The sequence below is a fragment of the Ochotona curzoniae genome, unplaced genomic scaffold, assembly GCF_017591425.1.
Source record: "Ochotona curzoniae isolate NIBS_2020 unplaced genomic scaffold, NIBS_Ocur_1.0 contig_4148, whole genome shotgun sequence".
In the NCBI taxonomy this organism is placed as follows: domain Eukaryota; kingdom Metazoa; phylum Chordata; class Mammalia; order Lagomorpha; family Ochotonidae; genus Ochotona; species Ochotona curzoniae.
Window position 1 is genome coordinate 5475525 of NW_024466146.1, and position 71621 is coordinate 5547145.

General features: G+C 41.2%; 2 protein-coding genes and 1 long non-coding RNA gene across 13 annotated transcripts in view; 1 reads left to right on the forward strand and 2 right to left on the reverse strand.

Annotated features, from left to right (window-relative positions):
• The first annotated feature begins 4396 nt into the window (after window positions 1-4396).
• CREB1 (cAMP responsive element binding protein 1) lies at window positions 4397-58372 on the forward strand. Of its 10 annotated transcripts, none has more exons than XR_005884362.1 (11): window positions 4403-4603; window positions 19954-20105; window positions 23773-23894; window positions 29472-29618; window positions 30317-30358; window positions 35559-35659; window positions 37365-37507; window positions 48270-48452; window positions 50499-50649; window positions 51808-52372; window positions 53591-58372. XR_005884362.1 is itself a non-coding variant. In XM_040984555.1 (11 exons), the coding sequence occupies exons 4-11, from the start codon at window positions 23781-23783 to the stop codon at window positions 51950-51952; spliced, it is 1026 nt and encodes a 341-aa protein (XP_040840489.1). In that variant the 5' UTR covers window positions 4403-4603; window positions 17591-17737; window positions 19954-20105; window positions 23773-23780; the 3' UTR covers window positions 51953-53271. The 10 variants fall into 10 exon arrangements, 9 of the variants coding, with proteins under 9 accessions (XP_040840492.1, XP_040840494.1, XP_040840489.1 ...); XM_040984555.1 differs by lacking the exon at window positions 53591-58372 and adding an exon at window positions 17591-17737 and having other exon boundaries at window positions 51808-53271; XM_040984553.1 differs by lacking the exon at window positions 53591-58372 and having other exon boundaries at window positions 51808-53271.
• LOC121159432 lies at window positions 5576-6232 on the reverse strand. Its single transcript, XR_005884363.1, has 3 exons — window positions 6141-6232; window positions 5942-6054; window positions 5576-5763 (listed from the first exon to the last, which is right to left on the reverse strand). It is a non-coding gene; the product is annotated as an uncharacterized LOC121159432 (long non-coding RNA).
• Window positions 58373-66495: 8123 nt separating the features above from the next.
• METTL21A (methyltransferase like 21A) overlaps window positions 66496-71621 on the reverse strand; it is a 14307-nt gene continuing 9181 nt past the window's right edge. For both annotated transcript variants that reach the window (XM_040984408.1, XM_040984407.1), the window contains one exon: window positions 66496-67296. In XM_040984408.1, the coding sequence (XP_040840342.1) occupies window positions 66899-67296 (398 nt within the window). In that variant the 3' untranslated portion in view covers window positions 66496-66898. The remainder of the gene's footprint in view (window positions 67297-71621) is intronic.

Here is a 71621-nt window from a genome sequence, read left to right on the forward strand (position 1 = left end):
GGAAGCTGGAAATTTAACATTTCAAACCTGGCACATACTCAAGATGTTCAGCAAAATAACTTGCATTTCAATGAGTGGTCATGAGAACGAGGAAATAAAGCTGGTGATAGCCGAGGCCTCAAGGACAGAACTCAAGAACATGAATTTGAACACTGCAGACTTCCCGGTCAAACAGCGAGGCAAAAATAAATTGGAGAAGCAGCAAGTAATTGACACACATGTTATATGTCCTAAATGAAGGCCACTGTGAATTTAAAAAAAAATATGAAATTAAAATAATTTTTAAAAATATTTCTTCATTTTTGTTGGAATGGAAGATTTACAGAGGAGAGAAAGATTTTCTGTCCATTGACTCATGCCCAAGTGGCCACAACAGCTGGAGCTGAGCTGATCCAAAGCCAGGAGCCAGGAGCTTCTTCTGGGCCTCCCACAAAGGTACAGGGTCCCAACGCTCTGGGACATCCTCTACTGCTTTCCCAGGCCACAGGCAGGGAGGCAGATGGAAAATAGAGCAGCCGGGACACAAATCAGCAGAGTTAGTCACTAGGCCCATCACACCGGGCCCTAAGTATGAAATTTTTAAATGAAGAATCATTGTGGGACCAGATGTATGAGGAAGAAGTTGCTACATTGCTAGGGTTCCCTGCATCCCATGTTAGAATGCTCATGTTTGAATCCTGGCTATGCTTCAGGTACAACTTCTGGTTAACGCAAACCCTGGGAGGCAAGAGGTGATGAGGAAGTGCCTGAGTCTCCACCAACCACAGAGTGCTCCCTTCCAAATAAATAAGTTTGTTTGTTGATGTTGTTGTTAAGATTTATTTATTGGAAAGACAATTACAGAAAAGGAGGGAGAGACGAAGATTTCTCATTCATCAGCTCATTCTCCAGACAACCCAACAGCTAGGCCAAAGACTAGATCCTGGAACTCCTTCAGGGTCTCCAACATGATGAAGGGGGACCCAAGTACACGTGGACTCTACTGCTGCTTATCCAGGCTGAGTAACAGGGAGCTGGATCAGAAGTGGAACAGCCAGGACTCAAGCCTGGGCCCATATAGGAAGGCAGCATTGCAGGCAGCAGCTTTACTCACTAAACCACAGTGCTGGGTCCCTCTAAAACAAGTTTTTAAAATCATCATATTCAATGAGTAATTGATACAGACTGAGAAGATGAATGAAGGATTTTGATATCACTTAGTCAGTCTAAGAACAGTTTTGTTGTCTGCAATGCCAGTGCCAGGTCTCGACGTGAGAGCAAGTTGGGACCATAGCTACTCCGGCTTCCTCCTAATATGGCTGAGAAGGCAGCAGAAGGTGGCCCAATGTTTGGACCAGGATGGAAGCTCTTGGCTTCAGAGCAGCCCAGCCTGGACCATTGTAACCATTGGGAAGTAAACCAGTAAATGGAAGATGTTCTCTCTCTTATTCTGCTTTCAAGTAAACAAAAGAGCAGAAGGATAATAAACTCAAATTTTAAAATGTATTTGACATAGAGATGACATGATCAATCAAAAGGCAGCATCTTTATTAACAGTACATGCCATTGATTCAAGCGTATTTTACATACATTATCTCATTTAACCTTCATAGTAACAGCATCAGGTTAGGCACTGTTACCAGCTTTACAGATGGAAAAACTGAGGCACAAAGTAAACCAACATGAGCTGTAGGAAGAGACTGAGCCTGTGAGGTGATCTGAGTGTTTGTCCTCCCTAATTTCACCTGCTGAAACCCTAATTCCAGGGAGCTGGTCCCTGGGTAGGCCTATGGGAGATAAGGGGGATCTGAGGGTGGAGCCTGCATGAATGGAATCAGAGATAAAGCCAGCCAGCCAGCCAGCCAGCCAGCCAGCCAGCCAGCCAGCCAGCCAGCGGGCCCCGCCCATTCTCAGCATTGCAAGGTTACAAGCAGAAAATAACCGTCCACAACCAGAACCTGACCACGCCGGCAGCCTCCAGAACACTCGAGAAATATATTTCTGTTGTTTATAAGCCACTAGTCTGTGGACTGACCCACTAAGAGGGCCAAGCTATGAGCCCCAGAATGTCAAGGAAATCACACAGAACTTCACTATTTAATAAATATTTAATCAACACAAGTACATTCTAGCCATGGTGCTGTTGTCAGGGATGGGAAGGGAGAGGAAAGGCAGATAATGAGAAAGACATTACATGAGCACTAAGCAAATAATTATAAGTATGATGAATCAGAAAAGAGAGTGATAAATTACAGTTAAGTAGGAGTGGGTGAGGGAAAAAAAAATTCCAGGGGAAGGAGCATGCATGTGCTTACATGCCTTGGGCAAGAGCCTGCAGTAGGGATAAAAAGAGGAACCTTAAAAACAAAACAACATGGCTGGAGTGCAGAGAGCTAGGCAGCTGGACAGGCTAGCAAGGCAGACAAGCTCAGATAACACAGCAGAGGATGTCTGGTGGGCAAAGGGAGACCACTAAAGGACTCGCAGCAAGGTGGCAACTTCAGCAGACTTCTAAAACATGACAGTGTCGGTGTGGCACATGGATCAGAATGAGACAAGAGCAGTTTCGGAGGATCTAGATGGTGATGAACACGAGACTTCAAAAGCAAGAGCTAAAGGCGGCTTAGACTAGGATGGATCCTGGGGGGGAAAGAACCATCATTCAGACAAGTAAGTCTAGGTCATTCTGATCCGTGGGGGAGCTAGGCAAAGTTTCTGGCTTGGAGCTCTGCCTTCAGACCAGAGATGGTCTCCCCAAGAAACTGTTGAATTTACCTGGACAATAAAATGCTAGACTCTATGCTTGGTATACTCTTGCAATGAAACACTGTTGACTGAATTTGAAATGTAATACAGCAACAAGGTAGAGGAATCCACCATGGGGGGAGGGTTTGGGGAGGGGTGGGGAGATTCCCAGAGCCTATGAAACTGTGTCACATAATGCAATGTAATTTATAAAACATACATATATTTTTTAAAAAAGAAAAAAGTTTCTGGCTTGGACCGAGCACAGGGACATAAGGCCCCTCACTGAGCTAGGGCTGTGGGAAAACGTTCTAAAAGGAAAACGATACAGTACAGGCAGCTCGCCATTCCTGTCCCTGACATGCAACTGTAGCAAAGGCAGCTGCAAACTAGTATCTGAATTCAAGAAGTCTCAGACCCGAGTTTGCACCGGAAGCCACTGGAAGAGGCTGAGACAGCCCAGCAAGAACTTGAGGGAAGACTCAAAAGGCGGCCCAGGGCTCAACTCAGCAGAGGCTGTGGGCGCCCGCGGGGTAAGGCAGTTGGAGTCGCTGAAAAAAGCATTTACAAATAAATTTTTGGAACTTGAGCTTGTTGTGCCGAGACAGGGCAGACAGGAAAGGCTGAACAACAACCAAAGTGTGTGTGAGGTGGGGGCGGGCACGCTAGCAACAGGAAGGACAGCTCTTTCACCGAAGTCCCCCCCGGGATGGTTTGAAGCAACACCGGGCTTGGAAGCGCACCGAGAGGAAGAGGACAGGCGGTGGTTGGCCTTGAGCGACCTAGGGGGGAGCAGTTCCAGCAGCCCGGCGGCCGCGGAAGTCACGGTGTCAGGTTGAACGTGGGGGTGGGTGCAAACCACTGCGGCAGAAGGCGGGCGAGAGGAGAAGGAGGCGCAGGATGCCGCCCCAAGAAAGGCGGGCGGGCAAGGCGGGTGGGGCCGCGCAGCCGACCTGGCCGCCCGAGGAGGGAGGCTTCCCGCCCGAGGCCGAGCGGTGAGCGAGCCTCGGAGAGGACGGCTCCCGCTCGCCGCCGCCGGCTCTCCCGGTCCACTGGCTCCGGGCGAGGCTGCGTGGGCAACTCTGCCTCGAGGCCGGCACGCCGGGGTCCCACGTCGCCCCTCGCGGCCTGCCCCGGGCGCCCACAGCCACGCGGCGGCCTTCGTCTACCCCTGCCCCCGACTCCGTCCCCGCCACGTTTCAAAGTTCCCGGGCTGGCGGCGCGCAGGGACTCACCGCGGCCGCCCTAGAGCCCGCCGCTCGGCGCCTCGGGGCGGCAGGCCTGCGGGGTCGGGGGCTTTCCAGCCCGTCACCGCCAACCCCTCGGGAATTCCCCCTACGCGGCCACACACAAAGCCCGCTTCCTCCTTCACATTTCCGCCGCGGGGTGGGGGGGCTTCATCGGGGGGCCCCTAACGCCACGCTGGGGTACGGCGGGTTCCTCACTAGGTCTCGGCCACACTCCCCTCCCCACGCCGCCCCGCCCCGTCCCGATTCGCCCGTCCTCTTCTACCCCCCCCCCCACCACACGCGGAGCAGCTACCTCCGCCTCGGCCGAAGCAGCCCGAAGGCCTTCGGCAAGTTCCGCCTGCGGCGCGGGGGCGGGGCCGCTCGAGCGACTCCGGGCCGCGCTCGGCTGTTTCCGTGCGCGGCCGCTGCGCACTCGGCACTGGGCGGCGCTGGCTGGCTCCCTGGCTGCGGCTCCTCAGTCGGCGGCGGCTGCTGCTGCCTGTGGCCCGGGCGGCTGGGAGAAGCGGAGTGTTGGTGAGTGACGCGGCGGAGGTGTAGTTTGACGCGGTGTGTTACGTGGGGGAGAGAATAAAACTCCAGCGAGATCCGGGCCGCGAACGAAAGCAGTGACGGAGGAGCTTGTACCACCGGTAAGAGGAGCAGGAGGAGGAGGCAGGAGCCCGAGAGAGAGCCGGGGGGACGGAGGGGGAAACGGGGAGGCGCCGGACACCCGCGCTCGGGGCCTTCCCCTCGCAGGAGGGGCCGCGGTAAAGATGGAGCCTCCGCCCGTAGCCCCACAACATCGCCGCCGCTCGCAGCGAACAAAGAATAATGGCGGCGGACTGGAGCCAGCGGCGGCCGGGGCGGCAGCGACTCTGCCTGCAGCCAGCGGCGGCGCTCATGGCGGGGGGCGGCCGGCGGGGTGGGAGCCGGGCGGCCGGGGGTGTGTGTGTGTGCGGGCGGGCGGCCGGGCGAGCTGGCGCCCGCGTTCCCGCCGCCGGGCCGGGCCGGGCGCGGAGCCGGGAGCCGGGAGCCGCCCCGGGGGAGGCCGTCGGCGCGCTGCCCCGCTGCTCGCTCGCTCGCCCGGCCCGGCTCGGCCGCGGGCCTCCCGCCGGCCCCTCGGCCCTGCCCGGCCTCGCCCCGACCCTGCCCGCCCGGGGTGCCCGCGCGGGGCCGGACGAGGAAGGAGCGGAGCAGGTGGACGAGCCTGCCGCCTCGCCGGCGGCCTCCGAGCCCGGCGTGCCCGCCTCGCCGGGGGCACAGCCGCAGCGTGGGACCCGCTCCCCTCGCCACGCTCTTTGTGCAATAAAGTTGGAACCCCAAGCTTGCTTCTCGTGCTGTATTTTTTTTTTTTCTCTTCGTGTCCTTTCCACCCCACCCCACCCCCGCTCCCACGCCGTTGAGGAAATGCTGTTTTCTGCCCTTTGCCGCTCAATTGAGCTGATGAGAGAGGTCGTGCTTTTTGAGGGAATTTTTTGACTTTTTCCCTTTTTTCTCCCCCTCTGCCCCCCCCCTTTTTTTTAAGCTAGTAGTCATGGAAATGCGTTCTTTTTTGGAAGGCACGGGGTGCTAAGAAAAACATTTGTAATAACTTTCTAAAAAAACTATTGGGATCTTGTAAAAGGGAAGCTGGTGTTTGAAACAGTTTCGGTTTTAACCCTTTTTAGTAAGGTCTGACACTCGAACACTTCGTTGAAACGAGGATTTTAGCCGACTTTTGTTTTACATCACTGGAGGGGGGGGGCAAACATTGTCAGCCGCGTGAGTCATCTGGTCTCTCCTCACCCCCTACCAGGTTTTCCATGTGTTTCTGTGAATTTAAAACAATATTCTAAAAATAGACGTTAAAAGTTAGCCGTCTCCCATGCCGTAGGAAGCCCCATTCTGGAATTTAAGTCACAAAGCTCCCCCCCTGCCCCCCGGTCTGTAGAGAAAAAGACAACAGAAAAATAAAAGAGAAATTGTAAAGGACGTGGAGTATGACCTACTTCGGGGTTGTCATTCCTCCTGAAGAGTTTCGTTGTAGCCTTGGCGCCCTTAGGTCGGCCTGCTAAAAGACTTCATGGTAAATCCTTTGATGTCTTGCACTTTTAACCATTTCCTGATTTAAAAGTAAAGAGCCTTTAACGGTCGTTTTTAGGTGCTGTGAAGAAAATGGACAGATATTTTGTTTTAAGAATAACTCACCTGTCACCGTGTGCTTGAGTTGTGATGGTGCACGCAAGCAAGGCTTCTGGTTTAGGAGTGAATCTTGACTGATGGAAGCCCTGTCCTCCCACTTTCCCGTGTCCAAGTCACTTTTGCAAACCTACTGAGCTGTGTTGCTGGTCTTTTAAAGACCGCGTTAGCAATTTGCCATTACCAAAAAAACTTATGAAAATGCAGATAAAGGGAATTTTATTTCCAAACATTGAGAAAATTATTGTTGATGGTAGATTACTGTTTTCTCCTTAAAAAAAAAAAACTTTGCAAAACAACAGCAATTGAGTAGATTGTTTTTCTCTTGGAGAATACACAAGTCTTCCCTTGTGAGTTTTTAAAAAAAAAAAATTGTTTGCTAATGTAGTCTTCAGTCTTGGCCAAAAGTCTTTATTATTTAATTTTACAGATTTATAACTTGTGATTGGCAATTTCAGCTGAAACTTCTCAAACTTTTCTGTTCACTGATATTTGAACATTCACCAGGAATATGGCATGAAATTAAACCTCTGTACTCTCCCAGGTTCAGTAAAAAATTAGTTGGGGTAAAAAAAAAGATTTTAATTGGACATTGGCATTCAGAATCTAGGGAGTTCTTTTTGATGGAATTTTCCTTTTGGAATTTAAAACTATAGTGTTAACCACTGGAGATAATTTTTCTGGACTAAGAGATTTAAACTTAACCCATTATGTGCCGTTGTACTGTATGAAGAACAACTATAGTGACATTGAATGATATATATACACCATTTGAAATAAATATTAAGTCATTGGAAGATTTACAGAATTGGAAACTTGAGGCTTAAAACCTTATTCATAAAATAACACACTTGTTTTTCTTGCTTTCTGAAACTCAGATCTGATTAGTTGAAAGTTTAGTTTCTTTGCAAAGTAGGTTTATTGTCTTATTCCATTTGGTTGTTTCTGCATAGTAGCATAATGAAATCAACTATGTAACTTCCACTTAGCAAAATTTAAAAATTCTTTTTTTCCCCCCCACAGTACCGAAAATTACTTACATGTAACTTACTCCCTATAGTGTCACTGGAATTTATAGTTTTGTTTATTCCGTTAATATCACATATAGCTACATAAGCTTATTTTAGGTGTCCTAACCTGTGACATGGGCTTGCAAACATCTTTCTTCGTGTACTGTATAACTTCTGGTATAACTTCTGGTAGATTCTTATTTCCTGGAACTCATATCTGAATTTAAGAATGTACTGGATGTTAGTAAATCTAAAGAAAAAAACAAAATTTTTTCCATATTCATGGGCGGACCCAATTTTACAGTTGTAGTAATTAAAATTATTTATTTAGCACTTAAGTGCAACAGTGTAGCTGAAAGATACCTTTAGAATCTGGCTGGAATGTGAATCCCAGCTTTGCCATGGCTGTCATGTGCCTACCTGCAAGAATTTTGTGACCTGGCCTAGGGGAAATTTCTTAATCTCCTTGAGTCTCAGCCTCCTTATCTTTAAAGTTAGAATAATGCCACACTTACAGGGTTTCGAGATAAATGTAAAGTTCCTCAAGGAGTTCAACTCGTCACTAGGTAACTGTTTTATCCTAAAAGTTTTTATTTTAACTTTCCACCTGGGGGACCTTGGCAGGTTTCTTCTGCAGGCTTCAGCTTTCCTTAGTGATAACCATACAATAATAGGCATTTTAAAGTCGTTTATTATGGTGTTAGCACTGCATTTAATAGACTTCAGCCAATCCAAAGATGAGTAAATGTCTCTCTATCCCCAAGAAATTCTTGGGAGCACAGTGAACAACAAGAATGCCTGTCGGGAGAAAGCATTGAAAAAGACATCCACTGTTAGTGAAGCGGTATTAGTCCTTCTAACACAGAAGTCATAGCCTCATGATTGAGAACAGACAGTGCAACAAGATGTCCTGCATTCTCTCGGCCATCACCCAGTTGTTACCCTTTTTGTTTTTTCTATTTTATCCATACCCTCCCCCCACTTTTTATACCGGTGATACATACTATAACATCATGTTTTTTTCCTTCCCTTCCACCTAATGTAGTTTAGCAGTTGGTTAATATCAGCCCATGAATAGTTTCTTTGTGTGTTTATCGTTGTGTGTAGATGCACTTGTATCTCTCAACCAGTTAGTGAACTCATTTCAACTTTTAGGTGGTGGTTATTATTTTTGAAAACACTGATTTACAGAGAGAGGGAGAGACAGAAAGATCTTCCATCCACCAGGTCATTCCCCAGGTGGCTTCAGTGGCCAAAACTGCACCAATCCAAAGCCAGACTTCTTCCGGGTCTGTCATGTAGGTGCAGGGTCCCTAGGCTCTGGGCTGTGCTCTGCTGCTTTCCAGAGCCCATATGAGATCCTGGTGCTTGGAGGTAGAACATTTAACCAGTTAAGCTAACTTGCCCAGCACATATTTTTAGATCTTGTATGATCTTTTAAACTAAAGAAATTTGCCATAGTGCCACATTTCTTTAGATGAAAACATATGAGTGAAAGGTTTTTTTTTTTTCATAGGAAGCTGTCGTTTAAACTGCCTTATGTCCTTTCTATTGTCATATTTGACAAGTCTTACTAAAATAATGATATATTAGGGATTTTCAAAAAAAAGTCATGGAACAATGAAGGATTTAAAAGTTATTTGTATCATGAAGTTTTTAAAGTGTTTTCTTACATGAGGAAGAAGACCAATCACCCTTAACATATGGTGAATTTAGTCTGCTACAGTTCTTGCAGTCGGGTCCAGCATAGTGGCCTAGTGACTTAATCTTCGCCTTGCATGCACTAGAATCCCATATGGGCACCAGCTCTAATCCCGGCTGCTCCACTTCCCATCCAGCTCCCTGCTTGTGGCCTGGGAAAGCAGTAGAGGATGGCCGAAGCCTTTGGACCCACACCTGCATGGGAGACCCAAAGGAAGAGCTTCCGATCTGTTCAGCTCCAGCCTTTATGACCACTTGAGGAGTCAATCAGCAGATGAAACATCTCTGTAAACCTGACTTTCCAATAAAAATTAATAAATCTTTAAAAATAAAAATGCTTGCAGTGTTAATATTGCAGGTGGCAACTTAGCTTAGTATCTTGCAGTGCCAGCCCTCTTAGAGTCTTGAAGAGGCTGTTGCCTTCAATGATTATTTTGGCCAGTAAAAAGTTTCTGTAGTTTTCTATCAGAACATTACCTATAATCCAGTCTGTGTTTAGAGCAGGTGACTCATGGAGCATTATTACCTAATATGGCTGAATAATAAAAATATACTACCTCTGCATCTATTTATTGGTTATGTACACTTTAACTTACCTTGATAGCTTTCCAAAATTTCTTAGTGTTAATTATTAATGGGTTTTATATTCTGCACCTAAACTGAAGATGTGGCTTCCCCTATGTGAGTCTACTAAGATTATAAACCTTACTGGTTAGATTTTTGTTTCTTTCTCAACTGTAGAAGTCCTTGATTAACCAGTTAGGCTAAATCACACAAGTTTCATTGCTTCTATTTCTGGGTTTTTTTGTTTTGTTTTTTAAGCTTTTCATAGCAACATTAGGCAATAGTATATATTAAATGTGTGTATTGGTGTATTTATCATTAAAGTACATGTGCTGTTTTTAATTTGATTAAATTCAGAAAGTGCACTTACAGTAACTAGACACAAATAAGTTATTCTTCCAAAGTCATCATGAAATAAAGCTGTCCTTGTGCGTTTCATTCTTTGTGTGTTGAGGTTATAGTGAAGGCCGCAAGAGCATATGTGAAGTTGGTCATGTGAGGACATTTTGCTGTTATTTTGAAGTTTTACTAGTATTTGATTTTTAAAAAAAGTTAATGTGCTATTTTTGCTAACTGATTAAAACGTCTACAGAGTGTTTTAGAGCTTTAGGGGGAGAAGATAGTGTAGATAATTAATCTGTAAAGCCAGGAATTTTTCCTTCCAGAACATATTTTTATTTTACTGGAAAGCTCAGTGACTTTTTGTGTTCTGCTGTTTTAATATATACATAAGCACTTCACAGGATCATGCAAAATACACATTATGAAAATATACATTCAGTGTCAAAAATTTTGGCACTAAATCAAGTTTCAGTTCCATTTTTCCAAAATCTTTATGAAGTACTTTTTCTGAATCAGTTAGGAAACTTACTTTCAGATATATATAGTTTTAAGCTTATTCCGTATTCTCATACCTACATGTAGGTTTTTATGAAACTTGCATGAGTGTAAGCTGTTAGGTTTTCTCTTCATTCATATTTCATTTCTCCTCTTGAAACAACTATGTGGCTGTCTCAGCTCTTTACCTGTTATTCTGAGGTTTCTGTTTTGAATTTTTCTCCTGCCTTAAGCTCTGCTAGACAAGACCTCATGAAGATATTTTATATTTTGTACAGATTTCTACTCATCTATGTGTTTATCAATTTTTGAAACTAGTTATAAAAATCTCAACTTAAAAAAATGCAGCCCTCAATAAAATTTTAAATGCCTAAGTTCCTTCTCTTTGGGGTTGAGGTAAGGTTGCAAAGTTTATCATAAACCCACTTTGCCGACAGATTAAAAAAAAAAAAAGAAGAAGTGTTGATTTTGATTTTTTATTTTCTTCCTGCTATTAGACTACTGTAAAATCTTTAAATAACCTAAAAAGAGACAAGACTTGGAGAAGAAAAGATCTGAGGATCAATGCTGAGGGTTTTTTTTTCTGAAAGGACAAAAGACCACTGTTGTTTAGAGTAATCAGTTAAGATAGTCAAGAAAGAACCTCACTGTTCAAAGTGGAGGAAAAATATGCCCGTAGTGACAGGAGGTGTCCTCAAAGATGAGTGAATTTTCTCTGAAGCTAAGATTTAATTTTTTGTTATTAGAGGGGGTTTGTTTTGTGTTTTTTTGTTTTGTTTTGTTTTTAATGATTTGTTCATTTTTATTGAAGGGCAGATTTACAGAGAGAAGGAGAGATGCATAGACCTGTTGATTCACTCTCCAGGTGGCTGCGGCAGCCAGGGATGGACCAGGTCAAAACGAGGAGATTCATCCTGGTCTCTGTCGTGGGTGGCAGGGGCCCAAACACTTGGGGCGTTTTCCACTGCCCTCCCTGCCACTAACACGGAGCTGAATCAAGCAGAGCAGCTGGCCCTCAAACCAGTGTTCCTGCAGAATGGGAGCATTGCAGGTGGCAGCTTAATCCCCTGCAACAGATTTTTTTCTATCAAAAAATTATACACCTATGCATTTCTTGTAATTATGTGCCAGCGTAGAGGTAAATGAATGCTGGTAATGTAGGCAGGGGTGAGTAAATGGCTGTTGTTGAGAATTGTCCATGTTGGTGAAAGTCATTGAAGTTGTAAACTCAGAAATAGGTTTTCAGCACTGAAGTGAAAATTAATGTTTGAGACATTTGTACTCCTAAAAGGATATCATTTTCTTACATTAGTAACCACCCTATTTTATTGTTCGCTGTGACTGTTTGACTGTTTATTGAATTTTGGTTTTCTCTTTTTGTTTGTTTGATTTTATTGTATAAGGCAGATACACAGACAGAGCTCCTATCTCCTGGTTCATCCCAGAATGCCCACAACTGCCAGGACTGGGCCAGCGCCAGAGCTAGAAGCCTGGAAATATTCCAGGCCTTGCCCGGGGTGGCAGTTGCTCAATTGAGCTATTGCTAAATCAGAAAACTTGTCCTAGTGGGAAACTGAAGTCAAGAGTTGGAGCCAGGAATTGAATCAAACACTTGTGAGACCACAAACTGCTTAACCACTAAACATGCACTCCATGTTGTTGACCAGTAACATTAATACCTTGATTTTATGTATTACCTTTTAATCATTTATTCAGTGAAAATTCATTAAGCTTTAACTTTATTGCAGTTCATGAGATAATCACAAGAAGATGTTTTCAATTTGAAATTTAGAAAAATAACTTAGATGTTAAGATCATCCTAGTTGCTCTGAACAATAAGGCCTTAGTGTATGATTTATACCTTCAAGAGATTATGGTATGGTATGGTGGAGAGGGTGAAATAAGAATCATATCATTGGAGCCCAGCATGGTAGCCTAGTTGCAAAAGTCCTTGCTTTGCACGTGCCAGGATCCCATATGGGTGCCCAAGTTCTAATTCCAGCAGCACCATTTCCCACCCAACTCCCTGCTTATGGTCTGGAAAAGCATTCAAGGACAGCCCAAAGCCTTGGGACCCTGCACCCATGTGGGAGACCCAAAGGAAGAGGCTCATGGCTCCTGGCTTTTGATCAGCTCAGCCCCAACTGTTGTAGCCACTTGGGGAGTGAATCAGTGGATGGACAATCTTCCTCTCTATGTAGCTGACTTTCCAACAAAAATATTTTTTTTAAAACGAAATATGGTTTATGTAAAAAGTAATATTCACTACTGCCTCAGAGCTACAGAGTTGAGAGGAAGATTAAGAAAAAATTTTACGGGAAAAGTAGAATTTAAATTGAAGAATTTAATCAGGTAGAGGTAAGGATTGCATTCTAGGCAGTAGAGTGGACAGCAGAAACAGGCACTAAAGTCATATGAGCTTGCTATGCTCACAAATTGGTAAAGAAAGTGATAATTCAGTTGTAGAGCCGTGTTTTAAAGGAACCTTGAATGTTTGCTTCTGGTTCCCCATATTTTCCAGGGTGTATGTGTGTGTGGTTCGTATGAACTTACATTGCAGATAAAAATTGCATATCTTGCATCCTTTTCAAGGAGAAAAACAATTTAGGGGCCAGTGTTATATAGAGCATTAAGTTGCTATATACAATGCCAGCATCTCATATAGGCACCAGTTGGTGACTCGTCTTCCTGCGGATGCTCCTGGGAAGGCAGAAGAAGATGGTCCAGGTGCTTGGGCCCCTGCACCTGTGTGGGAGATTGCAGGACTCTGAGCTCCGGGTTTCAGCCCAGCACAGACCTTGCCATTGCAACCATTTGGGGAGTGGACCCAAGGATGGAAGATCTCTTTCTATGTTACGGTCTTTTGAGTAAATTTAAATAAAAGATTTATTGGCATATATTTACATGCCATGTAGTCCACCCATTTAGTGTATATAGCTCAGTTTTTAGTATGTTCACTGTTATGTATGTATCCACATAGTCTGTGTTAATTTTCAGTATCCCAAAACAAGCCTCATACCTCTTAGTCATCACCCCTTAATCTCTACATATCCCAGCCCAAAGCAATCACTAATCTACTTTGTTTCAATAGATTCATCTGTTTAGATGCTATATATAAATGGGGCCATACTGTCAACATACTGCTCGTTGTGATAAGCTTTTACTTAGTATGTTTTCAAGGATGGTTGATGTTGCAATACATATTAATTTTCATAGCTAAAAGTCCATTTTATGGACATTCTGTATCCATTTATGAGTTAATGGAAATTTGCACTTTTTAAACTGCATGGGTCATGTTGCCTTGAACCTTCATCTGTGTGAACTTGGCTCATTTCTCTTGGGTATATACCTGGGAATGGGATTGCTGAGTTGCATGGTAACTGCTAGGGTTTTTTGTTTGTTTTTACACCACCCGCCAGCACTGTGAGGGTCCTGATTTTTCCACATCATCACTAAAAATCATTATTACCTCCTTTTGTAATTTTAGCCATTCCAGTGGAGGTATACAGGTTTCACATGAGGTTCCATTCTAACAGCTAATGTTATCAAGTATTTTTTTTTTTCACAAGATTATTGAGAATTCTAAATCTAAGGGACTTTTGTTGAGTTACGATAGTTCATTCGAGCTACCATTCCCTTATCAGTTACGTCATCTACGGAAGATTTCTTTCATTTTAAGGGTTATATTTTCATATTACTGGTGGTGACATTTAAAGTACAAGAGCTTATAATTTTTTGCTAATTCCAGTTCATCTTTTGTTTTAGTACTGATGTTCTTGATGTCATTCATATCTTACACACTGCTTTCTTATTTATTACTTAAACACTTGTAAGTACCTCCATGAAAGCCCAAGCAGAAATCCATTATTTTAATGAAGAATGACTAAGTGGCGACTGTGTGTGGAGTTGGTCTTCTCTCTTCCTTTTATTGTCTGTCCACATCATTCAGTGTGGAGTGACAGCTGAAAAGAAGCAAAGATCAAGTGAAGAAATGACAACTTTGAAACATGTTAACGGATTATATTGTTAAAATTACTGGTTATGAGGGAATCTATTAGTCTATGTGGGTATAGTGTGTTACTCATATAGTCAATTGTGTTGAGGAAATTCAGTTAAAGATTTTTACCCATGACTTACATTGTAACATATTTTACCAATGACTGGACTGAGCTCTGGGGAATTTCAAGTGGGAAACTTTGCAGAGCCACACAGGAAGGCATAGACTTCAGTGTTTTGTAGTGTTATCTTTTTGTAAATGAAATGTTCAATGTTTTGTTTTATTAATGATTAGTAGAATTTTTTCCTAAGCAATATTGGTTTGATTTGTAATTGGTTCACTTGAAAGAAATATTCTGGGCTATGTAATGCAGATTAATCAGCTTTGCACCAGTAGAAATAGTGCCATAAATAGGCTGTCAGTACCAGTCAGGTTGGACTGAAAGTATAAATGCATGGCTTGAAGCAAGGGTTTGGTTTTGTTTTTACTTGTTTTTGTATTGTTTTGGATTTTGTGTAGAAACTGTACATGCAATAAATACTGCATATTATACTGGTGGATACTCATGGTCATACATTTGTCTAACTCCATAGAACATATGACACCAAGAATGAACCCTGACTTAAGAATAAAGTAAATTGTACATAAAGTTTGTGCTGTTGTCTTTACGTTATTTGCCAGCCTTGTAAATTAACCGTGACTGATTTTTAAACAGTCTCTATCATCCTTTCTATCTTTGAATTCTTGGGCTTTATATTTGGCCTGATTAGTAAGCAAATGTAATTAGAATAATTTGTGTGTTACTTAATACTAGTGTATGCAGTTCTAGTGCCAAATCTATAAGGAATTTTTAATTTTTTATAATATTAAAGGCTATGTGGTATCACCTTTTAAATTCCTTAGGACTCATATAAGATCTCTACCTTTGCATCTGCAAAGTCACAGCTGCAACTAGAATTCCTGTCTTAAGTCTTATGCTATCTCACTTCAGGAAAATTTTCACTGTTCAAGTCTACTCTGTAAATACCTCACTAGGAACAGTATTTCAAAATTTAGTTCAAAACAGAGCTATCAGAACAACCAGTGTTGCTTCACAAACTTTTTAAAAATGTACTGAGCTTTCATTTTCCATTTGAATATAATGATCTTCACATAGCTTAAGGAGTTAACATTTTTTATGATTTCTTTTAATTAGTAGTATTCTTTTTAATTGAAAGGCATATTTACATAGAGAAGGAGAAACCGAAAGATTTTCCACCCACTGCTTCAAAGCCAGGAGCCTCTAGTTCTCCCATGCTGGTGCAGGGTCCCAAGGCTTTGGGCTCTACTGCTTTCTCAGGCCACAGGCAGGGAAGTGACATGCATATGGGATCCTGGTGCATGCAAGGCAAGAATTTAGCTGCTGGGCCATCTCACCAGGCCCAGAGGGGTAACCTTTAGGTCCTTACATTAAGCTAGTTTATGAAGCAAAGTTTAAAAATTGAAAACAACTCCAGTCTTTTGTTACCATAAACATTTATTTTGTAAAGGTAACTGTAGCAGGTGTGAAATAATTTTTTCCTTAACATTTCTAAAACTGATTTAGTAGCCCTTGCTATGTTGGTATATCTATAACTTGGGTTTTAGAGCTCCAGAAGTGTAAAAAACTGTGCAGGTAATATCAGGTGGGTGTTTGGCAAGAAAACAGAATGGAAAGAAGTGTGATAAAGTGTTATCTATAATATTGCATAGTCATGGTACTACTTTGCTAAGCAACATGGTCTCTTTGTGACCAGGCACATGAAGGCATGTTTTAAAACCATGAGTAGTCTTACCTAAAGGCAAAAAGGCAAGTGCATTTTGCCAATGCTTTAAAAACAGAAATAAAAACTAATTTGAGAAATTATTTAAAAATTTCTTGCTGAAAGGGACTAGAAACTTAGTTACATATATTGAGGTGACTGTCATAACCACACAGTATTTCTATGTATCATATTCTGATTCACTTTTAAATGCTTTAACAACAATTTTCCATAATATAATACGTTTTAAAAGTAAGTTAATTTTTTAAAATTTATTTTTATTTTATTTTTATTAGAAAGTCAGATACATGGGGGGAGGAGAGACAGAGGAAAGTCTTTCATCTGCTGATTCACTCCTCAAGTGGCTGCGTCGGCCAGAGCTGTGCCAGTCCTAAACCAGGAGCTTCTTCCAAGTCTCTCAAGTGGGTGCAGGGTCCCAAGGTTTTGGGCTGTCCTGCACTGCTTTCCCAGGCCACAAGCAGGGAGCTGGATTGGAAGCAGAGCTGTCAGATTTAGAACTTCAGCCCATATGGATGCTAGCACTTAGCAAGGTGGGGAAAAGTAAGTTTACTTATAAAAGATGGCATCCAGGGACCCTGCACAGTAGCCTAGTCGCTGAAGTCCTCTCCTTATAGGCTCTGGGTGCCGGTTCTAATCCTGGCAACCCTGCTTCCCGTCTAGCTCCCTGACTGTGACCTGGGAAAACAGTTGAGGACAACCCTGCACCAGTGTGGGATACCTAAAAGTTCCTGGCTTTAATCAGCTCGGCTCCGGCCTTTGCAGCCACTTGTGGAATGAACCAGCAGATAGAAGACCTTCCTCTCTCCTCCTCTGTATCTGACTTTCCAATAAAAATAAATCCTTAAAAAAACATAATTTTAAAAGAAAAACATTTTTAAAAAGTTGGTATTCAAATACTGGCAATCACAAAATTTCAATAAATGATAAACTTTATTGAACTTTAAGGTTCTCTGATTTAAACTCCATAAACATATCAGTCGGAAAATATTTTCAAGTAATACTGAAAAGATTCTGTTTTTGCTATATGTCAACTTTTTTGTGGTTGTTGGCTGTCAGGTTATACCAATGCATTATTATTGCGTTTATTGTTAATATAAAAATTTTTTAATTGCTTTATTTTGATGATGTTTACATAGTTGATTAGGTCACAGTTGGTCAAGGGAATATAAAATCTTAAACCAGTGTTTGAACTTTTAATTTTTATAAATAGGTTAAATTTCATCCAAGTGAAATCCTAGAATTCGTATAAAGCTAGGCTGAAAGTTGAAATATGGATTTCTCCATTTACAGGGGAAAGACATAGGTAGAATCCCAGAGAAAGCTGTTTGAAAACTAAATTACAATTTACTTAACTTGATAGGATTACCAATTTAGTTCCTCAAGTTGTCTGTTCTAACTTGTTCTTTAAAATGTTTTAATGTCATTTTGTTAGAGAAGTTTATGCAGCTGAAGTAGGTCTGCTGAATGTGTGCAAATATACACACATATTTGTGGGGTTTTTATACGCATACAATATTTGAATATACTTTTTATCTTCTTTCATTGAAGATGTTCATCACAATGGTATACTATTACTAGCATCTGAAACCTGAACCATCACTAACTTTGCAGTATTGATTGCATGCATCTCCAGTCTGCTAAATTGGACATCTGATGAAGATAAATGACAAGTATTTCAGGATTAACAACTAAAATGTAGGCAAGAAAGATAAAAGCAATATGATTGTTGGTTCCTGGAAAGCTGAAATCTGCTGTATAGCAACTGAATTTTCCCACTGTTTTTTACTTTAGAAAATCAAGATATGTTGAAAGTATAAGAATACTAACAAGGCTAATCCAGTAATTGCCCTAAAAGCCAAATCTGAGCACAGAGTAACTATGTAGATAGAAACCATTGCACATCACATGTAGTTGTTTTTACATATATTTCCACAGAATAGTATATGATGTGACAACAAAAATAGTCCTTTAGTTCCACAATCATGTGTCCAAACATGCCTTTGGCAGTGGTAGCCCTGGAGACCTTGAAGTATGATTATGTGATGCCCTTAAGGCTCAGGAATTTGGATTGGTGAGAGGTTGAGTACTTATCCACTTATTAGCATATAGATCTTTGTTGTTTTATAAAATCATAGTGCATTTCCTTTACTAAGGAATGCGTTGCTTTTTCAACCAAAATTCACAATTCTCTTTAGTATTTTATCCTAAATGGTACTGAATTTGTCATAGTTTGATATACTAAGTTAATCTTGATAGGTTATGGGGAAGATGGATTAATTGTTCATAAAGTTGAACTAGAGTGTAAAGGACTGTAATGGTTTGGGGTGGGAGGGAGTTGTGGTTCTCTTGTGGAGCAACTTTGTTTTCCCAGGTGCATTACTTCTTAAAGGCCAGTGATCTTATTGTAAAGGACAAGGCATACAGCACTGTTTGCTTAATTATTACAAAGGGGTGATATAGCCTTGCTTTCCTTCGGTAAGCTTTAGCTTGTCAGTTTGTTGTAAACTTGCTTTTGGCAGATAGATAGGGAAATAGTCCTAGCAGAATTTGTCCCTCATTCAGTGTAGTTCTGAATAGGTGCTGAATGGGTGAGCTTTAAATGCTACGTGATCATTAAGGCTTCATTGACTCATAATTCCTCCACCACTTTTCCCTCAGCTTTGTATTTCTACCCAGGACTTCCTACCATCTGAGTTATGGTACATTTTCCTCTGCTCTCTTTCCCCTGTGGAGCTTTAACCTTAGTGGTTTAAACCATACTTGATACGGAGTACTCAGTTTTTGATGAGTGAATTTTCCAAGGATCTATTGCTCTAGACAGGCTAAGTTCATTGCATTGTTAGAATTTGAAACCCAATAACTTACCTTAAAAAAAAAAAACTATTTACTTATTTGAAAGGCAGAATGAAAGACGTCTCTTCCAAATACATAGCAACCACCAGGGCTGATGAGGCTGCAGCTGGGTTCGAAACTCCATTCCAGCCTCTAGGCAGGCCACTATGGGGGGATGCTCAGGAGGCTGGCTGGATACCCTGGCCATCTTCTGCTTTCCCAGGTGGGTCTGCAGGGAATAACTGGGAGCTGGAGCAGTCTGGGACTCAAACCAGTGCTCTGATGTTAACTTGCTGTGCTGCCAACAGACTCCCAAAATAACTTTCAGAGTATCTTCTCATTTTGCCCTCTTGGTTGTCAGTTACTTTATAGCATGCTCATTCTGCATTACCATTTGTTGTTTCTCTTTGTCATAGAAAGGTGAAGTCCCTGAGTAGCTCATTCTCTAAAAGCTCATAGTTCAGGCATTTGCTGATACTATTTGTCAGAAAAGTTACTCTTCCCCAAATTTTTGTCATACTGTTATTCGTGATTAATGTTTCTTTGGCATTTTGCTGCTCTCCTGCAAAACACTACCACAGAACGTACTCTCTTTGGAATAGCATGGAAATACTCATTTTACATTTATCTCTGCTACTACCTTTGCCATGGAATGATACAAAAACCCTTTGCATTTGAAAAAATGTAATCAGGTAAATTTCTTAGATGTGAAGGGAAAATCACTCGTCTTTGAAAATTAAGAAAAGGACTAAAACTACTTAGTAGCTATATCAGTTATGACTCAAGTGACCTAATACGTGAGAGACACTAAGTACAGATCTCAGTTGTATTGGCATCTTGTGATATTGCATACAAAAAGTATTTCTGTATTTATCCAAGATCAAGAAGCTAAGTAACCCATTCTTTCTGCTTTCATATTCCTTTGTAATGTATATTTACATCTTTTACGAAAAGATACTACCCTTACCATAAATAATATTTTTATTATGTTTATGTGTACCTTTTTGTGATCTCAGTTATTAGGATCAGAGAATTATAAATCGGAAAAATCTTTTAATCAATCCTTCTTGTTTTTACAGATGAGGAAACTGAAACATAAAACGCTTAAAGTCATTTGTCCAACAACCCCTTGCTGACAATGCCGCTTCATGACAAATCCAGCTTCCTACCAAGTGTTAGGCTCCCTTCCCCAACTACCTACAGCAGCATTCTTTGTTTCTGTCAAGATTAGGTAAATAGAATCACTTCACTTTTTATTTTTAATCTTAGGAGGTAGAATTTTGAAACTGATTATAGCAAAATGTTATGTATCTCTGTGAATTGGCTAAAATTATTTATTTGTCCTAGGCTGGCGGAATTTTGTAATTTGTTACAAATGCGTAGTTTCCAAAGGGTTGCTCTTTAATTTTTAGTATTAAATTATGAAAGTCTCCAGATCTTAAATATCAATCCCAAATTAATTTTAAAATTCAGAATTATAAAAACAGGAATCACAAACTCTGAAGCCAATTCTATATTGTAAGACAGTTCTGAGGTTTTTTCTGTCTTCAGTATTCCAAAGCGAATCATATAACATTCTGAATTCATATGTACCTGGTACTTTTACTATTTTACAACATTCTTCAATATTTTTAAGTCTCAAAAAATTCAGATTTGGTCAGTGAGATAGGAATGTTCAAGCAATTTTAGAAATGTTTACATTAGTTGAAATAGCTCATACTGGATCTGGGTGAGAAGACAGACAGATCTGGTACTGACTGGCCAGACTAGTACTGACGTAATAGGAACATTGATGAAGATTTTACACGCAACAGTGTAGTGTCTTTTCTCTGCACACCTGAGAATATAAACAAAAGAAAGCAGAAGTTTTTAAAGTACAGAGTAAATGCCCCCACTTGAAATGCAGGGTTCTGTCGTCTGGAAGACTGCCATTTCAGCACCCTTAAGGTGAAAACCTGTAGTGGCTGTTAACTCAGAGCTCATCCGAAACATTAGTCTCACCAGCACATTGAGAAAGACCTAAGTTTTCTGATGAAATATATATTTATGTGTACAGTTGTCCAAGTGGCTAATATCTACTCAAGGTAAGTTACCAAAGAAGGCTTTCCCTGACCTGAAAACAAACGGATAAGGCCACCTGAATGAAATAGTAATAAAACGCTAGCAGTGTAAGTAGAGCTCCTAAGCTTTAGAAATCTCCTGCTGTGTCTTAACAACAAATAATTGCATTCCTTTCCTGAAAGCCTCTGTAGCTATAGCTACTTTATACGTTATTGTAATTTAGGAAATCTTTCATTTTCTGAAACAAAGTTTAATGATGCCACTTACTGTAAATGTTAAGGGAAAAGTAATCTCAAGGTGTTGTAGAGTCAATTAAGAAACATGATTAACCTGTGCCTTAGATTGATTGCTTTTAACCAAATGTCAAATGGTAGATGAACATTTCCCCAAAATTGTGACTTGAACTGAAGCCTTAAAAAGATGATTGCATGTGCTCTTATTGACAAAGGAGATATATGATAATGACTTTACCTTTATTCTAGTTAAAATGACATTGAAGGGGACAAAAAACAATTTGTGGATGTTTATTCCTATTTACCTTGCCTCAGTACTTTCCTTGAATGGATGTGTTTATTATTTTTAATTGGAGTCCTAACTCTAGGGTTTTTACTTGTATGTGCTATTTATTCCAGACCAAAAGAGTGATAACTTTTGGGGTAGGTAAGGTTTTGTTTTATATTATATTTGACATTTTCTTAAGTATCTTAGTTTAAAATAACACAAATGTAGGCATTTTTATATAAATCAGCTAATTATCACAAATAAATTATTTGATAGTTTTTAAAAATCTTTTTACTGTTTGAAGATACAGGGTAAATAACTTAGGCAAAATTTAAATAAAAATGCTGATTTCACAGAAAAAGTAATTGGGACTTTTAAAATCTTGGATCAGAGAATAAGGATAGCTTTAGAAAATTTGTGAGAAACGTTTAAAAGTTTATTTTGGTGTTAAAATCTTACATAGTTGTTCTCTCCCCCGACCCCAGACTATACAGTTTCTTTCTGTTCTTTTTTTTTTTTTTTCCGAAGATACCTCATATAATTTTAGTTTATAGCATTAAAAATTATCAATGGCTTCAGAATTAAAGATTTTTTTAAAATTATGTGAATAACGCTGAGTTTATGCACATGGGAAGGGGGAAAAGATCTCAATCAATAGTAAAATATTTGAGTATGTGATAGTAAAATGTGGAAGTGATCATTTTGTAAAACTCTGCCAAGTCCTGTTGCCCCTGCAGAGCTATCATTTACAAATTAGAACTTAATTCTCCATGTCTTTTTCATACGGAGTCCTTAACATAAATGGGGTTCTGTTTTACAGTGTGTCATTAGCATTATACATCAGTTGTTGTTTTTTTTTTTTTTTCTTTTTTCAATGCTGTAATTTCTTTAATGGTCCTCACAATGGACACTTGTTTGGTTTCTTGCTTGTTAAAAAAAATTTTCTCTGGTGAATACCCTTGAACAATCTTTATCAATGAGTCTGTAATATGAGTCTGTTATTGACTAATAGTAGTTGTATATTTTGGGTGTTACTGTGCTGATTATATGTAATCGATGGGTTTCCCAGTGTACTTATTTTGCTGGCTTTATGATTGTTCTGAATAGTAGTGTAATTAGTTTCTTATTTTTTTTTCCTTTGTCATCTATGTCTAATGGTTTTCTGGTAATTCTAACCTGTTCATTTCCATAGAGATATTTTCACTTCCATTTTTAATTGCCACATGTAGAACACTTTGTTTCATAGAATTCCATAGTGAGAGTGTTACTATGTAAAGCATTGTACTAGTATGTAATGATCACAAAAGGACAGGTGACCATTTTGATTGTGAATTTCAGAATTCTGAAATAAATGTATTCTGGGAAAGCTTTTGAATTTTCTTTATGGAATCACTTAGGTATTCCCTATGAATTCAGTTTTAACAGGTAATATGCTAGGTACTAAATAATAACTGCGGTGTCCTAGAAACACGCCCCCTTTCCTGTATCTTTCAGACAGGGCTGCTTTCCAGTTGGCATACATTTCAATCACCTCCACTTTACCACTGCTCTTCAGTTACTTGGGCTGCTCTGCAGTGCCAGACTCCCCAACAAATGCTAGAAGCTCCTTGCAAAGCAGGACTCAAGAAGCAATAAAGATCCATCTTGATTCACTTAGCCAGAATTTTGTAGAGCTCAAATAATTGCATGGGGTGGGTGGTGGCATTTTTCTCTGTGTGTGAATGTATGTAATATAGTGTCTACCCTGTACCAGAACTTTTTCAATGTTTGGCAACTGAAATTTGGCTTTATGGCACATTTATTCAATTTGTTGAAAATCCATAACTTGGCCTCTTGAAACTGATATTGTTCTACCACCAATCATCTGTGGAAGTACTTTACAATTTTTCTGTTGCCTCTCTCTTCATAGATGATACCATGAACTATCTGATAGACTCTGTCACCAGTTCACTTCTGTTCCCTGCCCATTCTTTGTACTTGATTGGTGCAGTGTGTATATGGGAGGAAGAGACCGTAAATTTCCTGCCACCCTTTCTGTTAGAAGGAAGAGAGAAATCATTTCTTACTTCCATTTGGAGTAATATCCTACTAGAAATGATCAGCCAAGGAGAAATATTTTTCTTTTTTTTTTTTTTTAAAGAAACTGGAACTCTTACAGCTCAGTCAGTTTGGAGTAACTCAACAATAATTCAGCTACACTATATTTTAACTAGATTTCTAAGTGCATTTGCTAGCGTAACCACCATTTAATACGTATTTATAAGTCGAAGTTTGCCTTTAAAGTCACACAGCATGAAGCACTGTAGTGCTCGTAACACTCTTCCGTATTATTGTAGGTAACTAAATGACCATGGAATCTGCAGCAGAGAACCAGCAGAGTGGAGATGCAGCTGTAACAGAAGCTGAAAACCAACAAATGACAGTGCAAGCCCAGCCACAGATTGCCACATTAGCCCAGGTATACAATACATAGAGAGATTCCAAGTCGTGTCTCTTCCAAGAGAATTTATTTATATGGAGATATAAGTAGAATGAACAGAGGTGTTATTAGAATCTCAGAATTCCTATTTACTTAGTGTTAGTGTATGTTTTGAAATGCTAGCATTAATTCAGTAACATAGCAGCAAAATGTGGTGTTAAACACTAATACGGTACTTTAAGTTCCATGATCCAGAAGAGTTACATCTTTGTTTAATGATTAAGTTAACTGGATGTCTCAAATGAGGAAATAAGAATTCAGCTATAACAACTTTTTTTTTTAATATACCACACATTTATTTGGGGGAACAGGGGCACAAGTAATATGAACGATTAAATTTGTATAGTCTTTTAAAACATAAATAAATCGGCATGCAAGTAAATTTAAGGGTGATCATTTTTATATTCTGTATATTTTAAATAGAATTGCTGATTCTTGTATTTTGTTTTTGTCCTAAACACCCTGTTTTAAGGACATATACTCATCCTTTTTGTTCTCAAGTATTTTGTTCTCAAATATTTTTCACAAATATATTTTTTAATTGATACGAGTAAGAAAGTTGGGAATAAACAATTGAAATAGCCAAATTAACCTTCCAGGTAAAAGTGCGGTATTGTCTGAGTTGAAGGGTCCCAGGAAAAAATAATCCTGGCAGCAGAAGATGTGGTGTGTCTAACCTCCATTTCCGTAGGAGTTTAAAAGCTCCCAAGGGAATTACTGAGTAAGAAGGAAACTTGATAACAGAAGGCTCAAAGAGAGGATGCAGTGCCATCAGGCATTTGGTGGTAACAGTCCTATTGTTCATGTCTTTTGGATCATGCTCTTCTGTTGGTCTGGCTGCCTTGAATCTGCTGTGTAGTGTCGTCTTGGGAACCTCGAGTGTTGCTCTGTTGTCTTTTTGGTGAAGTTTTGTGTTTCCCATGTAGTCAAAGTACATCTTTCAATGTTTTTGAAAGATCTGTCTAGGAAAAGAATTCTTATTTAAAAAATTTTGTGAAGCAATCCAGTGACAACTTTTTTGTAATGTTATAAGAAAAGCTAAATCTGCTTCTTGTTTTCTATCTTTATTATCTTAGAAAATCTGTTCAGAAGCTTCAGAATTTCATTATGATTTTAGTTGGGATACATTTTGGTTCAGGTGGTCCTTTATAGTATAAACTAGGGTCTTTAATTTTGGATTGTTTGTATAAATTATTTGGTTGATTGTTTTTTCCTCCAGTTTCTCCCCGTTTCTCACTAGAATTCTTGGGAGTCCAGATACTGTCTTTCTAGGCTGCATTCCCATGTTCAATGTATTGTTTCTACTATCATATTTCCAAGAGGCTCCTTCATTCTCTGACTAGTTCTTTTGTGTTCATTAGCATCCTGTTTATATCTCACAAAAGCAGCATTTACTCTTATCTCTGAAAATGTTAAGGTTCTTTTTCTTGTGTTTTATTTTAACTTTTCCCCATAGATTATTCTTTCTATAAATTTTCCTGCCCATTGTTTTAATCTCCATCTTTGATGTCAGAGGCTTTTCTTAAATCTGATCATTTGTGGCTGCTTACTCAGGTCTGTAGGAGCAGAAAGCTATATTGGAAGCTCTGTGGGTACATTGAACTTCACAGCATAGGAGCATAAAAGGATTCTGGTCCTAATATCAAATGTTTTAGGTTTTTACTGTTGGCATCAATCATTCCCAAAGAAAAAAATCAGAAATATTTTGTTTAGAAAATACAGGGTTAGGGCCTGGCTCGGTGGCGCAGTGGTTAAGGTCCTCGCCTTGCACGCCCGGGATCCCATATGGGCACCGGTTCTATCCCGGCAGCCCCGCTTCCCTTCCAGCTCCCTGCCTGTGTCCCGGGAGAGCAGTCGAGGACAACCCAAAGATTTGGGACCCTGCACCCTTGTGGGAGACCCAGAAGAGGCTCCTGGCTTAGGACCGGCATAGTATCGGCCGTTGTGCTCACTTGTGGAGTGAATCATCGGACGGAAGATCTTCCTCTCTGTCTCCTCTGTATATCTGCCTTTCCAATAAAAAAATAATAAAAATAAATCTTTTTTAAAAAAGGAAAATACAGGGTTAGAGCCAAAGGACAGAATACGGCTGGGATTTAGGATGTTGCTAGACAGTCAGACCACATGTTATCCAGATAATACATCTGTTTTTTTCTTTGAGGACTAGGTAGTTTGTGTTTGTGGAGTTGGGGAGGGGATCGACTTGCTTCTTAAGGCCTTTACCTAGACATCTTTAGAGTTGGCCTGTCCTTGCTGCACCTTTTGAGGGGCTGTAGGTTCTAAACTTGAGGATTTTGTGATACAAATCAGCTTTTCCCTCCCTCCATCCAGCTCCTAAGTTGGCCTTTGAAGGTCTTCCCGTTCATTTCATTTCATCTGTCTACTTCCTAAACTATCTCCTTACCATTCTGTGTTCTTGTAGTTATGTCTTTAAGCAGGAAATCAGTATAAGAAAGTTGGATTGGGAATTCAGGTAAAAGAAAAAGTCCTAGCACGTTTGATTTATCGCCTTAATCGGGCTACGCTTCAGCATCAGCAGCTTAAAACTGGAGTGGTAGTATCAGACTTGAATTTTTGGAAAGCTATTGTCTGTTCCCGTTTATATGGTTTTTAATTCCTTGGATTCCCAGATAATGGAGATATTTTAGTTATTCATCAAGTTCCTTAGCATATACCTATATTTGACATAATTACCTTTTTTTTGAGATTTATTTATATTTATTTAAAAGGTAGATTTAGCAAGGAAACAGAAAGATCTTCTGTCCACTGGTTTACTCCATAAATTGCCACAACAACCAGAGCTGAACCAATCAGGAGCCAGTAGCTTCTTCCAGGTTTCCCGCATGGTTTTGGGGCATCCTCTGCTGATTTCATAGGCCTTTAATAGGGAGCTAGATTGGGGGTATGGGATCCTGGCGCATTCAAGGCGAGGACTTTAGCTGCTAGGCCACACCGCCGGGCCCAGTTTTGATAAAAAGCAAAGTGTGTTTTGATAAAAAGCAAATTCAGCTTAAATGGTAAAGCAAGAAAATCTAAGCAGTCTTTTTAAATTAATAAGACTTATGATTTAGACCACAGTAATGTAAGTTTTTACAGTTCTAAGGAAAAAATTGGATTTAAAGAATAGTTGTAGTGTTCTTGTAACCGGAAAATTTGAAAACCTGAATATCTAATAATAAGACCTTTATTAAATCAATTATATAATTTCTCCTAACATGTAGCCATTAATTCCATTAAAGAAGACAATTAAAGATGTTATAGTGGATTTGAAATGTAAAATAGATTTCATGATAATGTGTTGTAAAATTGTGCATAAGCATCTTGAAAGAACACACAAAAGCACTACAGCAAAAATATTAATGGTGATTGAGTCTGGATGGTAGGAATTGAAAGGATTTTTATTTTATTTTTGTATGTGATAATCTCATAGCAAGAAGAGCCTTTATTAGGCAAAAAATGGGATTATTTCTTGAGTTAGCCTATTACTTTTACTTTAGAGAAGACTCGGAAATTAGGATGTAGTAACTACTTTAAATATTAGGAAAGTTTTTTTTATATAAGTGCTAATATTCTACCTCACCTGCTCCCAAATAACTTTAAGGCTTTTGGTTTTCAAGTTTTATTGATAAGGAAAGTATTCTTGGGTCCTTCTTATATTTTAATATTATAAACAAGGCTCCCTGTGTGAACTCCAATGCAAGTGTGGTCAGTGAATCGCATTTTGAAAACTAGCTAAAAGTAAGGAAGACTTACAGCAGCTAAACAGAAAGTAATAAGGGCATCCTAATTGTCCAAAGATAAAAGTTTCATGATTTTAACAGCTCTCTGTCAAATACTGTATCTTTGGTAGACATCTTTCCCAGCCTCACAGTCACATATTTAACTGTCCACTAACCATCTGCACACTCAGATGTCAGACCAGTCTTATCATCTTACACTATAACTCCAATCATCCAAAATCCGCCCTTCTTCTTGCATTCTTTTTTAGTTGTTGACATAGCCTACCAACTTTTTAGAAACAGAAAATGTGAGTCGTCTCGTCATAAAGCCCTTCTTGGTCTGCCTCCAACTTTTCCTAAAATCCCTTCTCATTCCTTTTGCTACTACTACTCTGCTGTGACAGCGATTACAACTAGCACCACCACATTTCTCACTTCCATTTTCACCTTAACTACTGCATAAGCTGTCTTGGTTAGTCCTCAAACTAGTTATTTCATTCTGCCATTGAAGTGACCTGTCTAAAATGCAAACATTTTGATATTCAGAAATTCAAAAGCCCTTCAGTGATTTCTCACTAATCTCAAAATTAGATTCTTTAATGTAATGTGCATGTAGTTTTATTTTAACAATTAATTCATGCTTGCATCTGCTTGCCTATGTTATTTTCTCTCTCCCTCTTTCCTGTGTCCAGCAGTAACATATTTAAGTGTTCCAATAGTACTGAATTGCTGATTATCCTTCTCTGCCATGTGCAGTCTGTTGTTTCTCTTGGCGTTTACTAGTGTCCCCTACCCTATGTGAAGTTGAGTGACTTTCCTGCAAGGCATCATAACATGTGTGACTTGTTCCTTGTGCCCTCTACTCCTCGGAGGTTGGGTAGTTCTCTTCTGTGTGTCTGCTTTTCTCTTAGCAAAGCTCATTACTCCACCTGATTGTATTTACTTCTCCCGTTCCTTGACAGAGTCCCTAATAATTTCCATGAGATTAGGCAACTGTATTTTTCTCTTTTTTAATAGTTTGAATATTGTCCCTGATAAATACCCAGTAACTGTTTAATGACTGAGCAAGTAGACTTCCTACCCCTAAATGTCTTCAAGCATAGGAACAATAAGTACCATCTGATAGATGCTTATGACGTAAAGGCCATTTTAACTTGGATATTAACTCATTAAAACTGCCTTTTTGCGCCTAAGGAAAAAATTGTTACATGAGTATTTTGTAGCTCTCCCCCTTTACTCATGATGAAAACAATTCCTAAACTATTATCGCTAGTTCAGTGATGGTTGGTGTTGAAGAGGAGAGGAATAGAAGTTTACAGCTCATAATGCCTATTACTATGTTCTCACGGATGAAAACTATGCTGTTTTATAAGGTGGGACTTAATATGGCAATTTGTCCCAAGTTTGGAAACAGGACAGAGCTTATCTAACACGTATTCCACGGACTTACTCTGCTGCTGACTTTGGGTACATTGCTAAGCTTCTTTGAGCAGTTTTTTTGTTTGTTTTCCACTTGGAGGTAATTTTAATTTCTTCAATGAAGAAAATGAGAAATGGTATATGAAAACAGCTGAGAAAATATTAAACAGCATACGTCTAAAATGGTGCTTAGTATATTTTGACATTGTACTACAATAGCTTTCTCTTTTGTCCCTTGGGAGGAACTGAAAAATGGAGAGGGAACACCTGTTCATTTTATTTTTTAAAGAATGGTACATTTGGTGTTAGTTTATTTCCAATCATGGTATTTTAGTGTCTGAAATGTTATTTTATATTAAACGTGAGTAGTCTTAACGAGGTATCTGATGGTATTTTTTTCCGATGTTCAACACTCTAGGTATCTATGCCAGCAGCTCATGCAACATCATCTGCTCCCACGGTAACTTTAGTACAACTGCCCAATGGGCAGACAGTTCAAGTGCATGGAGTTATTCAGGCGGCCCAGCCATCAGTTATACAGTCTCCACAAGTCCAGACAGTTCAGGTATGTGTATAAATAGTCTGTATTCACTTTTGTAACTTCTTTATAGACATGTATCTCTCTCCATTCATTACTTACGAAAACAAGGACAAATTCTAGATTATTTTACATCATACATAAATAGGTTGCATCTATATAGTCACCTTATGTAAAATTCAAAACAGACATGAAAGAAAATTTTGTTAAGCTACAGAAGAGTAACTGGGGGAAATAGTTGAATACATGGGGCAAATAAGAAGGTTGGGAGAAACTATAGAACTGATTGCGTTAGGGACATTCAAGATACAAAAATAATAACTTGTAATGATTTTCTGAATCTGCAGTGGGAGAAGTAAATTTTTATCTAAAATTAATAACTTTACGAGAGATATTTGAACTTAGAGATCACATGAAGCATCTAAATTTGCTGTGTTAGGTTTACAGTTAGAACATATAACTTTGAAATAGTATGCTCAGACAGCACAGCTTAAGGTCAGGGATTATACTATGAGTGTTTTATTCTTTGGGTTGGATCCAAAGGGAATAGAGGCATGGGAGACCGCTGACAGTGACTGCACTACTTAACTGTAGGGAATCAGGAAGCACTGTACATCTTTGCAAGTGAGCTTATTGAGAAGAGAGGGAAAGGAAAAAAAGACTTGAACATTCATTCAAGTAGGCCATAACCCCAGCCTCCCATTTCATATTTTTTTGCTTCACAGTCTTCCTGTAAGGACTTAAAAAGGCTTTTCTCCGGAACACAGGTGAGTCCTAGGTCCTAGATTTGGAGAGAACTATTATTAGAAAGGAAGGTGAGAAATTACTCTTTATGTCTTTGTCCTTCTCGTAAATATGGAATGTCAATATTTGATTTAATTCTAGACATTTCTAGTTCCTGGCTAAACTAGCCTACTTGACCCTTAGTCTGTTGCTTAACACCTCTATATAATAATTTTCCCTTTCTCCAAATGATAGCCTAACATTACTTTAACACTCTTAAACAAGCTCTCTATATCCTGAAGTGTCCTATTTATGACTAAGGAGATTGCCAAAATATTCTTCCCAATTGTGAACCATAGTATATCTCTGAAACTTTTACCTAGTGATGGTGGTTTTCTTCTTGGAAGCTAGATTATCAAGTCTGATTTAATTGTTTTCTTATTGGACTGATTCATACTCTGCATCTCCTACACTCTGTTTAAAAAAAAAAGTTTCATGTTTATGTGAAATGCGGAGTTACAGAGGGAAGAGTCAGAAAGAGATCTTCCATCTGCTGGTTCACTCTCCAAATGGCCACAATGGCTGGAGCTAAGCTGATCTGATGCTAGGAACCTGGAGACTTCCAGGAGACAGGTCTCCTGTTTGAGTGCATGGACTAAGAACCTAAGCCATCCTCTGTTGATTTCCCAGGCCATAAGCAGAAAGCTGGATCAGAGGTAGGAGTGGCCAGGACTAAAACCCAACCACCCATATTGGACATCACTGCTGCAGGTGCAAGCTTAGCCAACTACACAGCGGTGCTGAACCTTTCTATCTTGATGTTAATTGCTGCCCAGCACAGTAGCCTAGTGGTTAATGTCCTCATATGTATCAGGATCCTGTGTGGGTGCCAATTCGTATCCCAGCAGTTTGACTTCCCTTCCAGCTCCCTGCCTGCAGAAAAGCAGTGAAGGATGGCCCAAAGCCTTGGGACTCTGTGCCCACATGGGAGATCCAGAAGAACCTCTTGGCTCCTGGCTTCAGATAGGCTCAGCTCTGGCCATTGCAGCCATTTAGGGAGTGAACCAGTGGATGGAAAATCTTCCTGTCCTCCCTGTAAATATGACTTTCCAATTTAAAAAAAAAAAAAATTGCTAGCTGTGGAAATTTTTTTAACTTGACTGAACAAACACATTTTTCTTCAGCCAATTATTATATGGATTATAGCCTTGATTCTTCCCATCCTGGTTGCTTTCTTCTGGGTAAGAGCAGTTTTGTCCTGTAAGTATGTAGCTGTAACTGAGTAATATTTACAGGGACAGCAGTACCCACTTTGTACTAGAAACATCCTTGTTACTATCATCAAAATGCATACTAGATGGTTATAAATCACTATGATATAGTGCTGACCAAGTGAAGAACAATAAATGTGATGTCTCTGTGGAATCCCAGTGACTAAGCAGTAATTCTGTCTCTCAGTTTTGTTTCATTAAATGCTGCCTACCATGCTCCATATTGTGGCATGCTAATTCCCTACCTGTATTCCTCTTGATAACAGTGGAGAAATTTCACCAGATGACCTACACTGCAAATCAAGTTTGGATATTAATAAATCAGATAATCTTGGGCGCATCAACTTTATTATCTCTTTTTGACTTACAGAAGGAAATCTTTTATAAAAAAAATTTAGAAGTCAGAACTTCAGAATTTGCTAAGATTATAATTTTGGGTTAAAAATATGTGGTACTTGTTGATTGTATTCTTTATTTTAACCATTATTTGGAGGGCAACCTAATTTGGACCTGGGGATTATATGACCATTATCTTTGAAGTGACTAAGCCATGGAGAATATATGTCATTTCAGCTGATTGGAAGTGATTATCAATTTTTATGAAGTTGTTTATATTAGATATTCAAACAGTGAAAAGGAATGGTCATTCACACTTCTAAATGAGAGACTGTTAGTGTTCCAGAATTCACTACATTAATATTGTATACAGCGTAATATATAAATGCATACACACACATGTATAATGCAGGTCTCAAATAATATGTGCGCATCCTCACAGAAATAGTGCAGTTGCATATATAGTGGAACTGACATTGGCTTCTTTGCTTTTCATTCATTTGTCTTGTCCACATTTCCTTGTAATGCAATATAAATGTGCTGTAAAGAGGCTTCATGGGTTATATTGCTTCCCATTATTACATTGATTCTTTGAACAGCTATGGATGATCCTCACTGTTCTAGGAATTGTGAAAAAGTAGTGAACAAATAATACTTTATTCTTGTGAAAATCACATTTGAGTGAAGAGAGTCTTATCAAAAGTGAAGCCATAAAGTGAGAAGATAAGTTAGCTGAAGTGCTAGTGAGATGAATAAAGCAGAGGAAAGGAAGAGTGTTCTCTTTCATGAAGGGTGATGGGAGGGGGAGGGGAACAGACCAGAGAACAATGAAATAGGTTTAATAATGCAGATAATACAGTCCAGAAGATGTGGAAGTGAATATGCGTGGGATGTCAAGGAGAAACAAATAGATGATACTGGAATAGAGTAAGCAAGAAAGAGTGCAAGTATTGTTTATTTTTTATAAAGATTTATTTATTTTTATTGGAAAGTCAGATTTACAGAGAAGGAGAGACAGAGAAAGATCTTCCATCTGCCAATTCATACCCCAAGTAGCCACAATGCCCAGATCTGAGCTGATCTGGAGCCAGGAGCTTCTTCTGTTTCTCCCATGTGTGAGCTGACCTCAACTGCTTTCAAAGGCCACAATTGGGGAGCTGGAAGGGAAGTGGAGCAGCTAGGGTATGAACTGGCTTCCATATGGGTTCCCAGTGCATGCAAGGCAAGGACTTTAGCCACTAGTCTCTTGCTCCAGGCCTACAAATATTTTTATTTGATAGAATCTTTCAGATTTTTTGTAATGTGATAGGAGCACATTAAAAGCCTTGTACAATGTTCAGTAGTCTATATAACAAGATGTTGATGATTTGTTTAAGATAAAGATGAGTTACTTGAGGATCCCAACATTAATTATTTCATTTTCAAACTATCCTGTGAGTGTGTTTTGAAGCCTGTTGTAATAAACTTCAGTTTGAAAGGAGTATGTTCTTATGTCACTGTATACTCTTAAGAAAATATTAGCAGGAAAGAGGCCCAGCGCAGTGGCCTAGTGGCTAAAGTCCTTACCTTGCAACCGCTAGAATCCCATATGGTTTGTGTCCCAGCTGCTCTGTTTCCCTTCCAGCTCCCTGCTGTGGCCTGGGAAAGCATTCAAAAATTGCCCAAAACCTTGGGATCCTTTACCTGTGTGGGAGACCTGGAAGAAGCTTCTGGCTTCAGATCAGCTCAGCTCCCTCTGTATATCTGCCTTTCCAATAAAAATAAATATGTCTTTAAAGAAAAGAAGAAAGATCGACAGGAAGGGACATACAAGATTCAAGCAGAGTACCAAGAGAAAAAGCCACAGAGGAACTAAATGGTTTCTAGTGGAGTGTTAATGAAAGTAAACAGCACTTGTCACAAAACTGTCCTCCTGGAGTTTTATCTTGGTGTTCTGCCAATGCCTTTTCATAGCTTATAGTTTATAGTTAGAAAAGCAGATTTACAGAGAGAAGGAGAGACAGAGAAAAATCTTTCATCCACTGGTTCACTCCTCAAATGGCTGCAACAGCCGTAGCTGAGCTGATCAGAAGCCAGGAGCTTCTCCGTATCTCCCACGTGGGTGCAGGATCCCAAGGCTTGGGCCGTCCTTCACTGCTGCCTTCCCAAGCCATCAGCAGGGAGCTGGATGGGAAGTGAAGCAGCCGGGATCCAAACTGGCACCATATCTGATGGCAGTACCTGGAAATAGATTAGTCAGTTGAGCCATTGAACCAGCTCTAAAAATGCCATTTCTGATTTCAACAAATGTTGCCTTTTGATCTTCGGGTCTTTAAGACCATTGGTGCTTACAGAATTTGAATGGGGCACACTACTTTTTATGTGTATTTTGTAAGCATTCCTGGATTTACCTGTGTTTTTGTGTGTGTTAGAGTAACCATGCATATAATAAAGCTCTGTCACCTGAGTGCTTACTCTGTAGAACTTTTAGTCCCTAGCACATAACATAAAGAACACTTTTGGGATCTCTCACCTACTTCAGAATGTAATTTCTCTGCCATTTCCATATATTTAATGTTTAGTTGTCACACACAGACTCTTTTGTCCTGGTTAATGTTAAGTCTCACTCTGACAGCATCATGCACACCTACATCAGAAAAGATCATGAGGCTCCTGCTGATTAGGCTGGAGGAACTTGGCAGGATAGATTTGACAGACAAGCGTATGCAGTGTGTAACTTCTTAGTCTACGCACTGTTATAAAATTCCATCAGCTTGCCAGTTTGACAAAACTGAGGTTTGAGACTGAAACCGCCAGGATTTTGATGCTAATAGAGATGTTTAAAATGGAAATGATAATAGTGTCAATGCTTCTGCTATTTCCTAGCTTTGGAGTTTGCAGAATTGCTTAATCTTCCAGGTACCTTAATTAGTTCTTCCATATACTTAACCCATAGAATAGGAACTGTTAATATCAGTTGGTTATAAGTATTGTTTGTAAGTGCTTTAGCATGTAGCACCTGGCACATAACAAGTTCTTAACGAATTCTAGATTCTAGTATTAGTATATCGTACAAAATCTTCTAATACTTCATTATTTTTCAGCCTATTAAGAGAGCAGACCTCTTTACCTTCGATTTCTTTCTTAAAAGTAAATGTGGAATACTGACCTTGAAACATCTGTACATGTGGCAGAGAACTGCTTCCTAGCTTGGGTAAACCACCATCTGAAGTGGAAAGGTGGTTCACTGATCTTGTTTGTTCAAGTGTTAATAATACAGTCACAAGTTTTTGCACGGTATTTAAAGGAAAATATTTGTATACTTGCCGTTCCTACATGTTAGATAGGTAGGATTAATACATCCAGGATTTACCATATGGAATCATTAAATTAAGCTGCATACTTGTATGATTTCATTTAAGCTGCAAATATTTTAATTCTTCTGACTTCCTCTTAAGTAGACTACAATGTAAATAAAAGGCTAAGGGAGGACTGGAGTGGCTGTCACGTGCAAACACTGCTTCTTTTTTTCCCCTTACTTAAGTGTGTGTATATGCTTCATGTATGTCCTTTTGATTTTTACTTTTTCTGAATATTTGTTAAATTTTATTGTGGAACTAAATTTGATGATCAAGATAAAGTTTTTCTTTATTTTCAGATTTCAACTATTGCAGAAAGTGAAGATTCACAGGAGTCAGTGGATAGTGTAACTGACTCCCAGAAACGAAGGGAAATTCTTTCGAGGAGGCCTTCCTACAGGTACAGACTTTAATAGAATTAAAGATAGGGGCCCGGCGCGGTGGCGCAGTGGTTAAGGTCCTCGCCTTGCACGCCCGGGATCCCATATGGGCGCCGGTTCTATCCCGGCAGCCCTGCTTCCCTTCCAGCTCCCTGCCTGTGGCCCGGGAAAGCAGTCAAGGATGGCCCAAAGCTTTGGGAACCTGCACCCGCGTGGGAGACCCAGAAGAGGCTCCTGGCTTCGGATCGGCATAGCATCGGCCCTTGCGCTCACTTGGGGAGTGAATCATTGGACGGAAGATCTTCCTCTCTGTCTCTCCTCTCTGTATATCCGCCTTTCCAATTAAAAAATAATAAAAAATAAATCTTTTTTTAAAAAAGAATTAAAGATACACAGGAAGGCTTAGGAAATTAGATAAAAAGATGTAAGATGACCAGATCAGCTCACAATATAGGACCCTTTTCTTCCTCTAAAATTAATTCACTGAAATAAGTTGAATCTTAAATTGTACATTTAAGATCACTTGTTAACTCTTAAGAGTCGTAGATTAATACTGATGTGCTTTTTTTCTTTTTATACTCTGCTGGTTACTGCTTTTTCTGTTGTAGAGTTTTAAGATTTACTTATTTATTTGAAAGGCAGAATTACAGAGAGGAGACAGATCTTCTACCTGCTAGTTCATTCCACAGATGGCCAGAGTGGGCCAGTGAGGCGCCAGGAGCTTCCTGAAGTTCCCCATGTGGGTGCAAGAGCCCAAGAACCTGGACCATCTGTGTTGCTTTTTCAGGTGCACTAGCAGGTGCTGGATTGGAGGTAGAGCAGCAGGTCTCAAACCAGCACCCATATGTGATGCTGGCCAGCAGCCATGTAGGCAGTAACTTTAACTACTACACTACAGCACTGGCCCACAAACCATTTTTTACATGGTAGTTAGCAGATAATTATTAATTTAATAGTTGTCTCAAGTTGGTGCTTTACTAACATCTCCTAACTTTAGAGGCATTCTACTATAGCTTTTGTGTTTGTTCAGCTATATTTGTATATTTACTTTTTATACTGGATATAAATGGTATGCACCTATTCTCGTTTTAAATATGGCAAGTGTTAGATTTCTACTTTGAAGCATGTCTCATGTTAGTATATAATATTTAATCCTGAAGCAGATTGAATTAGATATTAAGAAACAAGCTACATGTCTTCTCTAAATTCTAGATTAATCTTTTAGACTTTTTGAAAGAAGAATTTTAAAATATGAAAGACCATAGCAGCCATGGGAAAGAGAAAATAAATTTTAGTTACCTTTGATTTAATATGACTACAAGAAAGCCAATACACTTCAATGATATGTTGTAAAAAACCAAGTATCTAGATTGAGAGGGATTTAATCCCACTGACCAGACCATATCTGGATTAATTTAAAGACAACATGAACTGTATCCAGGGAAAAGGACAAACATCATTTAGAACAATAATTTCAAATATTAGAAAGAAAATACTAAGAATGATCATCTGCTTCACATGTTTAGATTGTCATAAAGAGATGTTCTTGTTTCTCCTACTTGTGTGCTCTCATTTAAGATCCTTGATTCATTTTGAGTTACTCTTGAAATTTGTATGTTTTGAACTTTTGCCCTTAACCACTAGCAACTTTCTGCCAGTTTTTTGACCTTTATATTTAGTAAGTTTTAACTTAAAAAAAAATAATTTAGCTCTTCATTCTTCTAGGAAAATTTTGAATGATTTATCTTCTGATGCACCAGGAGTGCCAAGGATTGAAGAGGAGAAGTCTGAAGAGGAGACTTCAGCACCTGCTATCACCACTGTCACGGTGCCAACTCCCATCTACCAGACCAGCAGTGGGCAGTACAGTGAGTAATAGATACTTCTGCTTTGAATAGTGAAAGGAAAAGCTAACGTTTATGTTCTCTCTTACAAAAAAATATACTAAAAAAGAAAAACTCATGTTAGTACCAGATCTTTCCTTGGCTTTGCTGCCATAGTATTTTCTTTAGAATGGTCTGAAATGGCAATATTTTACTTTGTCCAGTTTTAGTTAGAATTACTCAAATGTATAAGCTGTTTTGATGTCTCCTTCTTTTGTACAGATGCTTGAGAAGTCAAGTGTTTGAGCCACTAATTGAAACTCTAGATTTTAGTCTTGATATATAATGTTGATAAATCATGAGTTGTCATATAAAAAGAAAAATCATTCTTTAATATTTTAAGGCCCAAAAAGTCTTATTATTCGACTGCCATTTGTGAATGTCAAAAATTTCATATTTAATAACATTTCAAATGGAAATAGGTAGATTGGTTGCAATTTGCCAGAGTATTCCATTATTCCATTTCATACAAAATTATTGTGAATTTTGGTAATATAGGTATACATATTACTAAAACTAATAAGATATTTGGCTTTTTGGATTATAGAGAGCGAACTTCTTTGACAATCATTCTTTTCATTTCTGTGCTATCTCTGGCACATATTTCTCTCATTTTGTGTCTCTTTTATGTTTTGCCTCAGTGCATTATAAATTACTGAACTACAGTTTTGTTTTATCAGAGCCATTTATGTAAATGTTACTGTTTTCTCCTGTTCCCCTGGTTTACTTCTCAAATCATTGGCACTGAACCTAGTGCTGCCCATTCTATTTATATTATAAATTAAATGCACACATTGAAATTTCTTTGTGCATTAATTTTCTAGTGCCTAGTGATGACCATATCAAAAGTACTTTAAAATTTTGACCTCTATATTACAAGATTGTTAATTTCAGCCCAATGTTGGTTTGTGTAATACTGATTTACATTCCAAGTTATTAAAACCAGATACCCAAAGCTGATGTTACTGATGAAAATTGAAGGCTTTTTTTTTTTTTTAGTTGTATTTATTTTTGTTGGAAAGGCAGATTTACAAAGAGGAGAGACAGAAAGATTTTCCATCTGCTATTTCATTCCCCAATTGACCACAATAGCCAGAGCTGAGCCAGTTCAAAGCCTAGAGCCAGAAGCCTCCTCCAGGTCTCCCATGTAGGAGCGGGGGTCCCAAGATTTTAGGTTATCCTCTACTGCTTTCCCAGGCGACAAGCAGGGAGCCAGACGGGAAGTGGAACAGCCAGGACACAAACCAGTGCCTTTTGTTAGAAAGGCAGAAAGATCTTCCATCTGCAGGTTCACTCCCCATGTGGCCGCAATGGCTAGAGCTGAGCTGATCCAAAGTCTGGAGCCAGGAGCTTCCTCTGGGTCTCCCACACGGGTGCAGGGTCCCAAGGCTTTGGGGTGTCCTCGACTGCTTTCCCAGGCCACAAGCAGGGAGGTGGATGCGAAGTGGGGTCGCTGGTATTAGAACCGTATGGGATCAGCTGATCAGGGCCATGGACTGTGCTGGGCCCTGTACTTGCTAGCACATACAAGAATCTGGTCTGAGAACACCTCAGACAAAATTTCTTTGGAGATCTCCCCAACCAAAATACTGGACTCAGAACCCTAACCAAGAAAAGAGAGAAGACAGAACAGGTCAATCAACCATCTCAGCTATATGCTGGCAGTGAAATACGGGGCAAACGGAGACTCTATGATGTACTATGTCAATCGGTGGATTCTTCAAAGACCTCATAATGCTTGGAGTGGCAAGACTGGCAGCGATTCATAACTGGTGAACTATCAAAACCACTTGAGCAAGAACCTCAGAGCATACCCTACATGTGGGACCTGGGAAGGGTGGGAAATTGGGTGGGCCTTTTCCCTTAATACCCCCCTTTAAACATGAAGGAAACAATATGGAAATAATAGTCTTACGCACTCTCCTATAGCCCTTGAACCTTTTTACCCTAATTAACTATGTAAAGATTGTAAAAAATATAATAAAAAAAGAGAAAAAAAAGAACCATATGGGATCCAGGCACTTGCAAGGCAAGGACCTCAGCCACTAGACTACTGTGCCGGGCCCCAGACTTGACTCTTAATGTATGTCTGCCAGTGCAGAGTCAGGTGCAGTCTTTGACCTGCACCAGCCAGTGTACATACTGGTGGATGCAGCTGCCTGGTCTACCCCAGCCCCATATGTCAAGTGAATCAACAGGTGCTATGCCTCAATCCAGCCAGCCCCCTGCAGACCCAATTCTCACACCAGCAGGTGCAGCAGCTTAATCAGGGTAACCCCCCAAAACCTCCAACAGGCCCACCCCCGACCATTTCCCATCCACGTCTCATGCACGCCAGTAGATGCTGTAGCTTCGCTCAGCCCTCCCTGCCCCCAGACCCAGCCCTCGTGTATACTAATATATGCCAGTGCCTTGTCCAGCCTGACCTGCCCGTTTCCCTGGTTTTTGTGCTCACCAGCAATGGGTGCAGCCTAGCAAGGGAATGCCCACAATTCTCCTGTGAGGCATGGTCCCAGCCCTGGATTTTTTGCCTGCCAAGACTAGGGACCAGCCTAACATGACTTAAAACTAGTCCTGGTGGCTCTCTTACACACCAGCGGGTGCTGCAGTCTATCCCAGCTTGGCCCACTTCCAGCCCAGTCATCCCCAGTTCCAGCTGTGATGCTCACCAATGGAAGCAGTAGCTCAAAGTACCCAAATTTCCCTTACCAAGCCTGCTCCCAGCTCCAAGTCTTGTGTGTGCCAGCAGGTAATGTGGCCCAGTCTGAGATTGACTGACCAGCCTGTACCCATTCCCAGCTCTCACAGGCTGGTGCAACTGCCTAGCCCTCAAATGAGCTGGCAGATGCTGCAGTCCAACCTGTCCTGGCTCTCATTTATTCCAGTGTGTGCTGTGGACTGACTCAGCCTAGCCCACCCTCAGATCTAGCTCACATGTATGGCAACGGGTGCTACATCCCAGTGTGGTCTGGTCTGGTCTGCTCCCAGCTCGCAGTCACCAGCAGGAGCTGTGGCCTAACAGGGGAGTTTTCCAAGTCCCCCTACCAGCCTCGTTCCCAGCAACATATGCCAGTGGGTACTGCTATCCAAAATGACATGACTAACCCCCAATTCTGGCATTCTGGCAGGTACTACAGCCCAGCACTGCTGTCCCACACCCATTCTGATTCTTACCAATAGATACTGCAGCCTAGCCTCCTCTTACCTGACCCGAGACCCAGCCCACACACATGCTGACAGATGCAGCAGCCTTGCCCAGCCTGCTTAGCCCACAGTCTGAGCTTTTGCACTCACCAGTTGAAGCTTAACTGCTAGGCCCATATCCAGCCCTTGGTATTAACACACTGCTAACAGGTACTTCAACCCAGCCTGGAGTGGCCCACCCACAGTCTCAGCTCTCACTAGCAGGTGGCCTACAGGGGAGTTACCCCAAGATCTCACATGTCTCAGTCAGTTCGGTGGCCCTGCTTGGCATGGTACACCCTCAGTCCTAGCTCTTGGGTGTGCCAGCGGATACTGCAGCCTGGCGTGGCTCATCACTGCCCGCAATTCTGCCTGTAAACCAGCAGATGCTGCAGTCTCAGCAACTGCAGCAGTCTTGTCCTACAACATGTGCTCCAGAATGTCAGTGTGATTAGGTCAGAACTCAAGTGCAATGGTTGGGGAGCTTCCTAAGAAACAGCTGGGAGGTCTTCAGACCCTGCTCTCAGATGTGCCAGCTAGTGCAGTGGCAGGCTGTCTGCTCCCCTCTGTAGCAGCCGATTCATATACCAATGAGTGTAGCTTCTGGTTAGTTCCTAGTACTCCTATGCCCTTCCCCAGCCACAATTCTCAGACATGCTGGTAGGTGCCAGCAGCAGTGTCCACAAAGATCCTCTACCAGGCCAGGCCCACCCTCACACCCGGTTCTTCCACGAGTTGGTAGGTGCTGCAGTCTAGTTGGATTGACCCTCCAACAGCCCCTAACAGATCCACTCCCAAACAGGGCTCTCGCAAGCACTGGCAGTGCCCTGTGTAGGCAGATACTTTGGCCTGACCCAGGAAGGTCCTCTACATTCTCCCTTCTAATCCAGCATCTGAGCTCTTCAAATTACCTGCTCTGTGGAGGCCCCCAGAAATCATTTTATATATATCCAGACCCCATTCCATTCCAACCCATCCCCAGTCTCTCAGCCCCTAGTAATGCTCCACCCGCTCCCCCCACAATCCCCACACACATTCTGTCATGGTAGCAGCCATGGCTTCTGGGCTTTGGTGAGCACCTGATGACACTGCGGGCTATACCCCAACCCCCCCCCGGTCTTAAAAAAAGATTAAAAGAATAAGCAGTTATACTGGCACAGTGGCATAGTTAACACAGAGTCGGCATTAACCAGGCCTAGAATATCTGCCAGCTATTATCTGCTTTTTTATCAGCAGTGGAACACTTGCTAATAAAATACACTTGTATCTTGCTTAGTTACAAGACTACACAGGAGATTGCCTAAAGCGTGGGTATTCTCTGTTATTTTTAAGATTTGGATGATTGGTTGATTGATTTGAAAGAGAGGAAGCAGAGGAAAGACCTTGTGTCTATAGGGTCATTCTCCCAAATGCCCACAAAAGCCTGGGCTGAGCCATACTGAAGCCAGGAGGCAGGAACCAGACCCTTGGACCATAATTTGCACTGTTTACTGTTAGAGAGATTCTTATTTTCACTTGAACTAGAAAGCATGCGCCTTTTTTTTTTTTTTTTTTTAGTAAAGGCTTATGTATTTATTTATTTATTTATTTATTTGTTTATTATTGGGAAGGTAGAGTCACAGGGAGGAGGGACAGAGAAAGATTTCCCATCTGCTTGTTCACTCCCCAGGTTGTCACAACAGCCGGAGCTGAGAAAATCTGAAACCAGGAGCCATTCTCTGCTTTCCCAGTCCACAAACAGGGAGCTAGATGGACACAAACCAGTGCCTATATGGTATCCCAGTGCTTGAAGAGAGAGGAGTAGCCAGTTGAGTCGTTGTGCTGGGCCCAGAAAGCTTGCTTTTAAGGAAAGAGGCATATCAGAATCTAAAAGAGGGAACTAAAATTTAGAGAAATACCACTGCCCCCAGATGTTTAATCTGACACACTCATCGCCTCCACCAATTTCTCTACTTTGGGGCCCATTGCAATAGCCTTGTGGTTAAATCCGCGTCTTGTATGTGCCAGGATCCAATTTGGGCACCGGTTCAGATCCTGGCTATTCTACTTCCCATCCAGCTCCCCACTTGTGGCCTGGAGGAACGGTCAAGGATGGCCCAAAGCCTTGGAACCCTGCACCTGCATTGGAGATCAAGACCTGGATAAAGCTCCTGGCTGCAGATCTTTCTGTCTCTCCTCTGTAAAATCTGGCTTTCAAATAAAAAAAATAAAAAGAATGGCAATCTCTCTTTTTTTTTTTTTAAGATTTATTTATTTTTATTGAAAAGGCAGATATACACAGAGCAGGAAAGACAGAGGAGGAAGATCGTTCATTCATTGAGTCACTCCCCAAGTGGCCATAACAGCCAGAGCTCAGCTGATCCAAAGAGGAGCCAGGAGCTTCTTCCAGGTCTTCCACATCCCAAGGCTTTGGGCCGTCCTCAACTGCTCTCCCAGGTCAAAAGCAGGGAGCTGGATGGGAAGTGGAGTAGCCGGAGTTAGAACCAGCGCCCATATGGGATCCCGGTGCATTCAAGGCGAGGACGTTAGCTGCTAGGCCATCACACCAGGCCCAGTATCTGTACTTTTAAGACAAAAATAGAGATTTTTAAACTCTTGTTATCTTTGTCCCTTGTCTTAGAATATGCGTCTGCAGCTTTAATGAACTCATCTGTGTTCTTTTGATTAAGAAGTAACATGATGAATACACGTACAGGAACTGTTATATATTTCTTAGTTTATAAATACGTACAATGATGTATGCTCTAATGTAGATGAAGAGCTGCCACGTGGAACACCAGCATCCCTTATGAGAATATCTGGGTTGAATTCTCACCTCTGCTTCCAATTCAGCTTCCTGTGAATGCATACATCCTTGGAGGCATTAAGTGTTGTTGCAAATGTTTGGGTCCCTGTTGCCTGGGTGGGAAGCCTGGGTGGAGTTCTGGCCTCCTGGCTTCAGCCTGGCTCAGCTGCCATTCCAGCAGTTACGGACATTTGAAGAGTAAACAGCAGATGAAAGATCTCTTTTTCTGCCTCTCATATAAAAAACTTTAAAAGTTAATATGTTTGTCAAAGTTTTATAATTAGTAAAAAGTACTAATCCTTATCTTCACTAGTAGTAGGAATGATACATAATTGCTCCATTCTTTTTCATTCTACTTAATGTTTTCATGTTATTTGATTTTTTTACCCAAGTGAGGCCTACATCATTTATATACATAGACATAAATGAGGGACTTAACAAAAGTTCGTTGAAAATATGTGTTTTTTTCCACAGTAAGATTAAAACTTTCGGTTGCTTCTTCCATAAACTTTGGGAAGTGCCCTCATAAAGATATTCATGTCTCAGTGGGAAACAGCCAAAGAATGGTGTTGTATCAAGGAATATGCTGTTCAGCTGCCCTTCCAAATAGCTGCACCAGTTTGCATTCCTAATATAAATTAGATCTTTTTTCTTTTAATTACTGTTCTTCCTGATAAGAAACTTGTTGGAGGTTGTATTTTTAGGAAGACGCACAGGTATTTGTGATACTGCTTGAATGTTTGGTATCACTAAATAAAACTATGGCTCATGATTTTCTTTTGTTAATTCTGACTACTCAGAATCTCATATAATCTTCACGTGGTCTTGATTATCAGATAGAATTATATCTACACCCTGAGACAAATCAGTTAGCTTTCTTTTCGTATTTTTACTTCAGTGAATTTGGTTTTTGTTTTGTTTTGTTTTGTTTTGTTTGGAAGCCAGATTTACAGAGAGAAGGCGAGACAGAGAAAAAAGATTTTCTGCTCGTACGTTCCTCAAGTGGCTGCGATGGCCGGAGCTGAGCTGATCAGGAGCTGCTTCTGGGTCTCCCACACAGGTGCAGGGTCCCTTCGGGCCATCCTCAACTACTTTTCCAGACCACAAGCATGGAGCTGAATGAGAAGTGAGCAACTGGGACACAAACCTGTTCGCACACGGGATCCCAGTGCTTGCAATGGAAGGATTATCCAATTGAGCCATCATGCAAAGCCCTAAAATATTTTCAGAGGAGATTGGGCATGTTACAGGGTTCCTAAAATATTTTCATAACTGTACTTGGTATTTATAGCCTTTGTACTTAGTAGCCAGAACCAGGAGTTTTTATGGAAGAAACCACCAAATTAGTAATAGATTAGAACTGGAACTTGGACCAGTGTCTAATTTTTCTTGTTATCTTCTTCCCACCTTTTGTTCATCATTGTGTAGCCAAAGGGGAAAAAAAAACCACAGTGTTAAATACTGTGGAATTTGCTTATTAACACTGTATAGAAAATTGTTGCTTAATAGTATTGACCTGAAGCCCAGCACACTGGCCTAGTGACTAAAGTCCTCTCCTTGCACACATGGGATCCCGTATGGTCACCAGTTCGGATTCCGGCTACTCCACTTCCCATCCAGCTCTCTGCTTTTTCTCTTTTTCTCTGTATATCTGACTACCCAATGAAAATAAATAACAAGGCCGAGCAGCATGGCCTAGTGACTAAAGTCCTTGCCTTGAACGCACCGGGATCCCATGTGGGCCCCGGTTCTAATCCCGGCAGCCCCACTTCCCATCCAGCTCCATGCTTGTGGCCTGGGAAAGCAGTTGAGGACAGCCCAAGGCCTTGGGACCCTGCACCCGTGTGGGAGACCTGGAAGAAGCTCCTGGCTAGTGGCCATTGCAGTCACTTGGGAGTGAATCATCGGACAGAGAATAATTCCTCTCTGTCTCTCCTCCTCTCTATGTATCTGACTTCGTAATGAAAATAAAATAAATCTTTTAAAAAAAATAAATAACACTTTTTTAAAAGGTGTTAACATTCTAAAACTTCCAAGAAATCTTACAAAATTAATCTTAGAATAATTCTTATGCATCGCCTCCCTCACCTAAGTAAAATTTAAGGAAATAGCTTAAATTGATAGATTTACATACCAGTATCTTAATTCTAACATTAATTATCATTTTGCTAATCTAGTTGAATCATAGCCATTACTCTTCTTATGTGTTAATTAAACTGCGGATAATTAGTTTTTTATGCCCAGATGACTTAGGGTTTAATAGCTTTCCAAAGGTTGCTGATAATTGATCCCAAACCAAATTTGTTTTAATATACAATGGTATACCCATGTTAGACATCTGAAATTCTTGTGTTTTTTTTTTTTTTTTTGCTGTTAAACCCAGTATGCAGTTTGACTTGTAGTATTGCAGATGCAGGAGGGTGGTGCCTTCACTGTTCTGGAAAACAGGAAGATTTACCTTGAGAAGGTCTACCCAACCATGTATCTCACTGCTCGTATCTAAAAGGATTGCTTTGTCTATTAATTGTGCATTTCCTGACTTTTTCCATGTGATGTGCTGTTGCACACATTTTTTTTTAATTTATTTTATGTGATACAGTTTTATAGGCACTGGGGATTCTCCCCACCTCTCCCACACCCCTCCCCCCATAGCGGACTCCTCCACCTTGCTGCATAACCTCAGTTCAAGTTCAGTTGAGATTCTTTCATTGCAAGCATATACCTAGCATAAAGTCCAGCATCTTATTGTCCAGATAAGTTCAGTAGCCTCTTGGGGAGACCTTCTCTGGCCTGAAGGTAGAGCTAACAGAGTAAAGTTCCAGTCAGTTAAAATCCCCAACAAAACATCAGCATCAGTATACAACGTTATGGAATTTATTGACATAGTATTGAGTAAACAATAATGCAAGTTCAATTCTTCAAAACATCTGGGTTGAGACAGTATCAATGACAGGTTCAAAAAATTTGTTCGGTTCCATAGTGTAGTGATTATCACATTTGCTTTACACGCAGAAGGTCCTGAGTTTGTGCCCCAGTGGAACCACGGGTGTTACCTTCCTTGTGTTGCATGCATTTTATTTCCATTTTTGGTAAAAGAAAACAGTTATTGGTAAAAGCAAAAGTTGATTGAGTTACTTTGTAACATATGAGTGGCAAGGGCATTTAATTGGTAAATAATCAGCATCTTACATGTGAATGCTTGAATATATACCTTAGAAAAGTGAATATCTTGTTTTCGCTAAATATTGATTTTTAATCTGAGGGTTTTTTTTTTTAATTATTTTATTTGAAAGAGTTTCAGAGAGGGAGTTGCAGAGACTTAGACAAAGAGCAAAGAGATCATCTGCTCACTGGTTTGCTACCTAAAAGGTGACAGCAGCGAAGCTAGGAAAGGTCAGAGCCAGGAGCTTCTTCCAGGTCTCCCACGTGGGAGCATGGACTCCAGGACTTGGACTATCTTCTGCTGCCTTCTCAGGAGCTGGATCAGAAGTACAGCATTTGGGACTCAAACTGGTGCCCGGTTGAATGCCAGCTCTGTGGGTGGCAGCTTTGAAATTGTGAGATATTCTGCAATAATCAAGGATTGATTGATTTGAGACAGAGTTAGAGAGACAGAAATGTTCCATTATCTGGTTTACTCTCTAAATGGCTGTAATGGCCAGGACAGGGCCACATTGAAGCCAGTGACTAAAAGGTCTGCCACATTGGCGGCAGGGGCCCATGTATTTGGACTGTCTTCCACTGCCTTTGCGGGTACATTAGCAGGGAGGTGAATGGGGAGTAGTGTGGCCAAGGCTTCCAGCTGTACTCATAGGGGTTGCCAGCATCACCGACAGGAGCTTACTCTGCTGTATAATGGTGCCATCCCCCTTTTGGCCATTTTAGTTGCTTCATTGAATGGAGTTTCTCTTAAACTAGAGAATGAATACAATTACTTGAACTGCTTGACTAATTGTACTTTAATACAACCTTTCATTGGGCACAGTGGGATGGATGGCTTAGTAGCAGAGCCTCAGCTGGTATGTGCTGGGATCCCATACGGGCACTGGTTCATGTCCCAGCTGCTCCACTTTCCATCCTCCCTGCAAAAGCAGCAGAAGATGATACAAAGCCTTGGGACTCTGTACCTATGTGGAAGACCCAGTAGAAGCTCCTGGCTTCAGATCAGCTCAGCTTTTCCCATTGAGGCCACTTGGGGAATGAACCAGCAGATGAAGGATCTTTGTTTCTCCTCTTTGTAAATCTGCCTTTCCAATAAAAATAAATCTTAAAAAATGATTACTTTGTATCTACAGTACATTAAAATAGTGTAACAAAATCCATTTTTTTAAACCTCAATAAATTTATGCAATTTATTGAAGACATTAGCGGCTCTTCAAAAATTTGTTTTAAAGTTCAATAATGTGAATTTTTTTTACAAATTTTTAGTTAAGTCATTAATGATAGAGTAAGGGAAAGTGTAGTGGAACTTCCACAGAAACAAATAACTTCAAAAGAAATGTAACCTTTTCCCATTGATCTGGTTTTTTTTTAACAAGCATTGTTTTACCTTTAATTATTGTAACAGCTGATAGAGTACATTTGTGTTTTGAAATGTGGATGTGGGTTTCTGAGCACAAAGTTACTTGAATATCCAAAATCTCTCTTGGTGATATTTAGTGTAATAATTTCTCCTATATTGTGTCTTATAAAATAAAATAGTCTACATTGAGTTTAGTGTGTTTTACAAGTTGTGTGGTGTTAATTAAACTTGTAACAATAAAATCTGTTGGGTTTTAGTTGCCATTACCCAAGGAGGAGCAATACAGCTGGCTAACAATGGTACCGATGGGGTGCAGGGCCTGCAGACATTAACTATGACCAATGCAGCTGCCACTCAGCCGGGTACTACCATTCTACAGTATGCACAGACCACAGATGGACAACAGATCTTAGTGCCCAGCAACCAAGTTGTGGTTCAAGGTAAGGAAATTCAGAACTGTGGTGAAGGCTTTGGACTGTTAAAATTGTGTAACTCAGGAAAAAGTAAGTATCATACTGTAAAACATTATTAAAATATACTTAATTTTCTTCAGTACAGACTATATTTTTCATAAACTCTACCATTTTTGCAATTGGACTAAAATGTCATGGCATAAAAACAGCTGTGTTTAATTTTTAAAATAAGATATCTATTTTCAACATCTTTAAAATTAACAGCAGGAAAAACAATAAAATCCAACTTTAAGAAAGAGAAATTTCGTATCTAGCTGCATGAATCTGCTAAAGCATTTTTTTCATCTGTCTTCCATGAATGCAGACTCCACCTGGGCGTCCTGTACTTCAGCCATCTTCTGGCCGCCTCTCCCCTCTAGGATGTATTAATAGGAAGCTAGATTGGAAGCATAGTGGCGACACTTTGATATGGGATGTAGGAGTCCCAGTCACTGCATTTCCTGCTGTACCACAGTTTTTATTTTTGTTTTTTTAAAGATTCATTTATTTGTTTGTTTGTTGGAAAGTCAGATATTCAGAGAGGAGGAGAGACAGAGAGGAAGATTTTCCATCTGATGATTCACTCCCCAAGTGAGCACAATGGCCGATGCTGAGCTGAGCCGAAGCCAGGATCCAGGAACTTCTTCCGGGTATCCCACATGGGTGCAAGGTCCCAAGGCTTTGGGCCATCCTCAAGTGCTTTCCCAGGCCACAAGCAGGGAGCTGGATGGGAAGTGGGGCTGCCGGGATTAGAACCGGGGCCCACATGGGATCCCGGTGCATTCAAGGCAAGGACTTTAGCCACTAGGCCACGCCGCTGGGCCCCATGTTTTTTATTTTTAGAGTATTTTTGTTTTTTTCTACTTGTTTCAGAAATCCATAGATAGAAGTTGATCAGTTTTCTTTGAGTTCATTTGAATATTTGATAATATATTTGATGCCAGATGAGGAATTTGCATATTAAAAATAATAAATTGGTTTTGAAAATACTTTCAGTAATAATCCATTTTGCATATGTTAAATACTGACAGTTATGTCCCTTCACCATGAATAATTCTTGAAAAATTCCAAACATCAGAGTCCTGTTGTACTTACAGAATATATTCTTACACTAAACAATATTTTAAAAGATACTACTATGCTTATTAATGGGAATAAAACCCCTTTTCACTTTACATGCAGGTACTCAAAAATTGTAAAGCACAGGATGTCAGTGAATTTGAATTCTGAACGTCAGTTTGAAGATGGTAACATGTTTAGTATATAAGTCTTTCCCACCCAAACTACCCATTTTAATTGATATTTAAAACTAATATGGATTATTTCATGAAGACCTTCAGATTCTCTCAAATAATATTAGAGTTCTTAGGAGAGCATATTAAACTGTTTCTAGAAACACATTGCCAAATAGCAATTATATTTCTTGTCACAAATGTTGAACCACTTAGAAAAATAAACCTAGAGTTTATTTAAGCATTATCGTAATGCTATAATTGACCTCAAGTGCTTTACTTCATAATTTCAATTTTGTTTTAATTAGAAATTTATACTAGTTGACCATTGTACTGTATTTTCTGTTTTGTTGTTTGAAAAAAATGGTTGTTTGTCATGCAAGAGTCTGCTTGAAATTTTTTAATGTGAATTTATCAAAATCCTAAGCCAACATTGAGGACTATATTGTATCTAGAAAGATCATGCAAGTTGTGCCCTACTTCTCTGTGAGATTTAAGGTTGGTAAGCATGTTAACAGAGTACAAGTGCATTCCAGCAGAGAAATGTGAGACCCGCAAGACATAGAGAAGATGCCTTTCACCCCAGTGTCTAGACTAATAAATACATTAAGTTGGAAATTACTTTTCAGTAATGACTCAGAGGGTTGATTTTTTTTTCTTTCAACATTTTAGCCAGAATCATCTGTTCTCTTAATTTTCTTTTAATCCAAAAAGTGTGTTTTGACCAATGATTGACACATGTAATTGAACCAGGTCACAGTGCTTCCATGTCTTAGATCTTGCTCACTGTTCTTCTCTTCAGCTGCCTCCGGAGATGTACAGACATACCAAATTCGCACAGCACCCACTAGCACCATTGCACCTGGAGTTGTTATGGCTTCCTCCCCAGCACTTCCTACACAGCCTGCTGAAGAAGCAGCACGAAAGAGAGAGGTTCGTCTAATGAAGAACAGGTACATATGTTTTATTTACTTTCTTATTTGCTGTGAGTCAGTACCTCCTCAAATTCTGCTGGATATGTGTATACACTGACATTTTTCTTTTTTAAGACTGAATAATTATGTATTTCCTATGTAAAAAAATTTTTTTTAAGATTTACTTACTTTTATTGGAAAGTGAGATATTCAAAGAGGAGAGACAGAGAGGAAAGATCTTCCATGCATTGATTCACTCCCCAAGTGACCGCAACGGCCGGAGCTGAGCCCATCCAGAGCCAGGAGTCTGGAGCTTCTGCCAGGTCTCCCACACGGTAGCAGAGTCCTAAGGCTTTGGGCCATCCTTGACTGCTTTCCCAGGCCACAAGCAAGAAGCTGGATGGAAGCAGGGCTGTCAGGATTAGAACCCGTGCCCATATGGGATCCTGGGCATGCAAGGCGAAGATTGAAGCCAGTAGGCTACCATGCTAGGCTCTGTGTGTAATATGTTTTTATCCATTGATAAAACATGTTGCTGGTTTCCACCTGTGAGTTTTTTAGCCCCCACTCCCCCACCCCTGCCCATTCTGTTTGATAGGAGCTTATTTTAAACACCCACAACAGTTGGTATTTTCTCAGAGTGGTAATAGGTCATGGTTATTACTGTTGTGTTGTTTTCTGAAAGCAGTCATCCTGATGGTTGTGAAGTGGTCTGTGGCATTTTTTGTTATTATGTAAGAGAGAATGAAGGAGCTCCAGTCCACGTCACTGTCCCCGACAAGGTCTGCAGGCTCAGAGAGCTGGGTCAGACCCAGTACTGCCAAACGACGCTGCACCCAGCCATCTCACCCAGGGTTTTGGCCCTTGGCTGAATGCTCTGAAATAAGTATATAGAAATTTCTGTTTAAAGTTTTTTTTTTCCACTGTAAGTTAATGTTACTGTTACTAATGTAGGTTGAATTCAAATTTTGTAACTTTGATGCAGAATATTTTCATGTGTTTATCGGTCAGCTATATTAAAATGTACTAGGAGATACTTTCCCAGTCATAATTTTGTATATATTTTTTAATGCCTGTTATATATTATCATATGTGTTGCTTTGAGCTATTTCTGTGAAAGAAAATTGTTCTAATCCAAAATAAATAGTATTAAAATAATTTCTATAATTTTTCCTGTTCATTTTTATTTTCTTATAGGGAAGCAGCACGAGAGTGTCGTAGGAAGAAAAAAGAATATGTGAAATGTTTAGAAAACAGAGTGGCAGTGCTTGAAAACCAAAACAAGACACTGATTGAGGAGCTAAAAGCACTTAAGGACCTTTACTGCCACAAATCAGATTAATTTGGGATTTAAATTTTCACCGTTAAGGTGGAAAATGGACTGGATTGGCCTCAACCAGAAAGACAAAATAAACATTTTATTTTCTAAACATTTCTTTTTTTTCTATGCGCAAAACTGCCTGAAAGCAACTACAGAATTTCATTTGTGCTTTTGCATTAAACTGTGAATGTTCCAATACCTGCCTCCACTTCTCCCCTCAAGAAATTGTCAGCACCAGGAATCATGAAGAGACTTCTGCTTTTCAGCCCTACCCTCCTCAAGAAGTAATCATTGGTTTACTTGTAAATTGATGGGGGAAATGAGGACAAGAAAATCTTTTTAAAAATGATTTCAAGGTTTGTGCTGAGCTCCTTGATTGCCTTAGGGACAGAATTACCCCAGCCTCTTGAGCTGACGTAATGTGTGGGCCGCATGCATAAAGTAAGTAAGGTGCAATGAAGAAGTGTTGATTGATTGCCAAATTGACATGTTTCCACATTTTCATTGTGAATTATGTAAAATGGTTAGGAGATACACCCTCTAAAAAGAAATGTTAGAATGGTGTGTAAGAAGTTAAGAATGGATTTGGGATACTTTCTGTGTACATTCTTTTCTGCAATTTTGAAATTTGTCCTTAGTTTCTTAAAACAATGTCTTTTCTCCAGCTCTCCCACAGGGCAGTTGTTGCTTCTTAACTCAGTTCTGTATGTGTTCAACATTTTTGAATACATTAAAAGAAGTAACTAACCAAATGAAAAAGCATGGTTTTTGAATTAAATCAAAGGAAGTAAAAATACAAATTTTATTTTAGTTAGCACTAGATTCTTAGTAAAAGGATGCCGATTAATCCCCTTGAGTTACATAACAAGGTTTTTAAATAAATGTTTCTGTCCTCACCTTCAAATATATTTATATTGTCAGTTATTTACTTCAAATGACATTTCTAATTTACAGTTCCCCTTTGCACTTACAATAAACCACCAACAGGATAGCCTTGAGAATGTTAAATAAAGCAAAGTGATATATTTGTTTATGAAATGTTGTGTTATAGAAAAATAGCAATTTTAAATCTTTTCCATATTAACATACTTTTAACAATCTGTAGTGAGTTTTGTAAATGAGAGTAGGGTTTGATGTACTCAAGGAAAGTAATATTCTTAAGACACATTTGAATGTCTGATATCCTATAATATTTGGATCCTCATTCTTGCAGAAATGCTTTTTGTTGTGTTATATTCTAAGAAGAATAGTTATACTTTAGCTTTCCAAAATGCTGTCTAGCCTTTGTTGTTTTACAAAGGGGTCTCCTGTTTGAACTCCTGACTGTTACAGTCTCTGTGTGTCATACTTTATTTTCAGTATCACTGTTAACTACTAATTACTCATTTATAAGACTGGTAAATGTAGTCATTAACATTTTAAAGATTGGAGCCTGATGTAATTAATGTTAGATTATAATTTCTCATTTGAGAAGGAAATTACTTTTTTTTAAAAGTTACAAAATTATGTTTTCTGTTTAGTCATGGGTTATTTAAGAAGGTTTTCTTTTTTTTTTTTAACAAAAGCAAATACAAGTGATACTTATTGGATCCATTATAATTTTTTTATGTGTGTAAATGGTGTACTGTTGTTTGTAACAAACCATTGTCTTTTTTCAAGGATGAACAAAATTTATGAAGGAGCATCATTCTAAGAATTGAGTGATGTAATCTTTTATTTGGAAAATTCACCAGATTCTCAAGAAGGCTTTCAAACAACTAAAGTTTGATGTTTGTCCTGCTGAGCTAAAGGCGAAAGTTATAGCGTAAAAATTGTAAAGCAACATAGATATGTGATTTTCTAAACCCGGTGTTACAGAAACTAAGCAGAAACACAGATCTGTTCACAGACTGGATTTCTTAATTGAGTTGAGAAGTCAAATTGATCATTTTGAATGATATAAGCATTATCAATGAAAAATCGCCTGGGATCTCACAAATTGTATTCTTGAAAGTTACCTGCTTTTCAGAAGTTGAGGATTTCTGCTCAATTAGGAACTTGGTGGTCCTCTGGGTCCCTGACCAATCAAGGCAATTACATCCATATTAGGAAAGACCAGGTCCTGGAGGGTGGCTACACTGATTTGAAGTTGTGACTTACTGGTAAGATAAGAAGTGAAACGTATTCTTTTGCTAAACATGTTATAGACCCTTGGAGAGACTTGAAAATTTCCGTGTACACAGACAGAAATCAAGGCTCTTTTTGTGCAAGCTTTTTTTTTTTTTAAATACAAGGAAGGGGGCGTGTTTTTAAGCTTGAAATTTTGAGAATCTTTACTAAGAAAATGACATAATTAAAAAAAAAAAATCTTGTAGCCAAGAACATACGTGGCCATGTTTCTCTCTTCATATTGGCCAAAAGGGAATGAAAATGCCATCATAGGAATCTGTATATATGCTACTGATTTGCCTAGAAAATAGCAAGTTTGGTAGTGCTCACTTCGCAAATATAGGGCCGTATGGCACTTTTATCTATAGGACAGATTAACTCTAATAAAAGTGAAATAGGGAGGGGTTTATTTTTGATATATTACTCTTCTGAAGTTTTCAAGCTTTGATAGTGTTAAACTGAAAAGTGGTTTAGAAAGGGCTAGATTCAATGTGTTCACATTTTTAAAATGTCATATACAATTTTTTAAGTTCATTCTTTTTCAAACTCAAGTACCATATTGGCAACCATAATGTCATTAGGTGCTCTGTTCATCATTTAGATATTCTTGGGGAAGAGGGTGGGGAAATGGCATTTGTAAAATAAATGTAAATATATATACATATATATATACATACATACAGTATATAATCTAAAGCTCTGAGAGCTCTTAAGTCAGGAATGCGGAGTATTATAGTATATTGAGGTCAGATGAAATTTTACATTTTTGTGTATTCTATTGCATCCCTTCTGATAGTTTCTATGACTGCATTATTCCAGCACTCATGATTGGTTTTTTTATCTTCGAATTTTCTTCCAAGTGTTTTATTTTCTTTGGCTTGATGCTTCAGAGCAGGTTGTTATCCACTTGAGGCCCCCTCCCCAACCCCACACCAAAAAGAAAGTATTTCATTTTCATGCTTTGTCTCTGGCAGCTATAACAGTGATAAAAAACATTTTGAAAACAGTTTTGTTTTGTTTTGTTTTAAGGAACCATTGATTCTTTTCAAAAAATCATCCTGGGGGAGGAATTATGGTGTTTTATTTGAGCAGGGATTTTGTCAGAAAGCGTGTTTGGATGGTGGGTCAGCAGCAGTGCTATCTGGAAGCACAACACCGCCCTGTCGGGCTGCCCAGTCCCAAGTCATCCAGCTGCGGTGGTGTCGGTTCTGCTCCATACAGGGTTTGACTATTGGTGACGTGGGGTCATACAAAGGCTTAGGAAGAATGCAAATATGTATAAACCAGGATGTTTTCACTTGAAACAACTTCAATCTAGATTTCTTTTCATATTTAGAAAGTTTTCAACTCTGGTCACAGCTATAGTCATGTAAATTGTGTTTATTTCGAAGATCAAAAGCTGCTTCATTTTGCAGATTTAAATAAAGCTAATATATCTGAAAGTTGAGATTTTGAATTACAGTGGGTTTCAGAAGCAGTGGCTGCATGCCTTTTCAGTTACTTTAAAGAGGCTTTTTCTGTTTCGCTGCCTTTTGTAGCCCTGAAAACTGTTGGTATTTGTTTCCCATTGACCTAATACAAAAGTTGTATATTTATTTGAATTATATTTGCATTGTGTTCTTTGTAAATGTTTGATGTAACTTGCACTTTTGCAAACTGCCCAGTTTGGGTATTAGCAGCTTAAGAAACTATCAGATGATTAGCAGTCGACTCTGGTCTTTCACCTCTTCAAAAATGGAAACTTTTTGTTGATTAAAATATTTAGCATTTTAAAAGCTAGCCTTAAAAAATTATAAAGGAAAACATGTTACTCTGTTTCGTCATGAATAAAGATTGAAGGAAAAATGCAAGAAATTAATATTTAACCTTCAATTTTAAATGATAATATACCTTCACCCCAGCATTAACACTGTCAGTAGTATGTCAAAGTATCCATTATTTGTCCAACGTAGTAAAGGATTTGTAAATCAACTAATTGTTTCAGGAAGACCACATTAGAAGTCATCTACTAAATTATTTTCATTTGGAATGCCTAAATTTTCTTAGTAATTTCTGGTGAAGCGGGGGAAGTGAAAGTGGTTAGTAAACCTGTAGATAAATTGTTGTGAGTTGTGAGATAAATTTGTTCACTCAGTTGTACAAAGCACAACCAGATAATTTGTTGGATGGTTCATATACATTTTAAAGACTTTTAATGTTAACCTTTTTAAGTTGACTGCATAGTCACTAGATGTGCTAGGAACTGGTTTCCTTCACTTTCTAGAATCAATGGCCAAGAGAGGCATTCATCCATGAGGGGTTGAATTTATCATGAAGCTGAGTCAGTATGGAAGAATTTCAAACAAATCAAACAGGGTGCTGAAGTTCCATCTGTCTCATTTGCTATGATAAGTTCTTACTGATTAGTGAATGTAGCTTAAGCCTTTGTATGGGTCCTCAGGGGGCAGGCAGACTTTAAGAGGGACCAGATAATGTTTGAATGGAGGGATTATATTTCAGGTGTTTTAGCTTGAAATTTATTTTTTAAAAAAATAAAAATAATTTTAAAAAAACAGTAGAATAAAGCCTGTGTAGCAAGTTGATATAAACAGGCAGAGTTGTTTAGCACAGAGAAAATATTGACCTGTCTGCAGAATTCTGTTTTGATGAACCCAGGTCTCAACTGAGTATAACAAGAGAACATTTTAACTATTCTCACCAGCAAGGGAAAAAAATGAACAGTCTTTAGGAAATGTCTTTGAAAAGGGTCAAATAATAGAGAATTGGAATTTCACCTACTTTACACTGGCATTATTTAATACTTGCCTATAGAAATACAGCATTTCCAAGTTCTGAGGAGCCTGTCAGAGATGTGAGTAAATGCGATTGTTTAAAACTTAGTAGGGAAGGAAGAAAAATCCCTGCAGATAATGATTTTAATGTTGGTTGGCAAGGAAAATGTCCTATCATTGTGTTTGGGAGGTTTTATTTTCTTATGTTTAAAACACAACTGGTTAATGCTTTATAGGCATTTTTATCCAAGTGCCAATCCCAGTTTATGTAATAAATTTTATTAAAATGGGAAATGATCTGTCAACATTTTACTGTATGTGTTAGGGATGGCAAAGAAGAGTGCTTGTTAAGCGGTTTTCCAAGTAAAGTTGTCGGTGATGGATTTGTCCATATGTCAGTTGTTACCCCGCCCCCAAAAAAACCATGCCTGCAGAAGAAATGTGTTCTAACCCAGATGCACCACAAAATAATCAGGGAAGTTCCTAGAAAGGTGTATCTGCTTTGAGGATATTTTTGTTTTGTTAAGGATTGGGGCAAAGAGTACCTCCCCCTAAACTATCAGCACAAAACAGGGTATTGATTTTTTTTGAACGCCAATGTTTCTATTGGAGTTGAATACTAAATACATAACTATAGTGAGGGGAATGCATTTCTAATAAAATTCCCTATACTAGAAATATCCCTGTGGTTTTTTTTAACCTAAATCTTGTGCTTTATGTGTAAAGAAAAAATGTACTGAATTACAATGCATTTTATTAACACTATGTACATATTAGCTGCTTTGTGTTCAGAATGGTAGCAGTTGCTTTGTATATTACAGTGATCCTTGTGAATTTGTGAAATATTGTCATAAAGTGCTTTTTCTTACTGTAATCTTTGTGGTTTCAACTGTCATAATGCCCTTTTTACACAAACATTTATGTGCAGTCACATAAACATGCTTTTTAAAACTCTGTAAGTCTCTTTTTTTGGGAAGGGGAATCTCTTTGTATTTTAGTTTTTCCTTTGTATTAAGTCATTTTCTTAGACTTAGGTTTATTCATTTTGTTAAATGTTCAGAAAATATGCTGCGGTGTATCATGAGCTTATTTTGTGCGTGTACAGCAACAGAACTGTACTTCAACAGGAACCCATCTTCAGCTATTTGATTTTTGCTGCATTCCTGCTTTTTAGCCTAAGACTTCTTTTGCAGTAAGATTCAACAGTGCCCATTTGAGGAGTTGGAGATACTTCCCTATTGAGATAACTAGTGGAGACATATTACCAGCTATCTCTGCATAGAATGAATTTTGCATTGAACAATAAGAACATGCCTTAGGTTTCCTTAGAATTCTGAAATTCCAAGATGTCATAAAACAAGGGAGAAACAGGGTGTGTGGTTACTCTGCTTAAGTTACAGGAATCAAAGATGATCCCCACCTATAGTATTGGATTTATGAAATAAGTTCTAAATGTAAGCAGTTGTTTATCCCTAACTGCTATGTTTTCTTATTGCCAAGTTTATTAAATCTGCTATACCAACCGCTGTGTTGAAAGAATCGCATTAATTTCATTTTTCTTCCTTCTACAAAGAGTGGTCTTACTGCAAATATTTGAGATTCATTGAAGGGCTGACACAAATTACATGCATGGAGACAACAGGAATAAGCCAGGATCAGGCTGAGAGTATTTAGTAACTGCTTACCGCACTGTAGGCATGTTAAGATGCTTGGATCTCCAGCAGAAGTACAGTGTGTCTTCTGTGTCATTTGACAAATTTGTGAGGACTAAAAATGACGTCCCTTTCCGGAGCAGGCATTTGGCACAACAGCTCAATGTAATAAAGTCACTGTCAGTGTCTGGGTTGAACCGCAGCTCTGCTTCCAATTCCAGCTTCCTGCTAATTTGTACCCTGGGAGGCAGCAGAGGATGGCTCAACTACTTTGGTCTCTGCCACCCACATAGGAGATGAAAATTGACTTCCAGAATCCTGGCTTTAGCCGGATCCAGCCCACGCTATTGACCAATGTTTGCAAAGTCAGCCAACATACAAAACATCTCTATGACTTCCCATTAAAATAAATTTTATCAAGATGCTGCATTTTTACACAAGTATTGCCCTGACTGCGGCTAAATTCTAGATTTAGACATTATTACCACTCAGATTGTGATCACAGGTCTGTGAAATGCACTCTCCCATCAGCTGGCTTATGCATCCCAGACAGTGCCACTGCCTCATCAGTTACTCAAAGGAAACTCAACGCCTCAGTCAGTACTTATTCATTGCATTCTTTCATGTCTCCACATCTTCACACTAAGCAAATAGGCTAAGAATTCTAATGAGAGCCTCATCTCGAGGGCAAAGGTAGTTTCTGGGAGTCAGTAATATTTGTGCTTTTGCTTTTTAATTGAGGTACCGTTAATAAAATTAACCTTTTAAAGTTACTTAGTGTTGTTTGGTGTATTTGGTGTTGTATAGTCACCACATCCCCTTTATTAATTTTCACTCCCAGTAAAACCCTGTACCAATTCAACAGTACTGTCCGTCTCCTACCTCCACTCAGAGCCACCAGTGCGTTGTTCTAAAGTGTCAGGGTTTGTGTACCACTTTCCTGACTTCACTTTCTTTTCCCTAAGATTTATCCATGCTGGGAACATGTGTCACTATTCACTCTTCATAGCTGACTGCCAACAGTGCATTAATTATAAGACCTGCACACGTACTTGACTGGGACATGTGCCAGTGGTCCTCTGTGTTGCGTCTACTTTGGGGTGTTATGACTTGTGTTGCTACAAATATTCATGTTCAAGTATTCATTTGAGTCTGTTCCCTATTTGGAGTTGTGATAGTTACTTCTGGATAACTTTCTGGGAAACCACACTATGGATGTTCAAAGGTACCAATTTGCCTTATTCTCCAACACTGCCGCTTTTTACCCATAGCCATTCTCATGGGCATAAAGTGATATCTTGTAGCTTTGACTGACATTTGGCTAATACTTTGAACATATTTCCTGTATGTGTTCGTCATTGTGTGTATTCTTTGGAAATAAGTCTGCTTAAGCCCTTTGCTCATAAGGTTTATTGGAAAGGCCAGTGTAGAGAAAAATGGAGATAGAAAAATCTTCATCCACTGGTTCACTCCTCAGGTGGCCACAACAGCCAGAGCTGAGGTGATCAGGAGCCTGGAGTTTCTTCCGGGTCTCCCACACAAGTACAGCGTCCCAAGGCCTTGAACCATCCTCGACTGCTTTCCCAGGCAACAAACAGGGATTTGGTTGGGAAGTGGAGCAGCTGGGATAGGAACCGGCACCCATAGGGGGCCCTGGCAGATACAAGGTAAAGATTTAGCCACCAGGCTACTGTGCTGGGCCCTGCTTATTTTTTAAATTGAATTATTCTGTTATTGGATTGTAAAGGATCTTTACAGTCTGTGTACTGGACCCTTATTATTTATATCTTCTCCCATTCTTAAGTTTTCACTTTTTTAATAATATTTTACTATAGTTTTTAACTACCACATATACTTTAAACAGTAAAAAAAAAAAAAAAGCAAACAGTGAGGGAAAGGTTATTGTTTAAGGATAGTCTATTAATTAACATAAATGCAATGCGTCTTCTCTCCCCCTACGCAAACCAGCTTGGAAACTTCCCCTTGTAACAATACATTACGAGTCATTTAGCCAGGGCCCCCTTGTGAACTCCAGTGCTCTAAAACTGAGCTGTTACATGAGTTAGTATAGATAAATATGAGCTAGCATATGTTTGGAAAAGATGCTGGGAAGGAATCATTTATCACATTGATAGTATTTTTCTTCAAACTTTACAATGTGTGCTCTGGAGTTTTTAGGAAGCGACAAGACAATCTTACACCAGCTCTTCAGGTATATGGCTTTCCTTTCCTCATCTAGCTGTCCTTTCTCACCTCAGAATAACTTGTTAGCAAAGACAGTGTCTTAGTATGCCATCTTTCTCAGTAATATTACATTGTAACCATTCCCTAGTTACAGAAAGAAGCTTGGAGTCAACAGTCAAATCCTCAGATTTTAAAGTACAACCCAGAGTGGAGGACAGCCCAGATTCCACATTCGGTGTGAATGCTCAGAGGACATGATAACACTGCTGGGAGAAAAGCAACGAATAGTTGGCAGGCATTCTAGGCCAGGTTAATGCCACATTTGTAATAACTACACCAGTGTGCTGGCGTAACTGCCTATTCTGTTCTACTTTTCTTTTTGTTAAAGGTATGTGGGGAAGGTGGGGAATGCTGGGCTAGGTCACACCACCCCATCCCCCAGAAGGGGCCTGCAGACTGCCCAGGGAAGAGGGGTTGGGGGCATACTTAAGTGGGAATGGCTGAGGCATGTTGACAGGAGGAATGGCTTCTGGTGGCTTCTCACATCTGGCCACTGCACTCTCAGATATGCAAGGGAGCTGAGAGAATGGTTTAGAGGGAGGGAATCCAAAGGGCACCTGTCCATGTAGGACCTGGCTGGGCTGAATAGCATCACCTGCTGTCTGCTGGTGCACACAAAAGCTGGGACTAGGGGGTCTTCCCCCCCCCCCCAGCTCAGGTGGGCCATAACAACCAGCTGCGAATGTCAGAGCAGAGTGTGGACCATGTCAGGCTGGGCCACAGCATCTGAATCTGTTGGCAGATTCCATAGGGAACTTGTGGGTCCACCTCTGTGGAATTGCAGCACCTGCTGGTTTATATAGAGAACTACAGATGGTGATAGGCCAAACCAGCTGGACCACAGAACTCACCTGTGTGGGGCAGGTCTGGGAGCAGGCCATACTGGGCCAAGCTGACGCACACATTAGCACACACAACAGTCAGGACAGGGTGTAGGCCACATCTGGGTGGGCTAGGCATAAATACTCTCTGGTAAGAACTGAGACTGTGGGTGGGCCATGTAGGCTGGGTTGAAGCACCAAGGACCAGGCCTGGTTGGTGAATTTCGAGGGCTCTCCTGCTGCGCTTCAGTTTCTACTGACCAGTGTGAGAGCTGGAGCTATGAATAGACCAGGCTGACCAAGGCACTGGGTTTGGAAGTGAGCCAAATCAGGCTAGGCTCCAGTACCTGCTGGTGCTCCTGAGTGCCAGAATGGGTATAGGAAAGGCCAGGCTAGACCAAGGCACCTAAGAGTTCATACATGAGCAGGCTAAGAAGTGGGCCAGGTGGGGCTAGGCTGGAGCCCCCCCACCAATGAGAGCCAGAATGGGTGCCAGTAAGCCTAGACATCAATACCTGCTGGAGAATGCCAGGACTTGGGGGCCAGCCATATCAGGCTAGGCCACACAGCACCCACTGGCACATGAAAGATCCAGGACTGAAAGCGGCCTAGTAGAGGGACTTGAGGAACTCTGTTACTATGCTGCAGCTCCCTCTGGTGAGCACAAGAGCTCTGGCTGGGCTGTGGCACCTGTCAGTATATGTTTGAGCTGAGTCTGGGGGTGGGCATGGCTGGACCAGTCCAGAGGCATGACAGAGAGTCAAGACAGGGTGCATGCCAGGCCAGGTTGGACAGCAATACTTACAGTACACAGGAGGACTGGTAATGGGCCAAGCTGGGTTTGGCTATTACATGCAGCAGTGAGAACTGGGACTTTGGGTGCATTAGGCTAAACCAGGCTGTAGCACCTGCTGCCAAATGCCAAGACTGGGGATGGGCTGTCTCAGACTGGGCCACTGTTTCAATTGCTAAGTGTGAGAGCTGGGGGTGGGGCAGGCCACTCTGGGGGAAGGCCAGGTTGAGCAAGGTTCCACACCTGTTGGAATGCGCAAGATCCAGGATGACTGTAGGCTGTCCAGGCTAGGCCAGGGCACCCAATCAGCAAGTGCCAGGACTGGGTGCAAGTCATGTCAGGCTAGACATTAGTACCCACTGGTAAGCACAAGACGCCATGCTGGGTACACACCTAGTAAGGAAAGTGTGAGCACTCCTGTATTGGGCTGAAGCTCCCAATGGTGAGCACAAAAACAAGGGCTGATGACACACTGAGTGGGGCAAGACATAGCACCCATCTGCATGAATGTGGGCCAGGTCAGGCTGAGCTAAGCCACCACACCCATGGGTGTGCACAAGAACCAGAAGGGACGCAGGACTGACTGGGCTAAAACAGAGCATATGCAAAAACCGGGGATGGGGTGGGCTTTGTGGGGGTCATTGGGATCACCCCAAATAGGCTGCAGCACGCACTGTTGTGGTGAGGAGCAGGCCTGTGGTGAGCTTGCCTAGGCTAGGCCATAACACCCATTAATCTGCATGAAGTGATGCAACGGGGCAGAACAGACCAGGCAGCCACATCTACTGGTATGTATGTTGGCTGCTGCAAATGATGGCCCAAACCTGACCCTGCACTGGCTAGCACCATGAGTCAACTCTGAGGTCATCCCGGGCATTTTTTGTTTTGTTTTAAGATTTATTTTTATTGGAAAGGCAAATTTATAGATTCATAGAGAAAGAAAGGCCCATCCACTCGTTCACTCCCAAGTGGCTGCAACACCTGGAGCACAGTGGATCTGAAGGCAGGAGCCAGGAGCCTTTTCCAGGTGTCCCACGTGGGTGCACGGTCCCAAGGCTTTGAGTCATCCTCGACTGCTTTCCCAGGCCACAAGCAGGTAGCTGGATGGGAAGTGGAACAGCTGGAACACAAACCAGCACCCATATGGCATCGCAGCAATGCAGAATAAGGATTTAACCACTTAGTCACTGCACTGGGTCCCCAGGCAAGGTTTCTTGGAAGACTCCACAACGAGATAACTGGACTCAAACCCTGGACACAGGAAAAATCACAACACATGTGGTCCAGCCCTGGAGTGCAAGTACTGAGACTGTGCTTCCTCAGTTGCTGATGTCAGTGCGGGGCCAGATGAGCCAGCAGGTGGACGGCCTCTCCTTGTCTCTTCTCTCTCGGTATCATCTGCCTTTCAAATGGAAATAAATCTGTTGTTTTAGATTTTTTAAAATAAGATTTGTTTTTATTGGGAAGGCAGATATACAGAGAGGAGGAAAGAAAAGAAGATCTTCCATCTGTTGATTCACTCCCCAAGTGGCCGCAAGAGCTGAGCTGATCCGAAGCCGGGAGCCAAGAGTGTTTTCTGGGTCTCCCACACAGGTGCATGCAGGATCCCAAGGTGTTGGACGGTCCTCCACTGCTTTTTGCCAGGCCATAAGCCAGCGCCCATTTGGGATCCCAGCACATAGAAAGTGAGGATTTCTGGCACTAGGTTACCATGCCAAGGCCTAAATGAAAATAAATCCTAAAACCTTTTTTCAGGGCCTGGCGCAGTGGCCTAGCAGCTGAGGTCCTTGCCTTGAGCACGCCAGGATCCCATATGGGCACTGGTTCTAATCCCGGCTGCTCCACTTTCCATCCAGCTCCCTGCTTGTGGCCTGGGAAAGCAGGCGAGGACAGCCCAAAGCCTTGGGACCCTGCACCTGCATGGGAGACCCAGAAGAAGATCTGGCTCCTCACTTCAGATTGGCGCAGCACTGGCCATTGAGGTTGCGTGGGGAGTGAATCGTCGGACAGAAGATATTTCTCTCTGTCTCTCCACCTCTCTCTCTATATATATATGACTTTGCAATAAAAGTAAATAATAAATCTAAAAAATTTTTTTTCAAAACATGTTTATCTTGATGCAAAAGTTCACAAAAATGCACATTAGATGCATGTTATTAAAAGATGCATTTCCAAATTCTTGCATTAAAATAAATGTATCTCTTAATTCTACTTTCCAGGAACTTTTTGAACTGTGCACATATATTCTCAAAATAAGATTTTGGGGACCCAGTGTAGTAGCCTAGTAGCTAAAGTTCTTGCCTTGAATGCTCTGAAATAACTTATGGGTGCCAGTTCTAACCTCGACTGCTCCCTGCTTGTGGCCTGGGAAAGCAGTCGAGGACACCCCAAAGCCTTGGGACCCTGCATCCATTGGGAGACCCGGAAGAGGCTCCTGGCTCCTGCCTTCAGATCCTCTCTGCTCCAGGTATTGCGACCACTTGAGGAGTGAACCAGTGGATGGAACTTCTTTCTCTCTGTCCCTCCTTCTCTCTGTATATCTGCCTTTCCAATCAAAATAAATAAATCTTAAAAAAATAAACATTATTTTCATAGTAGTACTTTATATCAGTTTGGGGTACAAGTATGGTGGGGCTACTGATACTGAGCAGTTCACTACACAACTTCAAAGAAACCAAGCAATGCGAGTCACGTTTTAGTAGATTTCAACTAGATCTCTATACCAAGCTGGAAGAGAAAAGCAGCACAGAAAGGTAAAATGTACATTTACAGGGTAGAATAATATTTTAACTTTTTAATGACTTATTTGAAATATAGAGCTACAGAGGAGAGAGAAATTTTCTATCTTCTTGTTTACTCCCCCAGATGGCTGCAAAAGCTGGGGACAGGTCAGACGAAAGTCAGAAGCCAGAGGCTTCTTCTGGCTCTCCCACAAGGGTGACAGGGACCCGAGATCTTGGAAAATCTTTTGCTGCTTTTGCAGGGACATTCACAGCGAACTGGAATACAAACGGAGCAGCTGGAACTGGAACGGGTGCCCACATGATATGCCAGTGTCACAGGCAGCCATTCTACCCACTACACCACAACGCTAACCCCAAAACAATACCAGCTTTTACTTATGCAAAAAAAAATCTTTTTTTTTAATTTACTTATTTTATTGGAAAAGCAGATCATATTTAGGGAGCGAAGGAGAGACAGAGAAAATCTTCCATTGTACTCTTCAAATGGCCACAATGGTCAGAGTTGAACCAATCCAAAGCCAGGAGCCAGGAGCCTCTTCCGGGTCTCCCACAGGGGTGCAGGGTCCCAAGGCTTTGGGTCATCCTCTACTGTTTTCCCAGGCCACAAACGGCAACCTGGATGGGAGCAGCCAGGACACGAAACGGCACCCATATGGGATCCCGGCCCTTGTGAGGTGAGGATTTAGCCATTGAGCCACCATGTTTGGCCCAAAATGCCAGTTTTACTCCCATTTGGTAGTAGAATTGACATGCTGCCCAGGTTTTCATTCTCTTTTCCTTTTGTCTCTCGCCCACTTGCACTGTGACCCTGAGGCACTGCCGTCCCAGAGCTTCCGGCTTGACGAAGGCCAGTTCTCAACTGGGCCTTGGTCACTACTCAGCGCCGTGCCCTTGCACGTACTGACGGATCTCGCTCTGAATAACTGAGGCTTCCCTGGAGACACGGCAGCCAACTCGCCCTCCTTCCCACCCCTGCCTCTTCCGCTCCCCGAGAGTGGGAGAGGGTCCTGGAAAGCACTCCACTCAGTGTATCCCCAGGAAACCTGACCTGCACCATCACTCCAAAACCCAGAGTCGGGCCAGGCACGGTGGCCTAGCAGCTAAAGTCCTCGCCTTGAACGCTCCAGGATCCCATATAGGCGCCGGTTCTAATCCCGGCAGCTCTACTTCCCATCCAGCTCCCTGCTTGTGGCCTGGGAAAGCAGGCGAGGACTGCCCAATGCTTTGGTACTCTGCACCCATATGGAAGACCTGGAGGAAGTTCCTGGCTCCTGGCTCCGAATCAGCACAGCACCGGCCGCTGCGCTTACTTGGGGAGTGAATCATCAGACGGAAGATCTTCCTCTCTGTCTCTCCTCCTCTCTTTATATCTGAGTTTGCAATAAAAATAAATAAATCTTTCATTAAAAAAAAAAACTCTTCTTTTCAGAGAATTCAAAATCTGGACTAAATCCTCTATTTCTTAGAATGTTTACAACTGACCAGACTTGTCCTCACCAAAGCAAGTTCTAAAAATTTCTGGAGCAGACTGTCATGATGTCAACAGTGAAACTGACAAGAGGGAGAAGCCCCGGATACAGAAACCACAGAATACAAAGGCTCATCCTCTCCTTTAATGTTCACGAAGGTTCCGAGGGCATGAACTATGAGAAGACATCATGGTGGGATGAGGCGCTGCGTGGCTTTCAATCTTCTAACCTTTCCGTACAAGGTGGTCCCAGGTTATGGCTGCAATTCCAGGGTGGGCCTTTGGTGGACATTCACAATGCTGCTACGCTTGCAAGTTGCAACCAACTATAACTCCTCCTTCTGGCTGCTCTTCTGTGCTTTGTAAATATGAACGTCTTTTTCAGGATCATAGTGAACCTGACTCACAGAAAACTGCCGTTGCAGCATCGCTAAGAAGCGGCTGTCACGTTCGTAGCGAATCCGGCAGGCGAGCAGGATCACGCTGCGCTCACTGCAGAGGTGGTCCAGGGTTTGAAGAAGGTCTGTGAATGTTTCTTCTAAGTAGATGATGTCGGCTCCAAGTATCAGGTCGAACTCTCCAGGCGAAAAACTCGCCAAGTTCTGTCCCCAAGTCAGCTCCTTCACAACAGCCTTGGGCTGGACGTGGGGAGGTAAGTTGGCTTCAACGTTTGCCTTCAGAAACTCTAAGGCTACTTTTCGATCTGTGATAGTCACTTGAGCACCTACAAGGTGGGATTAAAGAGAAGGCAATGCGCAAGTCAGCACAATTCAACAGTGAAGCACAGGGCAGAGCTAACGCTCGCTCGCCTGCTGGGCTCCTACGCGTTTGCGAACTGCTGCCAAAGATGAGCACAATGCCAGGAGCATCTCCATCACTGGCTGTGTGCACAAAGTGAGCCTTCAGGCACGGGCCTCTCGGATACACCTGCCATACGCTGCAGCTGTGCCTGTAAAGTGCAGTCACCCAGGGAAGGGGCTGGCACTCCTGAGCTCTGCAAGCACAGCTCATCTGCCCAAGGTGGGCATCTCTCGCAACACATCTTCACACATTAAGCTGCCATCCTCATGTCGGTAGATCTTGGGCGTGGGGGGGGGGGAACGGGGGCGGGAATAGAATCCAAGAATGAAGATGTAGGAGCAGACAGCAAAAAGCTGTTTTGATGAAGTCTAAAAAAAGACATCACCAAAGAGACAGACAGGCTACCACGAGAAAGATGCACTTAGCCCAACAGTTAAAACAGTGCCTAGGTTCAATTCCTGGCTCTGGCTACAGACTCCTCTGCTTGCAGAATTCAGAAGAGCTGAAGGCAGCCCCTAATTCCTGCCTCCTGCTAATTCAGGCCCTAAGAGGCAGCAGAGATGACCACATATTAGGCTCCTGCCAACTAGCTTCAGCCCAGCCCAGCCCAGGCCCCTGTAGGCATTTTGGGAGTGAAAAAGTGGATGGGATCTTGCTTTCTGCCATGTGTCCGTCGCTCAAAGAAATCTGAAAAGAAATGTTTCATTTATTATTATTATTATTTTTTTAAATGTAATTATTTTAATTGGAAAGGCAGATCAGATTTACAGAGAGGAGACAGAAAACACCTTCCAAAGCCAGGAGCCAGGAGCCTCCTCAGCATCTCCCACGCGGGTGCAGGGTCCCAAGGCCTTGAGCCACCCTCCACTGCCTTCCCAGGCCGCAAGCAGGGAGCTGGACGGGAAGTGGAGCTGCCGGGACATGAACCTGGGCCCATACAGGATGCCAGTGCTTGCAAGGAGAAGATCTCAGCCACTGAGTCTTCATGTTGGACCCAGGGATTTTTTAACTAGTAAGAAATCCCTGTTTTTAAAGCACTCAGTATCTGTTTATATAATATGTATACAAGGCCACTTCAGTTTGTGGAAAAATGAAACATGAGCTTATTTTAGCACAGAAAATTTGTTTTGAAATCCATGCATGGGGTTTTCATAACACACATTTCCAAGTATTTGGGGGAAAAATAAGGGGGGGAATTATTTTAAAATATCAGTTAAGTTGCTAGATCATGTTTAATGTTATGTTTCTACTTATCAAGGCAATTTAGCTTTCTCAATCAGTTGGACAGGCTATGGGTGGGAGCTAGAAGGCCTAATTCTTTCGAACCAATGTGGGTGAAAAGAGACTGAGCAGAAGTTATTACGTCTGGGTGAAGCACCTGTCAATGGTGTGCACTGAGACACCTCACCTACACGGCAGCAACACCATCATGCATCACCGCCTCTAGTGTGGACCCCAGAAATTCTGAGATGCACAACCACCGCACAAAATCTTCTGCGTGCTTCTTCAATTTATAATTGTCACGGGGGTTCCCCACAGGACTCCCGACTATTCGTGCCATGTCAGTGGTAGCCTGTACCCACTACTAACGCACCCCCGTGTGTAATGCATCTTGCCAGTTACAGTTGCCAGGGTGATGAAAATTCAAGCTGCTCGAATGCACGGGCCTGGACCTTCCACTGGACCATTCACCACCTGACAGTGTGTTCCCCAGAAAGCAGAATTCAATAGTTTTCAGGTCTTCTGATAATAAGAGATTTTCTAACCTGACTTAGCACTTCAGCTCTGCATTTCCTAACAGTTCACAGAGCACCTGGCTGACGAGACTGGAGTGCTTGTGCATCTTACCATCACCTCTGCGTCCACTTTACCTTCCCTAATGCCTGCCTCAGGGATGCCAGGGGCTATTTCACCTGCCAGGTGTTCCACAAGTCCAACAGGATCTAATGTACGTGGCCATTCTCCTGGAACATCCAATTCATCATCTCTACCGATACATGAGCGGCTGCCATCAGCCATGGGACAAAGCCCACTCCATCCGTCTCACAATCAGAACAGGCAGTAAGTTGACCTTCTGAAAGCAAAATATCAGTATATGTGCTGGTAAAACAGGTTAAACAGGGTGGGAGAGGAATGAAGTAGCAAAGACACAACAAATGATAGGAAGTAAAGGAGAAAAGAGAAGTTGAACATCAGGCAGATAGAGAAGGCCTCACTGACAAGGTGAGGTGGGTAAAAGTCTAAAGGGATGGACCAGTGCCACGGCATAGTGGGTAAAGCCACCTTTCCCAGCACTAGCATCCCATATCGGTACCAGTTCAAGTTCCAGCTGCTTCACTTCCAATCCAGCTCCCTGCTAATGTGCTTGGGAAAGCAGCAGAGGATAGTCCACGTGCTTGCACCCCTGCAACCACGTGGGAGACCTGGATGAAGCTTCTGGCTCCCAGCTTCAGACTCACCCAGTTCTGGCTGAGGCCAGTTGGGGAATGAACCAGAAGACGGAAGATTTCTCTGTAAGCACACCCTTCCCAATCCCTGCAGGCTCACCACACAGGTGTTCAGCCCCAAACATCACAGCCCGGCTGAGGGAGCTTTGCTTCTTTAAAGAGGAGCATGTAGAGTGTCTTACATTCTTCTAAGCTAGCCAGTGCCTTGGGTTTGGTTTGTTTTTTCCTCGCAGCTTTGGGGAGAAGCAGACCCCACGTATGTTCTCTACCATCCCACAGTCCTGGCCTGGCTGCTGGAACAGCCCAGCAGGTGCTTCTGTCTTGTGGATACATTTGCTGAGTTTGGTATTTCGAACATAACCATGCCAGAGGCAGTTATTCCTTCTGTAGGCTGTCCTTTTGTGACGTAAGCAGCTGCTGATCATCAATGCCCAGATCTCTGGCTCACTTATATTCCCTTTGCAATTGCTGAGAAACTTCTACAAAGAGAGGCTTTTCTCCATCGCTGTGCTGTTACTCATTTGGTATAGGGACCAGCAGAATGAGGTGGGATACCCCTGGCCTCCCCAGCCCCTTGCATACACCACAGTCAGTTTCTCCACATCTTCAGAGACACAACAAGCTGGGTTTATTCTGTGGTATGAGCTTTTGGATTAAACATACGCAAGGCAGTTTCAGGTAACCACAAACTGCGCCCTTTGCCAGTGTCCTCCGACACGATCTTGGTCATCTGTGAGAGCTGGCTTGCTCTCTGGCGTTCCAGAGAGCAGATCCCAGGGTCACCTGCCACCCACTGAGAAACAGTCACCGGAGCAACTTCTCCCTTCACCTAAGGAGAGGGGAAGCCAGGGACTGGCACAATGACTCAATCGGCTAATCCTCTATCTGCAAGTGCCGGGATCCCATATGGGCACCAGTTCATGTCCCGGTTGCTCCACTTCCCATCCAGCTCCCTGTGTGTGGCCTGAGAAAGCAGTAGAGGATGGCCCAGGGCCTTGGGATCCTGCATCCACGTGAGACTCTGAAGAGATTCCCAGCTTCAGATCAGATCAGCTCTGGCCATTGCACCTTTTGGAGAGTGAACTACTGGATGGAAGATAATTCTGTCTCTCCTTTTCTCTGTAAATCTGCCTTTCCAATAAAAATAAATTAATCTTTTAAAAAATTGGGAAAGTAACCCAATGTGCATGGTCACGAGAACTTGGTGGGGCGTGATGGGGGGAGGACACAGCTCAACAGGAGCCCTGTTTGAGTGGAGGGTCAGGCTCTAAGCTCTGGCCAGTGCAGGCACCAGACAGGCCAGGCTTCCTGCCCGTGGCATCAGAAACAAAGGAAACTTCTGAAGTGAATCAGTATTCTCCAAGAAGAAATGGCATCGGCCTGGAGAAAGGGTGGAGGAAGAAGGCCTAGAGCAAAATGTGAATGAGTCAGCTAGCAGAGGGAAGGCTGACTGTGCAGCAGCACTGAGCACCCCCGGAGGGGCCTGAGGAGTCTGGAGTGAGGACGGGCAAGAGCGCCTCTGCCAGCCTAGCTCAGCTGCACAGGCACCGCAGGGACAGGCAGCCACACATGTAACCTGCGTCGTTGTCAGTTCAGGGAAGCAAGGAAGGGCGGAGAACAATAGGGCAAGATTCACACTGAGGAAGGGAGAAGCACTGACGTGGAGCACGACAGTGGAAACTGACCCCACGAGACCACACAGCCCGCAGTCACTCGGCAATGGAAGAAGAACACGTAAACACAGGTCACCACTTTTACTCCTGTAAAGATATCAGTGTTGTGATTTCTCCAAGGAGTCAAG

What these genes read in the sequence shown, in the direction of transcription:
- CREB1 (XM_040984555.1), top strand. Translation starts at nt 23,781, where the DNA reads ATGACCATGGAATCTGCAGCAGAGAACCAGCAGAGTGGAGATGCAGCT. An exon ending in GGCTTTTCTCCGGAACACAG is followed by an intron (nt 30,359 to 35,558) that starts GTGAGTCCTAGG and finishes CTTTATTTTCAG; the next exon opens with ATTTCAACTATTGCAGAAAG. An exon ending in TCGAGGAGGCCTTCCTACAG is followed by an intron (nt 35,660 to 37,364) that starts GTACAGACTTTA and finishes TCATTCTTCTAG; the next exon opens with GAAAATTTTGAATGATTTAT.